Genomic DNA, 72,089 nt, shown 5'->3' with positions numbered 1-72,089 from the left:
GAGTCTTAAAGGTCAGTGTTTTAAATTTGTGCAAAGTACAAACTGCGGGTGAGGTTAGGGGTGAGTGGAAGGGGAGTAACTTTCTCCACTCTGAATGGTAAATGTTTGGAATAACCGTCTAAGCAAGGTGATAGAGATAAAAATGCTTGACTTTCCAGAATGCTATAAGATGAATTAATGGGAGAGCCAACATGCAAAAGTGATGAGATTCGATGGGTCAAATGGTCTTTTCTGATCCCTGAATTTTTTTCGTTCCACACAAGTCTCTCTTAGCTTCTAAGTAAGTTTATGCCACCCCAGTCATTTGCCAGGAATATAAACTTGGCTACGCCCACCTCTACTCATTCAATGTTACTGTCTGTATTTTTCTGCCTTATCTAAAGGCAGTCTAAATCTTGATAAGATTACATTGGTTAGTCACTTTTAGCCGTCAGCGTTAGAAGCCCCATTTCTGCAGCTTGCCTTAGTGTGGGATGCACTGCGCCGCACTGGGCTGTAGAGAGTAGGTGTAACCTATGGCTGGTGTTGAATCAGGACTGGAGGTAAGACTAATGGAGTTGGCCTCAGCATTACTGGCTAGGGAGGGGGACAAATCAGCCAGGATTCCCACTCCTGAACACTAATTTGGTGGCCTTTACTGGATGTGGGGGGTGGGTAAGAACAGGAGGGGCTGTGATGTTTCCCTTTTCAGTAACCCCTTGAAGTCACTGTCATTCCTACCCATTATATCACCAGCATTCACTATTTACATCAATTCATGAAAAAAAAATGAACAGAAATGATGGGACGAATCCAAAGGGAGGTCAGAGTTGATCCTAACTCTTTCTAACTGAGTGATATTTTAAGAGTTTCTTGATGATGAAACTCCTGTTTAAATACATTAGATTAAAAGCATCTAGATAAGCAGATGTTGGAAATCAGAGGTAATTGACTTCCTTAAACAGTTCAAAGATAATTCCCCAACCAATTTGTTCAAATGATTATTTTAGTTGTTGCAATAATTCTGATAGGATGGTGAAAAAGGCACATCATAAATTATTAATCTGATCAGATCCCAATGCACTATTTTGAAGAAAGGCAGGGCAGTTCTCCCTGACGTCCTGGCCAATATTTTAAAAAGATGATCTGGTCATTATCATATTGCTGATTCAGGACCTTACTGTGCCCCAATCGGCTGCCGTGTTTCTTACATTACAATAATGACTACACTTCAAAGGTATATCATTGTAGAGAACTTTGGAATGTCCTGATGTTGTGAAAGGCTCCATCTAAATACGATTTCTCTCTTTTCTCCTTTTCTTTACTTTGTCCCAAGAATGCACCTCATCTTTACCCTTAGAAGAGTATCCCCACTGATCCAGGGCTTCCCACATAGGTTTTCTCACAGCCTTTCAGAAGGAGATTGGCAGGTGAGTGCTAACTTGTTCCCATTTGAAGGTGGCTTTGTGTTGTAGCTTACCTGAATTACGAAGAATTGAGACCACCCAAACACATTTCATGTACAACCATTATAGGCAACAAAGATAAGAAGCATTCATCCCATTTATCTGACCCGGGCTTGAACCCAGATCTGTGGGAGAAAGGCTGAGGGATTGCATCTAGCTCACTGGATCTTCAGTCTCTCGAAGATCTTTTCTTCTTAAGATTGCACATAATATTGGGCCATGTGATCAGTGCGGATCAGAGCATAAATACATTCAGTTGAAATGGAAGTGGAGAAATGTGTCAGAGCCCAGTGTGTCTAAATCTTTGTCACTGTGGGGTGAATAGATGGGCACCACAAAGTGCCAAAGGAAAGCTGAAGTCCATGTTCCCCTTAATTTGCATATATCTAAAATTGGTGCTGCCCTGGGCTCTGATTTGGGATTTATCTACCAATTAGGCAACTGCACTGAGAGTAGCCCTTTCTAAACCTCCAGGCTCATAAAATTCGAACAGAATGAACTGGCAAATAAGAAATGAACACAAGTTGAACTGAAGTGGATGAGCTTCAAGTGATTGGACTACAGGGGATCCGAGGGCACCTTGACACCTTAGGGCTGCACGGTTGCAAACTTCTGGTCTAAGTAGTGAGTGGGTTGGCACGAGTTGTGAGGATCCAAATCTAACAAACCCCCGTTAAACTTGGAGCTAAAAGCACATCAGAAGCCCTCTTTCCAATCTGCTAAATGGAAATGAACAGGGAGAATATCGGACTGGTCAGAATAAATAATCAAAACTTGGACTTTAGGTTCTTATAATACACCAGCTAGATTCTTTGAATTTGAATCTTAGTCTTTATTTCATTCAGCTTCATTCCCCATCCACAGATGTAGTTTGTTTGGTTCTGTTTCCGATGTTAGATCCTTGCATGGGTTCAGAGTAGTCTGTGTCAGGGTTATCAGGGCGACTTGTAGGATAGGCTTGGTCTCACTGGGCAGACTTTAGCTAATCCTGAAGTCGAATTTTAGCTGTCTATGTAGAAGCTGATGCTTCCCTTTGATGATGAGACAAGGTGGAGAAGCCAGTCTTTCAGTTGTGACAATGACAGCAGTAAAGATATAAATGAGTGAGCAACAAAGTTAAAATTAAAAACAGCAGACGCCATATTATATGACAAATAAATATACACATCCCTTCACAGTGACAGGCAATGTTTGCTTTGCAGAACCGTTCTTGGTGCAGTATCCAAAACCTAGCAGTCCTCTAGATGTTCCTTATAGCTGTCCCGAGCAGCTGTTAGCGAGTTAAAGCTCTGTGCAGTATGATATGCACCACAAAGAAGCCAGGTTTAATTTCTGCACATGTGGTATATTAGATGACTTCTGTGGAGGTGCTATTCCTGTCTCCAGTGTCTAATGATGAGAAAAATAAGCCATGATTCCTTTTTTTGACCGCAAGTAAGTGTGTCTTACTTGAAGAAGGGCACGTGCATGGGCAATTGATAAGAAGTTGTTTGGCCAAATACCCCACTGCTGGACAATCCAGGCTCCAGCATGAAGAATAAGCCATAATGGGAAGGCACAAGAGGGAAGGTGGCACCAAGGGTCTGCACTGGGCTCAGGTGAGGAGGAGGAAGGGGAGAAACTGGTATAAGAGACTAAGTTACTCAATGCAGTCTTGGGAGACAGAATACCGAATAACGTCGCCGGTGGACATTACATTGAATGGAAATCATTGATCATCCACAGATTGTTTAAGCCACTTGCACTGATTTTAGTAGAACACACCTTTCTTATTAGCAATATACAGACAAATTGACTCAACACAAGTGTTATTTCACTTAACAAACATTTACCACTATTCACTAATCAAGGAACTAAAGCTTTCACAACGATCAAAAACACTCGCAGACTCTGCTTTTCATCTTAATATGTTGCCAATAAGTGCATAAAAAGGTTAAAGTTCACATTATTACCCTGTGCAAATTTAAAGATTCAGATCACCTGCCCAACGATGATGTCTATTACTCATTTTTGTTTATTATTCAGAATTACAACTATCCATATCTGGATTCCCATTGCCACATACGGCCAATGGCTAATAAATTGGACAACACTGGTATTGAATAGCGTGTTCATTTTATCAGTGTCGTGGCAAAATATGCTGAAAATCAAGGCTTCTTGGAGTAGAATATGTGGTGACTATCCTGGAATTAATTCAAGTGTGTGCATTTTGATTCATTTGGGGTTGGGTGGAGCCAAGGCAGAGACAGGGGATTCTCTGTTGGACGGTGAGGTGGCACTTCAGGAAATTTTGAAACATTTTCCCTTGTGATCCCATCCAATTCCAGAGTGGATCACAGAGAACTCCCCCCACAATAAATAGACATGAAATCTGGTGTGTCATGCATTTATGGCAATTCAAATTTCCTATGTTGACATTTAGACATTACAACAAAGAATGAAAGTACTCCATTGGCTAGAAAGCACTTCAGAACGATCTGAGGTCTAGAAAGGCAAGTCTTTCTTTTCTTTTTTTGAATAGGAAATTATGTCTTAATGACTTGGACTTTGGTGTGCTGGGCACAATTTCAGAAATTGCAGATGACACAAATCTTGGTCGTATTGTGAGCTGTGAGGTGGATAGTGATAAACTTCAAGAGGACATAAACAGACTGGTGGAATGGGTGGAGACGTGGGAGATGAAAGTTAATGCAGAGAAGTGTGAAGTGATACATTTTGGTAGGAAGAACGATGAGAGGCAATATAAAGGGCACAATTCCAAAGGGGTTACAGGAGCAGTGGGACCTGGGGGTATGTGTGCACAAATCATTGAAGGTGACAGGGCAGATTGAGAAAGTGGATAAAAGGTATATGGGATCCTGAGCTTTATAAAAGCAAGGAAGTTCTGATGAACATTTATAAAACTCTGGTTCGGCCTCAACTGGAGTATTGCATCCAATTCTGGGCACCGGACCTTAGGAAGGATGTGAAGGCTTTAGAGTCGGTGCAGAATAAGTTTATGTCAATGGTTCCAGGGATGAGGGACTTCAGTTATGTAGACAGATTGGAGCAGCTGGGGTTGTTCTCCTTAGAGGCGGGAAGATTGAGAGGAGATTTGATGGAGGTGTTCAAAGTCATGAGAGGTCTAGACAGAGTAGATAGAGAGAAACTGTTCCCATTCGCAGAAGGTTCAAGAACCAGAGGACACAGATTTAGAGTCATAAAGTCATACAGCACAGAAACAGACCCTTCAGTTCATCGTGTCTGTGCTGGCCATCAAGCACCTATCTATTCTACTCTCATTTCCCATCACTTGGCCCGTCATCTTGGATGCTATGGCATTTCAAGTGCTCATCTAAATACTTCTTAAATGTTGTGAGGGTTCCTGCATCTACCACCCCTTCAGGCAGTGCATTCCAGATTTCAACCACTCTCTGGGTGAAAAAAGTTTTCCTCAAATCCCCTCTAAAACACCTGCCCCTTACCTTAAATCTATGCCCCCTGATTATTGCACCTCTGCTAAGGGAAAAAGTCTCTTCCTATCTAACCTATCTACGCCCCTCATAATTTTGTATACCTCAATCAGGCTCCCCCTCAGCCTTCTCTGCTGTAAGATAAACAACCCTAGCCTCTCCAGTCTCCCTTCATAGCTGAAATGCTCCATCCCAGGCAACATCCTGGTGAATCTCCTCTGCACCCTCTCCAGTGCAATCACATCCTCCCTATAGTGTGGTGCCCAGAACTGTACACAGTACTCCAGCTGTGGCCTAACTAGTGTTTTATACAGCTCCATCATAACCTCCCTGCTCTTATATTCTGTGCTTCAGCTAATAATGGCAAGTATCCCATATGCCTTCCTAACCACCTTATCTACCTGTGCTGCTGCCTTCAGTGATCTATGGACAAGTACACCAAGGTCCCACTGACCCTTTGTATTTCCTTGGGTCCTACCATCCATTGTATATTCCCTTCCCAAAATGCATTACCTCACACTTCTCAGGATTAAATTCCATTTGCCACTGCATTCTTAAGATGATTGGTAAAAGAATCATCGACGACATGAGGAAAAACATTTTCATGCAATGAGAAATTAGGATCGGGAATGAACTGCCTGAGAGTGTGGTGGTGGCAGATTCAAATGTAGCTTTCAAAAGGGAATTGGATAAGCACCTGAGGCAAAAAAAAATTGCAGGGCTATGGGGAAAGGGCAGAGGAATGGGACTAGGTGCATTGCTCTTGCAGAGAGTCGGCACAGACATGACAGGCTGAATGGCCTCCTTCTGTACAGTCACCATTTTACGATTCTATGATTCTATGATTTGTATGTAAACAGTTGCCTGTAACAGTGTGGTGAGTTTCTCTTTCTGAAGTATATCAACAATCTGTCAACACGAAAACATTTATATACATCAGCTATGGGCAGCACAGTGGTGCAGTGGTGAGCCTCACAGCTCCAGTGACCTGGATTCAATTCTGGGTACTGCCTGTGTGGAGTTTGTAAGTTCTCCCTCTGACAGTGTGGGTTTTTGCCGGGTGCTCTGGTTTCTTCCCACAGCCAAAGACTTGCAAGTTGATAGGTAAATTGGCCATTATAAATTGCCCCTAGTATAGGTAGGGGAATTGAGGGAAGGTGGGGATGTGGTAGGAATATGGGATTAATGTTCTTCTTTCTTTCTTTGGGCTGAAGGGCCTGTTTCAGTGCTGTATCTCTAAATAAATAAAAATAAATAAACTGACTGGCCAGTTTATGTATGTATATATTATATACATGACCAAACTCTCATTTTTATAGTATAACACAACATTGCTCCCACCCATCTTATCAAGATACTCTTCTATTCCTTTCTCCTTCATCTTCCCCTTTAATGAACTATGCTATTTGCCTTTTATAGTGAGTTCTGCATTCTCACCACTCTCTGGGTAAAGAAGTTTGTCCTAGTCATAGAGAGATACAGTGATACACAGAGAAAACTTGCAAACTCTGCACAGGCAGTACCCAGAATTGAACCTGGGTTGCTGGAGCTGTGAGGCTGCAGTGCTAACCACTGTGCCGCCCCCACCACTGTGCCTGAATTCTTTTTGGATTCATTAGTGACTATCTTCTATTTATCACCCCTAGTTTTGGTCGCCTGCACAAGTGGAAATATCTTCTCTACGTCTACCCTATCAAACTACTTCATTATTTTAAAGACCTCGATCAGATCAACCTTCAGCCTTCTCTTTTTTACAGAAAAAAGCTGCAGTCTGTTCAGTCTTTGCTGACAACTATCAGCACCTGGTTCTTGTATCATTCTTCGGAATCATTTTTTGCACTTTCTCCAGCGTTTCTATATCCTTTGTGTAATATGGAGGCCACAATTGTGCATGAGAATCGAAGTGGGACATAGGCTAAGACTGCCATTAAATGCTCCTGAAACAGCACGGGCACCTTATACAACAGGAACATAGGAATTTGACAGACAGGAAAAGATCAGCTGGCCCATCAAGCCTTCTTCAAGCCTGCTGCATACTCATAATGGCCGGAGCATCATGACTAAACACTTCCTTGCTCACTCCCCTACCTCATCCCCCCACTCCCCCACCCACCCAGAATAGCCGTGCAATCCCCTGACAGAGGCATAAAAGAGAGAAATAAAAAATCCAGAGCCAGTGAGGGAAAAAATACACTGAAAAGTCCCTCTCTGACCTCCTCAGGCAATCAAAGCCAATCCAGGAAATCACATGGACCAAGTATTCTCCATAACGACACTTACCTTCGATATGATAAATTTTTTTCCCCAGTCAAGAACGGGTCAAACTCCCTCTTGAAGATGTACAGAGTCAGCAGCTGCCACATAACATATTCCAGAGGCTCACTACCCCCTGGGAAAAGAAATCTGACATAATACTACATATTATTTAGAATAACGCAGAATGTTCCAAATGAAGATTACACAGGATCGGCACATTACAAATGATTTGGGTATAACTTGCCTGTAATTTTAATCTGCCTCCCCACAGGTTCCTTTATACGTCTTCAGTCTCTCTCTGATAAAGGTGCTGATTCCTGTCAGTTTATGGCTGCAAAGTTACCAGACGCCCACTGATAACTCTCCCGCACAGCCATTTTTCACCTGTGCTCCCAGATTGTGGGGCTATTTGGCAGTGAAGGGCATCACCGCAGAGTGTGTCCTGTCCTCACATGAAGTTTAAGCACATGCACATTCACAATATGATCACTGTGCTAAGATTGAGGAGCAGAAGCCCCTGGGTGAATTCTCTCTCTCCCCCCACCCCCCGTCCACTCCAACCCACAACCCTCCACCCCTCCCCCTGCTTCCCTGTTACTGAGGCAAACACCACCTTCCAACCACTAGGTCTAGCTAACGCAGCACAGCCCATCGATTAAAACTGGGGCACATCAGTCTGCGGAGCCCAGTTATGAACTGGTTTCAACCAGTATGCTATCGGGAGAGCAAGATACAGTTTTCCTTTCTTCTATGACAATTACAACTATTGTTGCAATTTTTTCTTATGCTCCATAAATGTTTTCTATCCCCAAAAAAGGTTTTAAGGACATTTATCTTGAGAGAAAAATATTCAACCAATTGTAGTGCAGAGAAGACAATGGGATGCCCAGTTCTTTGCTGTCAATCTGTATTGCAGACTCTGGGCCCCGGTTGACAGGCTGGAAGTTCTAAGCTTGTTCTTATAACTGAGCTTGTGCAGGCACTTAACAGAGAATCACTGAAACTCAGGAGAAAAATCTCTGCCCAACTTGTACCTCATTTACATAATTATGTCTGATTTTAAATCAAATATGCAAATATATGCATGTTTCAATATTTTTAATTACATCAAACTGCAAAATGAGTTATTTATCAGAGTTAATATTTATTTATTCATTATTAATCTTCACCACTTCACTTGTGAAAGGTTGTAGTGCTGGTATTGATAATCTGACATGTTCAGCTTCCTTCCCGTTTTCATTTGAACAGATATCTGGAGTGATCGAGAGGGGAAAAGAGGAAAAGGAATTTTCTTCTGATTGACACGAGAGAAAAATACCTCAAGACTTGATCTATCGCCTTGCTGTTAATTTTTCTCAATCGCTAGTTGCCTGACAAGGAAAGCGAACAAACACAATTTAGATAAGTGAAGTGAGGGATGTCTTTGGAGAAGGCATTGGCAACGTTTTAACACAGCAATGAATTGCGATAGAAATCAAACTCCTTTCTTGTTTCTTTTTGTATGGAAGTTGGAGTGTTTTGTTTTAAAGGGAGGGCTTCCTCTACCTATCGCCTTATTGTTTTTCCTTCGTATCAGGTGCAAGGCACACAGGGCTTGTGGTCATTGGCCTTGCCTGGAGGTCACCTGCGATGTTGGCCTTTGTGCACAGATACAGTTATATTAGCCTGAAGTCAGAGGAAGTTGACCTGGGTGACAGTGGAGGAAAGCGTCCCTTCCTTTCATCTTGGCATGAGAACGGAGCTTGCAGGATGACACTTAACAGATAAAATATTGTCTCCCCTAATTGCTTTAAGATGGACTGGAGCAGGAATGCAAATATTGATGTGGCAGGCTGTACAGAGAAGAGGAAATCTGAGAAGGCCAGGTCTGTGGGCCAGGGGAGTAGCCAAAAGGGACAAATTAGGCTCAAACAATAGGGATATTTTCCACTGGGGATAATTAAATGTTGCTTCATCAAAGCAACGACAGTTTGCAAGCTGCTCATTTTGTAACTCTATCATGTTTGCCCCTGAGATATGCTTTTTATTTTTTATTCTTCTTGTATTTGCCATTGATGGCTGATGCATTTAATTAAACTGGGGGCATTAATTATCTGTTACGTTTATAGCCCAGGCTTTGTTTTGGGAGGTTGCTTATGACAGAAGTCCTGTGTTTGGGCCGGAGGCTTCTGATTACACTGGGGCTTGCTTAGATCTTTGGCAAAAAATAACGGCCTTTGTTACAGTGCTCTGCTGAAAAGTAGGAGGCTACGGAAAGTCTTATTTGACCCTGTTAACCAATATACCAGGGAAAGCACACCAACTGCTGTACTGACAGTCATCCTTTTGTACCAGCAGCACAATGAAAATGAACTGAAAAAAATATGCCCATATACATATATACACAGTCACACACACATATTTACACACATGCATCCACACATACATACACCCAAACATACACTCACACACGCACACACAAGCAGACCCCCATACGCACGTGCTCATGCATACATGCACACACACAACCAAGCGTAATCACGCACACACTCACATCCACATGCATGCACACATCCATATACAAGTGCACACACACACAAGTTATTCATAAAGGCAGACAATGTTCTTCTGGGATTCAGTAATCGGCATCTTAACTAGCATAACACTATGTGCCGATTTCAATAAGATGCACTCAATTTAGCCTCAATAATGGCTAAGTCTGAACTACTTGAAATCTTCAAATTATATCGGAATGATGAAAAGAGCTCTCTGTGTATCAGGGTAGCACCAGAAGGCAATGGCAGGAGCTGGGTGTTCTCACATGCTGACCCATCATTTGCTTGGATGGACAACCGCTTCAACAGATTGGTTATCACTGAGCATTAACAATGCCTCAAACTTTATTGTCAATTGGGAAGCTGGACCTGAGTTCCGTCCTCACTGGTTATGACGTACAATACTATGATTCTCCTTGAGCTCCGCACATTCTCTCCAATATGGGGCAAAGAAACATGGTGGGAGAAATATGCTTGTTGGGATGCCATGTTTGTCCCTCAAGGAGGCCAAAAATAAAAACTGCTTAAATCAGTCACAGATGTTGCTCGATTGAACTGCTGCAGGTTGGCAAATCTACATACCAATCTACTGCCAACTGTGGTCCAATGGGACAGAGGTAAGCACTACCATTAGAAACAGATTCCAAGTTATCTCCCTCTGTGAAGTAACGACCTCTAGAGACAGTTTTTGTAATGTTGATAGTTACTTATCTGAGAGCATATATAGCGGCCATCAGTGTGATTTGTTAGCGTTGCTTGTTGTAATTAGTTTGGAGGATGTGGTGTTCGCTGATTGCTTTTTTTTGTGTGCGATTGCTAGGCAGTCCCATGAGAGCAGTCGAAGTTTGACACTCTTTGTGGAATTATAAGGTGCCTTGTGATTCCCCGCAGAGCTTCACAAGTGGCTATCAGACACAAAAGTGATTTATGACACACTTCAACACGTACTGCATCACTTGGAAATTCAGTTCTATAGCAACCAGAAAGTGAATTATATTTTAAATATGTGGTATAAATAGAATATGCCATGGCCAGAGGTGAGATATGATAAATATCTCATTACCCACTTGCAACATGTCCCTTGAGAGTTATTCAGTCAGTCTCACTTCTGAACACATTTATCATACTGCACTGCTTACCCTATCTCTCTCCAACGCTATATCTATTTTATTTTAAAGCTTTTATTTCTGTAAGGGCATAAAGAAGACTGTTCTTTCACATGAGAAGGGTTGACTGCAATCGTCTGGAATTTAAGGATCATTTTGTATAGATTCAACTCTCTTTTGAAAACCAAGTATTGAGGGGTGGGGGGATGTAAGTAGTGCATGGAATCAGCACATGAAGCATTTACTGATGATATCCGTGTTTGTAGCCAACCAAGACTGATAAGATAAAAGAAAGGAAGAACTTGCATTTATACAGTCCTTTTCACAACATCATTAGTCACATAGGAAATGCAGCAGCCAATTTGCACACAGCAGATGTGAAAGCTCGCAAGCTTCAACATCTCATGGGTACCAACACCCCTCTGGATCCTTCTTCCCCTTCCCATCCCTCTGACCTCATCTCTTCTTCGAATCTCACTCCTTGCCGCGTATTCACGATGCCTTCTGACTTTCCCTTTCTGATTCTGAATGAAATGTCCTCAGCAAAAGCCTCATCTTCATCCCATTAGGCCTCTACCTCAATGAATTCCGAGCTCGGCTTGGCACTGAGCTCTTCTTCTGTCGCCTCTGCCTCCGTGACCACATCTTTGGCCAGAATTCATTCCCCTGCTCAGCGGACCCTTTTACTCATCTCCAATATTCTTCCTCCGCCTGGACCCCTCCCTCTGGCCTCTTACCCTCCCTCGACATTTTCATTGAGAAACTGCCAGCATGACATCAGCCATCTCAATTTCTCTGCTTCCCTCACTCGCTCTAACCTATCTCCATCTGAACTTGCAGCACTTCGTTCTCTCAGATCAAACCTTAACATTGCCATCAAACCTGCTGACAAGACTGGTGCTGTTGTTGTCTGGCGAACCAAACTCTAACTGAGCGCCAACTCTCTGGCACTTCCTCCTAACTCCCCTGGACCATGACCCCACTACCGAAGATCAAGCCATTGTATTCAGGACTGTCACTGACCTCATTTCCTCGGAAGATCTTCCCTCCATGGCCTCCAACCTCACTGTTCATCAACCCCGTACAGCCCACTTCCCAAAGTCCACAAACAGGACTGCCCTGGGAGACCTATCAATTCAACCTGTTCCTGCCCCACTGAACTGATTTCATCCTATTTTTACACCCTTTATACCTTCCCACCTATATCCTGACTCTTCCAATGCCTTCCATCACTTCAACAGTTTCCAGTTTCCTGGCCCTCAACATCTCCTATTCACCATGGATGTCCAATCCCGCTACACCTCCATCCCCCACCAAGATGGTTTGAGGGCTCTCCATTTCTTTCTTGACCAGAGGCCCAATCAGCCCCTATCCACCACCACCCTCCTCTGCCTGGCTGAACTTGTTCTGACATTGAAAAACTTTCCTTCAACTCCACTCACTTCCTCCAAATAAAAGGTGTTGCTCTGGGTATCCACATGGGTCCTAGCTATGCTTGCCTTTTTATGGGATATGTGGAATATTCCTTGTTCCAGTCCTGCTCAGGCCCCGTCCCTCACCTGTTCTTGTGGTACATTGATGACTGTATCAGTGCTGCTTCCTGCTCTCGCCCTAAACTGGGAAATGTTATTGACTTTGTTTCCAATTTCCACCCTTCTCTCACCTTCACATGGTCCATTTCCGACACTTCCCCTCCCTTCCTCAACTTCTCTGTCTCCTTTTCCGGGGATAGGCTATCAACCAATATTCACTATAAGCCCACAGACTGCCACAGCTACCTGGACTACACTTCCTCACACCCCACTTCCTGCAAGGACTTGTTTCCATTCTCCCAGTTTCTCCATCTCTGTCCATACTAGCACTTCTGACATGTCTTCCTTTTTCCTCAACCAAGGATTTCTCCCAACCTCAAATGTGTCCGATCTATTTCACGCATCTCACCCCTTCCCCTCCTTCCCAGAACAAGGGTAGGATTTCCCTTGTCCTCACCTTTCACACCACCAGCCTCCATATTCAACGGATCATCCTCCAACAGTTCGACCACCACTGTAATGCCACCACCAAATACATCATACCCTCCCCTTTCAGCATTCTGAAGGGGCTGTTCCCTCCCCGACATTCTGGTCCACTCCTCGGTCACCCCCAACACCTCCCCTCTTTCCTTCAGCACCTTTCCATGCAAGCGCAGGAGATGCAACACCTGCCCTTTTACCTCCTCCCATCCCACCGTCCAGGGCCCCAAACACTCCTTCCAAGTGAAACGGTGATTTACTTGTACTTCTTTTAATTTGGAATACTGTATTCGCTGCTTGTAATGTGGTCTCTACACTGGGGAGACTAAATACAGACTGGGTGACCACTTTGCAGAGCACCTCCATTCAGTCCGCAAGCATGACCCTGAGCTTCCTGTCGCTTGTCATTTTAATTCTCCACCTTGCTCCCACTCTGACCATTCTGTCCTTGACCCTCTGCAGTGTTCCAATGAAGCTCCAAGCAAGCTTGAGGAACAGCACTTCATCATTCAACTGGGCACTCTACAGCCTTCTGGACTCAACGTTAAGTTCAATAATTTTAGATCATAACTTCTGACTCCATTTTTTTCCTTTTCTTGTATTTTTGCTGGTTTCTGCAAACCCCCCCCATCACCCACCCCCGCCCAACACTGCCCAACACCACCCACCTCCAACTTATTTCTTCCTTAGTCCCTTTGCTTTGTGTTTGGATGACTGCTACACTGCCATTTGCACCTCATCCAGACACATATTTTGTTTTCTCACTTGACATTGTACCATGAAACCTTTTGTCATTTAATCTCCCCTCCCTCCACCCTACTACAGACCTTCCCTTTTGTTCTTCTTCCTTCCTCCACCCACTTTCACGTGCTCAAAACCTATTACATTTCTAACCTTTGCCATTTCTGATGAAAGGTCATCGACCTGAAACGTAAACTCTGCTTTTCTCTCCACAGATGCTGCCTGACACGTTGTGTATTTCCAGCATTTTCTGTTTTTCTTTGTATCCCGAATTGTCTTCAGTTCAATTGTCTGGGGAGGTAAATAATTATATCCAATATCTCCAACAGGAGAAAGCACTGGGAAGTTTTTCCCTGATCTTCAAAGGTATTAGAGAGAAACCTTCAGAACAATGGGCTTCGGTCATTTGACCTGTCCTGTAATATTCCATAGGTGGTTTCAAATGAAATACCAACATTCAGAAATATTAGTGAGACAAATCTGTTGTTTAAAAATGTGAATCTCAGAGATGTGAGTTAGGCTACAGACACTAATGGCCGGATTATCAAAGGGTCATAGTGTTGGGACCTGGTGCGAGCGCCATTTGTAAACTGCGGTCCTGGAAGCCGTCTCAGGATCTTGACGTCTCTGGCGACAGTTTTGAATTTGCAAAGTGATGGTGTGGGGAGGGAATGGGGAACCTGCCCACTGCCAGTTAACGGCCCGTTGAGCTCCTTTAGGAGCTTGTTAAGGGGCCTGGGCGTTTGGGGAGGCAATTTTTAAATCAGATTTCGGTGATCGTGGCCAGTCTGGTGTATGTTAGTACACAGCCATCGGGGTCACCGTGGGGTAAAAGTAAATTCATTTCCATGTGTGGTGAGATTAAATTTGAGGGGGCAACTAGCCCCGGATCAAGCGCTGTACCTCCACTTGGCGTCCATAGCCATTTTCCACTGCCATTACCGACCTGGACCTTTCACAAGCTGCCTGCTCTCCTTGACATGGCAGCGGCAGCCTCCAACATGGCTGCCACCTATCTTTACCAGTGCCGCCAGGCAGGCAGCTCCTGCTGCCTGCAGGCGCTCGGCGCCCCTAATTGGGTACTGAGTTTGCCTCCTGCCCAATTAGGACATTATTATTCAAAGATCGCATCGCGAGAGTGATGCAGCTGAAGCATGGGGTCGGGACCCGGAATTCGTCCGGGTTTGGGTTCCCGACTCCACTTTGAAAATCTGACCCTAACATTCAAAACTTCAGGGAATTTATCTTTCTGAACTCTAGATTAAAGACATTAAATCCCAATACTCAGCAATTATATTCCAATTCATTACCAAACAGCAGGACTGGGATCCATAACACAAGATTCCTCATTACTTTACACTGCCTGATCTTCCAATTTCTTAATCTTCTCTCCTCCAGTGGAAATATTCCCGTATTTCAAGTCCTGCTCTCTATATTATGAAAAGGATATAAAGGCACTGAATAAAGTCTGACCGAGATTTACTAGAATGATACAAGAACTGAGAGGTTGTACCGATCAGGAAAGACTGAACAGGCTGAGATTGCTTTCTCCAGAAAGGAGAAGACTGAGGGGTGACCTGATAGAGGCATTCAAGATTATGAAAGGACATAATAGAGTAGACATAGAGAGGACGTTTCCACTTGCAGGTGAGACCAGAACTAGGAGTCATAAATATAAGATCACTAATAAATCCAATAGGGAATTCAGGAGAGACTTCTTTACCCAGAGTAGATAGAATGTGGAAATTGCAAACACAGGAAATAGTTGAGGTGAAGAGCATTGATACATTCAAGAGGAAGTTAAATAAGCAGATGAGGGAGAAAGGAATAAAAGGCTATGTTGATGGAGTGAGATGAAGCGAGGTGGGAGGAGCCTCGTGTGGAGCATAAATACCAGCATAGACCTGTTGGGCTGAATGGCCTTTATCTGTGCTGTAAATACTTTGTAATACTCTGTACGTCTTTCCTCATGACTACAGTTTTCCTTCCTTGGCATCATCTTGGTGAATCTAGACTGTACGTTCTCTATGAATTTAAAGCCTTTCTATAATGGAGCATCCAATTGTGCAATAATCCTCTAACCGTGACTTAACCAGTGTCTTGTACAATTTTATCACGTCCTTGTACTCGATCACCCTATTTATAAATCCCGAAATGCGACAGGCCTTTTTAATGGCTTTACTTATCTGCACTCAAATCTTCAGAGCAGTTAAACCCCTTATTCTCTGTGCCATCAACCTCTTTTGAGTGAATGTATATGCCTAATCCTTGCTTCTCCTTTCAAAATACATTACCTCACCATTCCCAGTCTCAAACTGCATCAGCCCCTAGTCTGCCCATTCTGTTAGCCTGAATCCTGAATCCTCCTGAAGTATTGTACAACCCTCCTCACTATTGTCTAAAAACACTTTAGTTTGTGTCATCAGCAAATGTTGACAATGTACTCTTTACGTTTAATCCAAATGAACTAGTTGTTATGATTGAAACCACACCTGCCAAATGGAAACATATTAATTTTGTCATATGGAACATTCTTTGAACATTTACTGGACATTGAACACAACTTGTTTAAAAGGACCACAGAGCAGTGGCTGAAAACATGGCTGCACATTTGCATTCTGAGAGACAGTTGAATAGACAATGGGAGTGCTCCCTGATTCAATTAGCCAGATGGGTTTTGTCAATAGTGATGATCAAAAAACATTGAGAGTCATTGTATGTGTAAGAGCCAGCACTCCACACCCCACTGAGTGTGTCTCGTAAGCTTTGAAGAATCAACAACCCTCGCAGGCGATGCTGTATCAAACAAAGAGATAGTCACATGACTAACCTGCTGGCCATCCTGGGAATTGATTGAATTGTGCATCACAGAAAAGACAGACTGCAATTTTGAAGACCAAAGAGAAGCAAGGTCCCTCTCTCTCTCTCTGTCTCTCTCTCAATGTTCCAGGGACCCACGGAAGAAACTTAAGCATCAAGACAGCAAACCCCTTCTGGTACCAGCGAAACAAGTTTAAAAGTGTGCACTGGACCCCAACGAGAGCTGCAAGACTTAACTTCAATCAAAGACTTCACAGCAAAACTAAAAGAACATTAACTGAATTCCATCTACTATGTCAAACCTTCCCCTTTTAATTCTTTCTCCTCCTCTGTATCTATTTGTGTGTGTTTATTGCATATGCATGCTAGCGTGGTTGCGTCACATATTTTTAGTAGTTTGAACTGAGTTAGTGTGTTAGAGAGCCACTTCCAACACTTCTTCAATCTGAGCAGTACCTGTTTACTCTGTTTGTTTCTGGTTCATCAACCAAATTTCTGTCCATGCTGCTACATCTTCTCTTGTATCATGTGTCTGTAGTTTAGAAACAAGTCTCCTATGAAACGTCAAACACCTTCTGAAAATTCATACGCACGATTTTTGACAATATCTGTCTTTGAAAAGCAGGACATGTAAAATCTGGGCGCTGAGGCTCTTGAGCAGAAGGGTATATCTCCGGATCCTCCAATCATCAACATTTTCCTCATCAGTTTTCATCCCACCTCCTCCAGCTCACTTGTGTTATGCATCACTCTGTGAAGCAACCCCTCCCTCATTCTCTAGTTCCCCCTGGATGCAGTCTCTGTCCACTCTCAAACATCAACACAGAGACTGCACTTCTGATCTCATGATTGAAGGAAAGTCATTGATGAAGCAGCTGAAGATGGTTGGGCCTAGGACACTACCCTGAGGAACTCCTGCAGTGATGTCCTGGAGCTCAGATGATTGACCTCCAACAACTACAACCATCTTCCTTTGTGCTAGGTATGACTCCAACCAGCCGAGAGTTTTCCCCCTAATTCCCATTGACGCCACTTTTGCTAGGGTTCCTTGATGCCATACTCGATCAAATGCTGACTTGAAGTCAAGGACAGTCACTCTCACCTCACCTCTTGAGTTCAGCTCTTTTGTCCATGTTTGAACCAAAGCTGTAATGAAGTCAGGAGCTGAATGGCCCTGGCGGAACCCAAACTGAGCATCACTGAACAGGTTGTTGCTAAGCAAGTGCCACTTGATAACACTGTCGCGACACCTTCCATCACTTTACTGATGATTGAGAGTGGACTGATGGGGCGGTAACTGGCTGGTTTGGATTTGTCCTGCTATTTGCATACAGGATATACCTGGGCAATTTTCCACATTGCTGGGTAGATGCCAGTGTTATAGTTGTACTGGAACAGTTTGGCGCGGCAAGTTCTGGAGCACAGGTCTTCAGTACTATTGCCAGAATGTTGTCAGAACCCGTAGCCTGGTCTGGTCACTGCAGTTACAGCAGTAGCCACCGCCTCCACAGTGGTGCCGCAGCTGCTGGCCTCTGATTGTCCGGCAGCTCTACAAGGCCGGGACTTCCAGCAATGGGCTCCTAAATCCTGTGGAAGGCCCGCCACTGTCCACTTAAGTGCCTGATTCAGCAGGCCTTCCAGCAAAGAGGCAACCCGGGGATTTCGGCGTCGGTTTCCCCCGATGTCGAGACCTCTGCCGCCAGCATAAAATTCCCCCCATTATTTTAGCGATGCTGGTACAGAGATAAACATTGACTAGGACACTAAGGATAACTTCCCAACTCTTCTTCTAAATAGTGTCTGAGGTTCTTTCACATCTTCCTGAAAGAGCAGACGCACCCTCAGTTTAATGTCGCATCTAAAAGACAACACCTCTGAGAGTGCGGCACCCCCTCCGTACTGCATTAGAGTTTCAGCCTTGATTTTGTGGCTGAGTCTTTGGAGTGAGCCCACAGTGTCCCGACTCGGAGGCAAGAGTGCTACACCTGAGCCACAGCTGACACAGAACAGCTTCCAAATTGCTCTCAACATTACATCCTAGAATACCTATTTGGACAAATATTCCATCTGTAAAAATGGAGCAGTGAGCATCTACCTATAGAATAGGGGTTGGACACACCTTCACTGGAGTCGCTGAGATTAGTTACATTTGCATCATGTAGGTGAGTTCATAGTGTCACTGCCACCGCTCATTGGGAACTTGTAATTGTAGGGGTGACAACTTACATGGTGCTGCAAGATTTAATGGTCTGGAGTAGCTTAACAGGAAAGCCCACCAGAATTGGACATAACCCAGCAGATTTTGAAAGGAAAATACAGGCCAAAGACTGGAGGAATTTCTGCTCTCCCACATTCACAGATCAGACAGTGGAAGTGCTTTTCAGTGATCTGAAGTCTCAAAATGGCAGCCTGTAAGAGCAGAACTGCAGCAATGGTAGGAGCTGGCTCCGGGAGTCAATGCCAACTCCGCTGCATAGCACCACAGTGTGATCAAAATATTTAGTGACCTCACCAGGTCTGCCTCGGTAAGAGGAGCTGCCACACTTTCCAAGAAAACACTGTACTAAGCATTTTTGCAATTTACAATCACCTGACTCTCACTGTGTCAAAGTACTTCAATAATTTACCATTAATGCTGAAATAGTTCTTATAATCTCTTACACAACCAATCTTCTGCACGTATTCTTTCGCTCATATCTTTACATACTTTAACCCAACTAAAAGCCTCATGTCACATGTAATAGCAAGATTCGTGCTCTTGTTGGCCTCTCAATTATTTTCATGCCGTACTTCCCGTGCAGTGACAGGGCCAACCGCCGCTTGGGTAACTGCGGCTGCGGTGGAAAGAGGTCCTTAATTGGGGGTTAGTTGCCCAGTTGATGCCTGAATTGGTGGCGGGGCAGGAAGGCCGTTCATAGGCCTTTCCGCACCAGACTGAATTTCAGCAGAGGTGGGATTGTGGCACCAGCCATCCCACCCGATTTAATGCTCTCCCTGCCTCCAAACCCACCACGGGTGGGGGGGGGGGCATAAAATTCCATCCAATGTATCCTGATCATTATTTCATTGCTGTTTGTGGCATCTTACTGTGCACAAGTTGACTGCTGTGTTGCCTACATTACAACAGTGACTACACTTCAAATATGCATCATAGACTGGAGAGCTCTTTGGGACTCCCTGAGCTTGTGAAAGGTGCTATATAAATGCAAGTTCTTTCTTTTTGAACAATGGTTGTAGTCAGGCAGAAAATAATTTGCTTCCCAGATTGTTTTCATGCTTTTTAGGAGAAGGTTCAAAAACAATTCACAACACACTGAAAAGCTTGCTGTCTGTTTGACAATCGAAATTATCATTTCACCATAAGTTAACTGACTTAAACACACAAGTACTGACTAGCATACAATGTTTCATTAACAGCCAAGAATTGTGTACGCAATCATGCATCATGGTTATTATTGTACTGTTGTTGATCAGTTAGTACTGTAGCCTAACAGATACCTGGGAGTGAGTTGCAGTTGGTAATCTGATCAATAACTGGCGTGAGTTACAGTCTCGAACAGATTCAATAACCGAGAATGAGTTACAGTCTGTAATCTAATCAGTAACTTGGAGTAAATTAGAGTCTGTAACTTAATCAATACTTGGGAGTTAGTTACAGTCTGAAATATGATCAATACCTGGGAGTGAGTTACAGAAAACTAACTGGACTAGCTATGTAAATACTGTGGCGACAAGAACAGCTCTAAGGCTGGGTATTCTGTGGTGAGTGACTCACATCCTGACTGTCCTTCCACCACTTAAAGGTCATAAGCAAAGAGTCTGGTGGAATATTCTTCACTTGCCTGGAGAGTGCATCTCCAACTACACGCAAGAAGTTTGACACCATGGGAACGTAGGAACAGGAGTAGGCCATTTAGCCCCTCAAGCCTGTTTCACCATTCAGCGAGATCTGTGACCTAACTCTTCATACCTCTTGTTAACAAAAATCTATCAATTTCAGATTTAAAATTAACAATTGATCTAGAATCAATTGGCGTTTGAGGAAGAGAGTTCCAAACTTTGACCACCCTTTATGAGTAGAAGTGCTTCTTAATTCCACTCCTGAAAGGCCTGCTCTAGTTTTTAGACTATGCCCCTTAGACCTAGACTCCCCAATCAGAGGAAATAGTTTCTCTCTGTCTATCCTATCTGTTCCCCTAAATATCTTGAATACTTCAATCAAATTACCCCTTAACCTTTCAAATTCCAGGAATCCAACCCTAGTTTGTGTAATTTCTTTTTGCAATTTAACCCTTAGAGTCCAGATATCATTCTGGTAAATCTATGCTGCATTCCCTCCAAGACCAATATATCCTTCCTAAGGTATGGTGCCCAGAACTGCTCACAGTGCTCCAGGTGTGGCCTATCCAGGGCTTTGTGTAGCTACAGTATAACTTCAACCCCCTTGTATTCTAGTCCTCTTGGTAAAAAGGCCAGCATTCCATTAGCCTTTTATTATTTTCTGTACCCGTTCATGACATTTTACTGATTCAGGTACCTGGACCACCAAGTCTCTTCGAACCACAACTGGTTCTAGCTTTTCACCATTTAGAAAGTGCCCTGTTCTATCATTTTTAGATCCAAAGTGGATACCTCAGATTTGCCTACATTGAAACTCATTTGCCACAGTTTTGCCCATTCACTTAATCTATTAATACCTCTTAGTAATTGTATACTTCCATCTACACTGCTTACATCGCAGCCTATCTTTGTATCATTGGCAAATTTGGATACATGGTTTTCTATCCCATCATCTAAATCACTAATAAGAAGAGTGGCTAGTTGAGGCCACAACATAGAACCTTGCAGGACACCACTAGTCACATCCTGTCAATTAGAGTACCTTCATTATCCCTACTCTCTGTGTCCTTCTGCTAAGACAGTTTCCTAACCAGGTCAATAATGTGCTTTCAATTCCGAGCTTCAGTTTTAACTAATCATCTCTTACAAGGGACTTTATCAAATGCTTTCTGGAAGTCCCTATAAATAAATTCCATAGGCATTCCCGGTTCGCTACTTTAGTTATCTCTTCAAAAAAGTCAATTAGGTTCGCCAGGTTTAACCTAACCTAATCAGGAACAGGGACTCAATTAATTCACATAAGCAAAATAACAGTAATGAAAATAATGACACCAAAGAGTAACAAATCCCCAAGACCAAATGGTTTCCATCCCAGGGATTTAGAGGAAGTAGGTGAGAACTTTGCAGATGCCCTAAATATAATCTTCCAAAGTCCTCACGATTTGGGAAACTTGCCTTGAGATTGGAAAATTGTGCATGCCTCTCTGCTATTTAAGAAAGGTGAGAGAGGGAAACTAGGGAATTATAGACCAGTTAGCCTAACATCTGTTGTCGGGAAATTATTAGAGTCTATAATTAAGGATCGAGTAGCAGAACACCTTGGGCTGGATTTTAAGAGCCTGCTGTTGTTCCCGACAGTGAGCTCAAAAAATGTCAGCCTGCGCACGTCAAAGAGCCACCACGATCTCCTGCAATTGATGCCCTCTGCACCTTCTTCCTCATTTGTGATAAATTTTTATGTGAAAAGATTAATAATTGTGATATTTTGCTGCAGGTTCACCAACAAATATTCTGAAGATTATTCCAGGAAATTTTATGTCCAGTATGAATTATAAGATGATCAAGTTTCATTACTCACGCCATTGGCTGAGTGTTCTGTTCAGGATTGATGCAAAGCCAAACTTTTAAAATTCGATAAAAAGTTCAGCACTGACACAACACACAACTGAGGCAAAAAACTAACCCATTCAGCTAAGGAGTTGGAATGGAAGCACACTGTGGCAGACTTAGGAACATAGGAGCATTAAGAACAGGAGTTGGCCATTCAGCCCCTCGAGCCTGCTCCACCTCTCAATTAGATTATGGTTGATCTGTACCTCAACTCCATTTTCCCATTTTTCTCGATATCCCTTGATACCCATATATAATAATAATCAACCAATTTCAATCTTGAAAGCTCCATTTGATCCAGCAACCACAGTCTTTTTGGGGAAGAATTATAGATTTCCATACACTTGGTGCAAATAAAAATCATTTTGCTACTGAATGCCCCAGCTCTAATTTTGAGATTGTGTCCATTTGTTCTTGATCTCTCCACCGGGGAAAATAGCTTCGGTATATCAACGCTATCAAGTCACTTTTATAATTTTAAACACCTCGATCAGATCACACCTCAAATTTCTATACTCACCGGTATCCAAACCAAGGTTGGGATCTTAGAGGCACAGGGTGAGTCCCAACATCCCAATGCGCCTCTGGAGCCCGCCCAGGCGGACAGCAGGACAATTTTACCGGCAGCCACCAATAGGAGGCCACCGTTGGGCCTGCCATCCAATTAAGGATGGCGGGCTGGCTCTCCACGCTGCTGGCCCAATCGGATGGCCGGCAGCTCTGCAGCCTTGGCAGTGCCACCAATAGAGGTGGCTGCTGCTGTGGTTGCAAGGAGAAGATGCCCTCAAAGGGCTGGTAGGAAATTTATTGATGTGCCAGGTCCATGCAGGCAGGCTCCAGCAATGAGTGTGTGGGTGAACCCTCCAGCGGCGGGCGGCACTGGGGGCCGGGGGCTCTACTTGGGCCGTGAAGCCTCAGAAAGGAAGGCCCCCTCACCCCCGGGGAAGCTGCTGGGAGGCTGCCTCAATGTGGCAGGCAGACTCTCCAGCCGGTGGGGTAAAATGGCCATCAATAGGTCAGTTATTTGACACAATTGGCCTCCCACCTCCAGTTGGCTGGTGTCCAAGCCGCTGCGATACCGCCACTGGGAAAATGGCACGGCAATGTGACTGAGTCGGGGAACTATCCCGACATGATTCCCTGGCATTTTAACAGTCCCCCACCTCCTAGCCCACCACCCGGGTTCCAATAAAATCCTGGCCCAAGTCTATGCAACCAGTCCTAATAGTTTAATCCTTTGAGCCCAGGTATCATTCTGGTGAATCTATGATACACCCCATCCAAGGCCAGTATATCCTTCCCGACGTGCATGCTCCATATGGGGGTTTGGCCAAGATTCTATACAACTGAAGCATAACCTCCTCACCATTGTATTCCAACCACCTTGAGCTAAAAAGCCAACATTCAATTTGATGTTTTGATTAGTTTTTGTACTTTGTAACTAAGTAATTTGTATATTTGGACTTGCAAATCTCTGCTCCTCCACAGTTCTTAGTTTCTCACCATTAGAAAGAGCTTCAAATTATCTTTCTTGGGCCCAAAGCAGATGACCCCACTCTTGCCCATATCGACCTCCATTTGCCATAGTTTGGCCCACTCACTTAATCTGTCTGTATCAGTTGGGAAACGAACACACCACACACTCTTATCACACAGGAAGGGACAATCAATGGTAGCATCTTCTGCTCTTGGCTCTCACACTCTTCCAGCTGGTGAATTTAATGTGACATTGATGGAGTAATGAGGACACGGACATTTCTCTCACCCTGTGAAGTAATAAAATGCGGGAGTTTACGCTTAAGTTGACAACAAAAGGATAAGGCTGTGCGCACACTGACTTTGGCCCAGTGAGTTCCTTCACTGTTTGATAACACTCCTGTGACCTGCCTTGGGATGTTTCACTATGATAAAGGTGCTATATAAATGCACATTGTTGTTGAGTAGCGTTGTGATGCAGAGCCAAATTGTGTCAGGTTCCGCATGCAGGAATGGGATGAGTTCACTGATGGTGGAGCGATTGTCCTCAGGTTTCTCTGGCCTGGGGAGGAGAAAGTGAATCGTCCGAGATCCCCGCTGATCATCCCTGCCCATTAACCCCTGCCAGAACAGCATATGGGTTGATGTCAGAACTGGCCAAGCTGCTCCCCAATGTGATGCCCCCAAGCCGCCAATGACTCCCACACAAATAATGACCCTTGTGTGACTGTGAAACTGTAGCCTAGCGAAGGCTTCAGAGCAGAGGGGAGGAAACTATTACAAATGTTGATAAAATGGATGTTAAGCCAGTCGATTACTTTAATTCTTTGAATCCTACCTACAAAAGTTCCATCCGTTTTGTCTTCAAGCAGGCTGCAGACTGTGTTGGGAGCAGTGCAGGAATAACTGGTGCTGGATACTGCTGAAACCTCATTTCAATTGTACTGACGTGATCAATTACAAGCATCACAGTAAATGGCAGCTGGGAAAATATACACAGGACCCAAATGAGAGGCCTGGGAGCAAGTGAAGGATTAACCAGATTAACAGTCATGGTGAATAAGCAGAAGTATTTTGACACACAAATTCCATGGCGATATAAATAATTAACTTGAAACCTTTGCATATCATTTTCATCCACTGCAGCAAAGCCAATATGTTCTCAAGCCTGTTTCGTAAAGAAAACAAGGCTCTTTACAAAACTGTGCCTTTGGCAATCTGATTCCACAGAGAGCTTAAGGCAAATGGGCTTTTTCTGTGGAAGCTCTTACTGTAACAACAGGGCTGCCCAGTGTGGGGAACACACTTTTCAGGAACCTTTACACCAGCATTCATTCTTTGGGGGAGGAGTGGTCAAACATAGACTCTGCTGCTGGTCACCACCACTGCCCATTTTTATTGCCCCTGGTTGAAGATAGGTGGGGGAGGTGACTTTTCACTCCTGCTGCCTCCATTGACAACCTTCCCATATGCATTGCTGGAGTTAAGGGGTGGTGTTTAGTTTACAGTGTGTTTGCACCCACTCATGCACCATGGGGCTGCAGTTTGCTGCTCACTATCAGTGTAATGGTTCCGTACTTTTGCTGCCAGTAAAATTGTATCTGTTTAGGTTTACGGAACAGAGTGTCACAACCTGATGCCAGCTGTGGCTCAGTGAGTAGCACTCCCCCACCCCTTCCCCCCATCTCTCTCAGAAGCTCATGGGTTCAAGACCCACTTGAGATACTTGAGCATATAGTCCCGGCTGACACATCCAGTGCAGGACTGAGGGAGGGTCGCACTGTACCATCTTTCGGATGGAACGTTAAACAGACGCCCTGTTTGCCCTCTCAGCTGGATCCTAGGGCACTATCCCAAAGAAAAACAGGGGCAATCTCTCTGTTGCCCTGCTTAGTATTTAGTTTCAACCTACATCACTAAAAGCATTGACAAGGTCTCACCTGCATTGCTGTTTGTGGGAGCTTGCTGTGCACAAATTAGCAGTTGCATTTCCTACCTTGCAACAGTGATTACCCTTCCAAAGTACCTCAGTGTCTGTAAAACACGTTAAGATGTCCTGAGGTCATGGAAGGTGCAATTCCGAAGAAAGCTCTTGTTGTGGATGTGATAAACACAATATCCCAGGAGGGTTGTAATCACGAGTTAGTTGCAAATGTAATGTACAGTTATCTATTCATAAACATATTCGAAACAGATAAACTTTTTATTACATATTTCTCCCATTATTAAGGATAACAACTGATTAGAAATGTGGCAGTGAGTGGAGCAATGGACACGTGATAATGAAAGACTTTTAAGAGAGCAACATCCTATTTTCCCAGTTCAGTTTGTCCAGGCACTATCTAGTGTCGAACTAGGTCATACACACTAGAAAGTTCAAGGTTCAAGTTCTGCCCCCATGCTGAGGGATCTGATCTCAGTCACTGTGATATTGGTGTGTTACAGTTGGCTTCACCTTCTGCGCTAAGAGGGGAAAAGCAGCCTGGCTCCTATTTCCTAATCATTCCTTCAGTCAACTCTGTTGTAAATGCCTGTCTGTGTTGTATATTGGGTGAGGGCAGGGTCAGGCTCAGTAGTGATGCACTCCACAGTTAAATTGCCTGTCACTGCGTAAGCTCAGCCACAAAGAATAGCCACTTGGTTGAGGTGTCAATGGGTTGCTGATACCCATGGAGCAGTACCCCAGCAAGCTAGTTCTGGTCACTACACTTTAGGAAGGATGTGAAGGTCCTTGAGAAGGTGCAGAGATTTACCAGGTTAGGTTGGAGCAAAGGAGATCGATGGGAGGTTTGATAAAGGTGTACAAGATTATGACAGGTCTAGATAAGGGAGACAAAGAAAAGCTGTTCCCATTAGCTGATGGTACAAGGACTAGGGGACACAGATTTAAGATTTTGGGCAAGAGACACAGGGGGATGTGAGGAAGAAGTCTTTACGCAGTGAGCAGTAATGACCTGAAACTCACGAGGGTGGTGAGACGATCACTGATTTCAAAAGGAAATTGGATGGGCACTTGAGGGGAATAAACCTGCAGGGCTACGGGGATAGAGTAGAGGAATGGGACTGACTGGATTACTCTACAGAGAGCCTGCATGGACTTGATGGGCTGAATGTCCTCCTTCTGTGCCATAAAGACTCTCTGACTCTAAGATACTGGGAAGAAAAGAAATGGGAGAAAATTGAAAAGTGTTGCCTGTAATATACTGGTCAAATTGTTTTGGGAACTAAATGTTCCCTCTTCCCAGGTTACTTTAAGACTTACAGATGTAAACAAAAATGTTTTTTTTATAAACTAAAAGTACTTAATACCTGACAAAACAAAAATAATTACTGGGAACAGTTAGTGAAAACTAAGGCTTCAGTTAAAAGGTTTAGGGCCAATTGAATCATGGGATAAATATGGTAGAAATGGAAGAAGCTTTTGCATCTTTTCAAGTGTCAGAGACAGAACCAACAAAGATTGGGCGAAGATGTTGAAGGACAGGTCGGAATGATGTTTCAGGGTATGGCAGAAATACTAAACAAATACCTTGCATTTGTGTTTACTCCTGAAAGTGATGCTGAACTGACAGATAAATTGTTAATGTTAAGGTAGACAGAGATATCATTTTAGATAGAATGGGGAACCTTAAAACAGATCAGGATTCTGAACCAGATGATATCTACTGAGGGTCCTCAAGGAGATAGCACATGTGCTGTTTGAGCCCCTTCTCATATCTGTGATCACTTGATGGAGTCTGGGAGTGGTCCTTAGACTGGAAAGAGTCTAATGTAGTTCCAGTCTGTAAAGAAGGGGATAAGACAGAGTTGGATAACTATCGGCCTATTAGCTTGGCTTCAGTAATAGGTAAGATGCTCAAAAGGTATCATTAGGAATGCCCTTTATGACCACTTAGACAGAAAAAGCCTTAGCAGGGACATCAACATGGCTTCCAGCAAAGAAAGTTGTGTCTTATGATTTGGATTGCATTTTTTTTTGAAGAAGTCACCAGGTTAGTGGATGAGGATAACCCAGCAACCATTGCGTACCTGAGCTTTTAGAAAGCCTCTGATAAAGTACCTCATAAGAGTCTACAAGATTGAATCTTGTAGAATCAGTGGTGATCTGCTGCAATGGATTGAGAATTGGCTGAATTCTCTGAGGCAGAAGGTTGCTGTCAATAGATGTGGATGTGCATGGACACTGGTCAACACTAGAGTCCTTCAGCGAACAGAGTTAGGACCTTTGCTATTTAATATTTTTGGTAATGACCTAGATTCGATGTTGGAGGAATGATCCACAAGTTTGTGGATGTGCCAAGATATATGTGAGAGTCAGGATGCTCGACAACTGCAAGTAGATCTCGATGTGTTTTCGCAAATATTAGGAAATTATGTTTAATATAGAGAAGTGTAGTACTATGCATGAGGACAGGTTTACTGCTAAAAATGCATACACACCACAGGGAACAGAATTGAAGTCAGTGGTGAAAGAGAGATCAGGATATTTCAGAGCATTAATCTCTATAGGGTCACGGCCAATGCTGTGAGGTTACAGCTAAAGCAAACATCGGGTTCTGGGCTGTGTTCACAGGACAATTAACTATAAAACGAAGCATGCCATTTTGTCCTTGGTTACACCTCAGTTAGAATGCTGGTTCCAGTTTTGGGATCCTCACATGGTGGGAGGCACTAAGGCTTTGGAAAAGGAGCAGAGGAGGGTCAGCAGAGTAACTGCCAGTTTAAAACATCTTTGTTACCCTAACAGGGTAACAGCAGCATCTGTATGCCTTAGAAAAGTGTAGACTCAGGAGCAATTTGATAAAATGATGAAGGGTCAAAATTGTGTTGGTATGGACAAATTATTATTTCAACTAAGTAGGTTAGGGAGGACCAGGGTCCTCCAGTTGTGTAAGGGCAGATCTAGGTTAGACATCAGGAGGTGATTCTTTTCTGTGCGAATCGGGGATTTGTGGAATCGGCTGCCAGCTGTAGTGAGCACTGATTCACTGAATTCCTTCAGGTGAGAGCTGGGCCTGTTTCTAGGTGGGGCCGAGATCACATAGAAGAGATATAAATCAGTGTTAATGCGATCGCCATCATGGGAAGCCTGGATGGACTACATATGTCCACGTAGAATGACAAGGTCCATCAGGATTGCCTTTAGCTGCTCAATGATATCTTTTACTGAACGAGTACAAGATTGTTGGAGTTATATCATAGGACATGAGGCTTCAACAGGAGATAGGAAGATACTTTTTGTTATTCATTCTCAGGTCACTGCCCAGAGTGGTATTCATTACCCGTCCTGAGTTGCCCTGAGAAGCTTGGGTTTTAATAATCAATATTTTTGGAATTCAAAATTCTCAAACCGGCATTTGAACACACACGCTCTGAATTACTATCACTGCTACATTAGCACTACACTACTGTGGTACAGAGGCATGGGATTTAAAGGAACCTCTTGGGCTGAATCTTCTGTGCCCACTGCCGGTGTTGGCAATGGGCGACAAAAACAGTGGCCCGCCCTTGAGGGCCGCATGTCGCGCAGCCACCGCAATCCTCTGCGCGGCGGCTCATTTAAATAGCTAGAACGAGTTGCCCCCTCCCCCCAGATCACATGGAGGGGGTGGGCTGTCCATTAGCAATGGTGTCAGTGGCCCGTGCGCAGGAGCTGATGCCTTTTTTAAAGGGCTATCAGCCCTACTGGGAGATTTAAATATTTAAAGATAAAGTTAATAAAAATAAATAAAGACATTTCTTCTGCCCGTCTCCCAGCCCCCCCACCCCACCCCCACAATAACAATTAAATTAATAATTTGCCCTCCCCCTCAAAAGGCTTACCTTGTCCATCTGACCGTCCCCCTCAAACTGCACAAACTTTCAACTCCAACCCTTCGCACCATCCCCTACACCCATGATGTTACTTTGACCCTGCTACCACTCCCACCTCTGCACTGATAAACCTACCTCCTCCCCCCTCCCCACCAGTGTGGCGCCTCATTTCCCTGGACGGGGTCCAAAGGCGCTGAAATGCTGGCCAAAGATCACAGTGGGACATCAGGCAGTGGAGTAAGTAGCATTTATTCGTTCACTTTAATTTATTTAACTATTCAAATGGGGGTCCTGTGCCGAGTGGCAGTGGAGGGGCCGCCACGAGGCCTTGCAGCAGCTGATGATTTCGGGCCAGGCCCTGCCGGCGTAGGGGCACGTGGCGGCTCTCTCCCAGAGGCATCTTCAGGCCCACACCCCCCCCTTTCACGGAACCCGCACCTGGGGTAGAATAAAATCCAGCCCCTTGTTTCTGAAATGTACCACAGGAAGAGCATATATCGTACAGAGGTTCACCAGACATTGACGGGGTAACTGGGAGATTTAAATTGGCATTCAGTGTCTCGATAAGATGGGGGACGTTCGGGGGATGTGTACCCAACACTGAAATTAGCAGCAAAACTTTAACTGTAACATGAACTTTAAACCTTTGAATCAGGATTACGAGTCCCAAGTCCAATCCCTCCTAACAGCACAACAAGAATTAAGAGATACTTATCAGGAAAAAAAATGACTCCGATCCAGGTTTGTGTGAGTGCAAAGTAACAAATACCATCAGAATAATGGGAACTGATGCTGTTTTATATTCATGGTTTATAACCTACTTCTGACCCCAAAATTCAGATGCAAATCACCTTATCATGCTTACACTGCTCTATACATGGGTCAAAATTTTCCCAACAAGGAATGAGCTAACAAAGTTTCATTGCCTTTATGAAATCAGATTAAGATCCAATATCTTTAAATAAACGCACTCTAGAACTGATTGTGAAGATAGGATGATTATCTGCCGTGATTTTGTTGTGTACAACTGACAAGAGTTAATCGGGAGACTGGATGGTAATTACAGGCAAATGTGCTTAATAAAGAACAAGCTCAGGTGGTTCTGCTGTATGGGAAGTTATCTGAACTCAGCTGGCCTTGGAGTCTCCAGAACAAGGGCGAGAGGAGAAATAGCCCAAGATAGCCCCTCAGCAACATCATCCAAAAGCCCAGCATTAGTTTTCATATGTATGATGACAACACTCAGCTCTACCTCACCACCACCTCTCTCAATTGCTCCACTGTTGCTAGTTTATCAGACTGCTTATCCAACATCCATACCTGGATGAGCAGAAATTTCCAACAATTAAATATCGGGAAGATTGAAGCCATTGTTTTCAGTGCCTGCCACAAACTCTGTTCCATAGCCTCCATCCCTCTCCCTGGCAACTATCTGAGACGACATCAGACTGTTCGTATATTTGACCCTGAGATGAGCTTCCAACCTCATATTCATGCGATCACTAAAACCGCCTATGTCCACCTCTGTAACATTGCCCGATTTCGTCCCTGTCTCAGCTTATCTGCTGAAACCTTTATTCATGCCTTTGTCACCTCTAGACTTGACTATTCCAATGCACTCCTGGATGGTGTCCCACATTCTACCCTCTGTAAACTGCTAGTCTTCCAAAACTACTGCCCATGACCTTGCTCACATCAAGCCCCGTTCACCCATCATCCCTGTGCTCGCTGACCTACATTGGCTCCTGGTCGAGCAACATCTTGATTTTTTTAAATTTTCATCCTTGCTTTCAAATCTCTCACCCCTCCCTATCTCTGAAATCTCCTCCAGCCCTATAGCCCTCCAAGATATCTGCGCTCATCTAATTCTGGCCTCTTGAGCATCCCCGATTTTAATTGCTCCACCATTGGTGGCTGCACCTTCAGTTGCCTGGATCCTAAGCTCTGAAATACCCTCCCCAAACCTCTCCACCTCTCTACCTCACTCTCACCTTTAAGACATTTCTTAAAACCTACCTCTTTGGTCAAGCTTTTGGTCACCTGCCCTAATATCACCTTATGTGGCTCGGTGTCATACTTTGTTTCATAATGCACCTGTGAAGCGCCTTGTGATGTTTTATTACATTAAAGGAACTATATAAATAAATTGTTGTTGAGATTTCCAGCTCTCATCTCCATCCCATTGATTACTGCCATAAACTACAGGCATATGGACGTAGCCAGGAGAGGCTGTGATGCACCACACAGTTGAATAGGTTGACAATTCACACTTGTAATTGATGGAATGTCATCTTGGGAAAAGCACCAGAGAGGGAGCAGCACTTGCAAAACTACCCCAGCACAAAAACAACAACCAACACTTGTAATTATGCAGTGCCTTTAAATACAAAAATGTTTTACAAATAGGGGAAGAGATACCAAGCCACGAAGATAGAGCCGAAAAACCCTCCCCCTCCCTGTCTTCATGGCTCTCTCCCATAAGGAACTTTGCAAAAGTTGGATTGTGAGAAGGTCTTTAAAGAGAAGAGAGGGGGAGAGCTGGAGGGATTTAGGAGGGACTTCCAGAGAGTAGGGCTCAGCCAGTAGAAGGTTCAGTCACCAATGGTGAGGTAGAGGGAGGGAGATATACAGAAGGCCCGACTTTGTGGACTGAAGGGTAAAGGAAGGGTTAGAGAGTGAGGGAGATGGGGTGGGGAAAGGCCCTGGAGGACAAAAAGAATTGGCTTTTGTGTGACAGTTTAAAACTGATGATAATGAGCTACAGGCCTATTTTACATCTCCCCCCCATTTTTATTTCCTTTAAATCAATGGGATTAAAAACCGGCTGAGATACCACCCATTTTATATCATTGCACAACTCAAAATGTGCCCCAATGAATTTAATTTGAATGTGTGAGATAGGGAACCATTGTGAGTGCACTAGCTTCCACCTGCAGCAGGCAGGCAGGAGTGAAGAAAGTGCAGGAAAAAAACAGAAAATCTATTTAACCTGATAACATCTAAATTTTCTAGCTTGAAATATTTAATTGAATGAGGTTCTCAGGCACAGAGTGTACCTGCTTGAGTTGCAGTTGTTTGGCAGCTGACTGACTCTGTAATACTCCACTGACTTCTTGGAGCCGTAAATGTGAGTGTTTCTCAGATGGTGCGGAGATATTGGCCGCAACTCTAAATTTCTGAAACAAAATAACGTTTCAATTTCTTTTCATTCCTCCTCCCTCTTTTCCCACTCAACCGATGCCAGTTCTCATATCATCACCCAAGCAAATGTGTGGGTAAGTTAAATGATCCCAGGCTGCTGTGTGTGTGCCACTGGAATTTTTCGTAGTGCTAATGTGCTCTCACCTTATTAGAATGCTTCCTTAATTACAGCACCATCAGGACTCCTAAATTTCCAAGGACAGTCTCAGGCACACACTGATAGAGACATAATTCCTCCCAGCACCAAAACCCAGAGAGCTCCACTCAAGCACATAAGAAAAAGCCTGCATTTCTATAGCACCTTTCACAAACTCGGGGGCTTTTGCAACTAATGAAGAACTTTTGAAGTGTAGTGTAGGAAACAGAGCAGCTAATTTGCATGCCACAAGATAAATGACCAGATATTATTATAAATGACCAGATCATTTGTTTCTGGGTGTTGGCCAAGGGATGAATGTTGACTGGGACACCGAGCAAACTTGCATGTTCTTCTTCAAAATAGTCATAGAGTCATAGCAGCACAGATGGAGGCCATTCGGCCCATCGAGTCTATGCCAGCTCTCTGCAGAGCAATCCAAGCAGTCCCATTCCTCAGCTCTATCCCAGTAGCCCTGTAAGTTTATATCCCTCAAATGCCCATCCAATTTCCTTTGGAACTCATTCATTGTCACCGCTTCCACCACCCTCGTAGGTAGTGAGTTCCAGGTCATTACCACTCACTCAGTAACAGCCTAGATCTTGTGCTCAAGTCTCTGGAGTGGGAATTGAAACCACAACCTTCTGGACTCAGCAGGCAAGAGCTTTACCAACGACCCATGGCTGACACTGTGAGTATGGTTATCTATAGACATAGAACCCAAAATTGCCATAACTTTGCATCTGCACCAGTCCATAGTCAACTTCATACAACTATGGGGGAAATGTTGGTACTGATCTGGGTTTAATATTTATCTGGGGAAATTCGGAGATAAATGCCACCTCTAATCTGCAAGGTATCACCTCCTGATAATTTATAGATACAGCACTGAAACAGGGCCTTCGGCCCACCGAGTCTGTACCGACCAACAACCACCCATTTATACTAATCCTATGCTAATCCCATATTCCTACCACATCCCCTATCACCTACCTATACTAGGAGCAATTTATAATGGCCAATTTACCTATCAACCGGCAAGTCTTTGGCTGTGGGAGGAAACTGGAGCACCTGGCGAAAACCCACGCGGTCACAGGGAGAACTTGCAAACTCTGCACAGGCAGTACCCAGAATTGAACCCGGGTCGCTGGAGCTGTGAGGCTGCGGTGCTAACCACTGCGCCACCCTGGACAATGACGGGCAAGCAGGCCTACAGTGTTACCTTGGCTTAATTGGCAGAATTGTTCCCTCTAAGTTCAAAGCTTCAAACCCCACTGCAAAGACCTGAACACATAATCCAGGCTGACACTTCAGCTCAGTATTGCTGCACTGTCTATTGGAGGTTAAACTGAGGGCCTATCTGCCAGCTCAGACAGCACAATCCAAATAAGAACAGGCAGATTAGTTATTCATCAACCAACATCACGAAAACAGAACAGCTGGTTTGTAATTTTGTTGTTTGTGGGATCTTGTTGTGCACAAGTTGTCTGCCACATCTGCCTGCATGACTACAATGATTACATGTCAGAAGTGGTTGGGAAGCCACTTTGGGATATCTTGAGGACATGATCAGTTCTTATATGAACAACGGGCTCCCTTTCTTTCCCAGTTACCTCTTAAATATGAACATTTCTCTCTCAAAATCTTATCAAGTTGGAGAGGATAATTCTGCCCGGCTTTGCTGCAGACCTGAAGAACCTTGTGAGACATCAGTGTGGGTCAGAGATGGAGATATCACCCGACAACACAATCTCACCATGGCAAGGCTTTGCACGTCAGGAATGCAATGGTAAGAAAGGAAGAACTTGCATTTTTATAGCGCTTTTGATGACCTCAAGACATCCCAAAGCGCTGTACAGCCAATGAGTTGTAGTCATTGTTGAAATGTCAGAACTGCGGTAGCCAATTTGCACACAGCAAGATCCCATAGATAGCAATGTAAGAACAAGAAGACTGTTTGTTTATTTTTAAGCGATGTTGGCTGAGGGATAAATATCGGGCAGGATGACAGGGTCACCTCCCAACGGAAGGCAGACGGGACCTCGGTCTAAGGTCTCATCCGAGAACGCAGCACTCGCTCAGTGCTGCACTGGAGTGTCAGCGTAGGTTCTGTGCTCAAGTCTCTGGCATGGAACTTGAACCCACACCTTTTAATCGAGAGTGCAAGCCCAGCTTACACTGAGGGTGGAGCGTGGATGAAAAAAACAAACAGAAGCAGAATTCCAACGGGAGAATAGCCCCACAAACTCACCACAGTAGGGAACAAGGTAGCACCACCACTACTGATAACGACTCTCACTGAGATGATAACAGCCCCTTTAAGAGTGCACCATGGTGTGTGTATTTAGTGAGTCTGGTTGTACGATTTGTAAACAGAACCCCAGAGTGACATGTAAAGAATATGTGCAGTATCTCTCTTTAGTGCTGGTCCCAGCAGGGAACTCTCCTTAAACCATTTAATTTGCATCACCAAGACTGGTACATCAAGCTACGTCCTTTCCAGCTTCATTCTGCTTGTAGTTAATTATAAGTGGAGGAAATCAGCTCATTATCATTGACTGCTCTTAAGTATTAACCGACAAGTGAGAGTTTTTGGCATAACCTAGAGACAGTGCCTGTTTATGTGGGCATAATTAAATGGCTTTTCTCAGATATCTTTAATGACATTGGACAAGTAATGTAATTAAGGGAACAAGTTAAAAGATGCTGACTAAAACCCTATTAATACAGAGCTTTTAAAATTCAGATTTAATTTGAATTAAGAATTGATTTAAATTTACCTGCTGCACATAAATGAGTCGATCCAGCTATGAGGAGGGTAAAAAGAATAGTCTTTCTGCATTGGCGGTTTTAAGCTGTTCATCAGGCACTGTCACTCCACGGGGTTCTATACTGATATTAATTTCCCTGCGTTCAGTGCTAACATTTTGATTTTGCAACTAATATGCAATAATAGATTGCTACGACTGACTTCCAAGACACTTAACACAATCTAGGGTGCCACTGCTGGCATATTCCGCAATCACTTTTCTTGCCTCCAGCCCCCAATCTCCATTGCAATCTGTCAATGTCCCTCCATCTCGACTGGTAGATATTACACTACAGAAGGAGGTCAATCAGCCCATCATAGCTGTGGCAGTGCTAGCTCTTCAAATACAGTTGTCTACTCAAATCCCATTTCCCTGGATAAAACTTATCCAGTTTCCCTATAAATGATGTTACAATCTCCACTTCAACGGACATCCTTAGTAAAAATTTCATGTTCCATAATTATCGATGTGAAAATCAAATCTTTTAACTGCCTCCCCTACCCCACAACTGCAAACCAGCCTTTGTTGCAGTGGCAATTCCCTATTATTATGGACAGGGTTCGTCAGAACCTTCCCTCTTTGTTCCGCCAAACTTCCATGTATGTTGGTCTCTCGGCATCTTCAATCAGATGAAAACTCAACACCTAACCCACTCTTCCCCATGTTATTATTGTCATTTTTTCCTTAGGGCATAGTTAATGTTGGCAAGATTGCATTGATTGCCCATTCATAGTGATCTTGAGAAGATGGTGGTGAGCTTTCTCCTTGAACCACTGTAGTCCGTGTCGTGATGATTCCCCCGCAGCGGTGATAGGTCGGGATTTCCAGGACTTTGAGCGATGAAGGAACACCAACAGATCAGGATGGTGTGCGAGTTGAAGGGGAATTTTGAGGTGATGGTACCCCCAAAGCATTGATACAGTTGTCCCTCTCGATGGGAGAGATCCTGGGGCTGAAAGGTGCTGATGAGGTAGGCTTGGTGAGAATAAACCCAAACCTCAGTGTCACCTGATCATTACTTTCTAACTTTACCTCTTTTACTCTTCCGGTCTCAGTAGTGTGCTCATTGTGGGTCTTCAGAATTCATATTGCATTTCTGAAAAATGATACGTGCTGAAGGGCTGTTCTAGGATTTGGTTGGAACCCATAACTTGATCGCGACGATTTGACCATTCTACCCTCCATGTCCAATTCGCCAGTCCCTGCTCCTGTGGGGACGTTCTGCAGTGGAAGCGGCACTTTCAAAAGTCATCACTATCCTTAAACACACAGTAATATAATCCTCCAGCGTATCTAGTTGTGCCAATGCATATAATAATCTGAGCCCCATTATACCCTCTTTCACTAAGGTAGTTTTTTTATTCATTCGTGGGATATGGGCATTACTGGCAGGGTCAACATTTATTTCTCATCCCAAATTGCCCTTGAGAAAGTGGTGATGAGTAACCTTCTTGAACTGCTGTAGTCCATGTGGTGAAAGTACTCCAACAGTACTGTCAGGGAGGGAGCTCCAGGATTATGATCCAGTTAAGTGAAGGAACGATGATATATTTCCAAGTCAGGATGGTGCGTGATTGGTGGGGAACTTGTTCCCATGCACCTGCTGCCCTTATTCTTTGAGGTGGAAGTGGTCGTGGTTTTGGAAGGTGCTATTTAAGGAGCCTTTGCGAGTTGCTGCAGTGCATCTTGTAGATGGTACACACTGCTGCCACTGTGCACCAGTGGTGAAAGCAGTGAATGTTTAAAGAAGTGGATGGGATGCCAATCAAGCAGGCTGGTCTGTCTTGGATGGTGTTGAGCTTCTTGGGTGTTGCTGGAGCTGCACTCATCCAGGCAAATAGAGAGTATTCCATCACACTCCTGACTTGTGCCTTGTAGATGGTGGGCAGGCTTTGGGGAGTCAGGAGGTGAGTTACTCGCCGCAGAATTCCCAGCCTCTAATTTGCTATTGCAGCCATAGTATTTATATGATTAAGTTTCTGGTCAATGCTGACCCCCAGGAGGTTGATGGTGGGGGATTCAGCAATGGTAATACCAATGAATATCATGGGGTGGTGTTTGGACTCTCTCTTGTTGGAGATGGTCATTGCCTGGCACTCGCGTGGCACAAATGTTACTTGCCATTTATCACTCCAAACCTGAATGTTGTCCAGGCCATGCTGCACGCAGGCACAGGCTACTTCATTAACCGTGGAGTTGTGAATGAAACTGAACACTGCACAATCATCAGCCAACATCCCCACTTCTGACCTTATGATGGAGGGAGAGAAGGTCATGGATGAAACAGCTAATGATGGCTGAGCCTAGTGCATTGCCCTGAGGAACTCCTGTAATGATGTCCTGGGGCTGAGATGATTGGCCTCCAACAACTATCACCATCTTCCTTTGTGCTCGGTATGGCTCCAACCAATGGAGAGTTTACCCCTGATTCTCATTTACTTCAATGAAGCCCCATTATAATCTCCCTCACTATGAGAGCATGAGCACCATTATACCCCTCTGTCACTACGACTATGCTAGGTTGAACCTGCTATAGTTCTTCTTTGATTGATAATACTTTACACTAGTTTCCTGATCCACAGGCTTCAAACTATAGTTGCTGCCTCTTATCAAAAAGAAGCTCACACCAGTGAAATATAGCAGTCATCAGACAATGTTGGTCTTTTATCCAAAAGGTTATCAACCGCTCGATTTCCTTCCTGTTATCCTGTTGCCTAGGCTAGAACTTGCTCAGAATGGGTGGCGTATCCAACCAGAATAATCAGGGGACTGAATCCCTGAGGACCAACCTGGTATCCGGTATTATCCAGGCTTTCGTGTGCGTGCGAACCCTCATCCAGACCTTGGCTGGATCACTAGACCCAGGTTTTGGAAACTGAGGTGGTCAGCACCCGCAAAGAACAACCTATCTCAGCAGTGACAATTGGTGGAAGCTCATAAACTCAGCTCTTCAAGCTCTGCCGCTGGGTTCGTGAGTGAAGTCAGAACACAATATTGCATGCCTCCCCTCCAGAATAGAAGGTTCAAATGCTGGTCTGCACTGACTCAGCTCATCTCAGATAGGCAGTTTTACTGGATCTGAGTCTGAAGAGGGGGAAGGGGGAAAGGTCAGTCAGGGTTCTTTATCTAGTGACCCCCAACTGGAAAAGGATCATGCGCCGGAGGGGCAGGATCCACCTTATAAACTGTTAAATCTCTAACCTTGAATCATAGAATGGTTACAGCCCAGAAGGAGGCCTTTCAGCCCATCGTGCCCAAGCTGGCTCCCTGTAAGAGCTGCTCAGCTAGTCTCCCTCCCCTGCCTTTTCCTCGTAGCCCTGCAAATTTTTTCTCTTTAGATAATTATCCATCTTGCTTTTGAAAGACACAATTGACTCTGCCTAACTTCTTCCAGTCCTGACAAAAGCTCATCAATCTCTCTGTCCACAGATGCTGCTTGCCCTGCTGAGTGTTTGCAGCATTTTCTGCTTTTATTGCTGGATCTTCTGTGATGCCCCCACCCCTCCCCTCCCCTCCCCCCCAACCCCCCAAGGTCAGGTTGGCCCCGACTCTCGCTGCCAAGGTTTGCGTATGAAGTAATGCACAGTTGCGTATAATTCAATAATAACCAGAACCTTCCTGGGTGGAGATTAACAAAGTGCAACACTGAGGTGAACAAAGTGACTGGTGAGCTGGCTCTCGGGGGCAGATATTCCTGTGCCGGGGTGCAGTGTGGAAGGGAAAATCAGTTCCCAGGGAGTATTTCACAGCAGTAAACAGTGCCAACCTGGTTTTCTGTCAATTTGAATTGATAGAAGTTAGGGCAGCCCCTTTACAAGTGTAAGGACTGACTACCGGATCTACCTCTCTATGCTGTACCCAGGTTGTATCCAGTTGCCAGCAGTAATAACATCTGCCCCACGTTGCAGCTGAATGTTCCTAGGGTCTGACAGGCAGTGGGCGTATCAAAGCTCATAAATCATTATTAAAGCCACCTCCCACCAATTCGATCGGGTTTGCCAACAGTCACTGCACTTCAGAGTAATTCATTCGATTTGAAGCATTTCGAATGTTATTGAGTGGCAGGATCAGGTGCTTACAGAAATGGAAGGGTTCGTCAGGGTTCAGACACTCACATTAAACCAACAAGGGCTGACCCCTAACACACACCATATCATTGTTAGTTAGGGCTATCTCTGCAAACCCTTGCCCTCACAGGGATTGGGGCTACAATCTCTGACCCACACTGTCTTCAGGGATGACTTCTTTACTGGGGGGGGGGGGGGGGGGGAGCGGGGGTGGTGAGGCATTGGAGTTTTACCCATTGTTTTTAGTTTAAGTTACAACTTTTAAAACATGGGTGTTTCTTACAATGGTCAAACAGTCTCACAACACTTGCCATCCACACTCACTTACTTGTGCAGTTATGTAGGTGTCAACCATGGTTCAGAGGCAGCACTTGTGTCTCCGTGTTAGAAGGGTCCTACTCCAGAGACCTGTGAGCGTTATCTATACTGACACTTTCACTGAGGAAATGTGACATCACTGGAGGTGCTGTCTTCAGGAAGAGACATTAAACTGAGGTCCCATCTAGATGTAAAAGATCCCACGTCACTATTCAAAGAGCGGGGGAGTTCTCCCAGTGTTGTAGCCAATATTGATTCCTCAACCTGCATCACGAATAAACAAATTATCTGGTCCTTACCACATTGCTTTTTGTGGGAGCTGCTGTGATTACAACAGTAGCTACACATCAGAAGTACTTCATTGGCTATAAAGTGCCTTCGGGCATCCAGAGGTCGTGAAAGGTGCTATATAAATGCAAACTTTCTTTCTTGTGTGAGATGTGAAAAGAATGCCGGGGCTCAATTAACCATTGTACTGTAGTATTGGCCATTCTTAATAACTTCCCATCCACCGTGAATGTTCTGGAGGGACACAGAAAGCAGGGACACATGTATGCAGTCGTGTTTTTACAGGGATGAAAATCTGAATTGGCCACTCTTTTGGATTTTCAGTGTAATTCACTGTTTGTTCCACTAGGGGTTGTGTTCTTGTCACATCCCACAAGGCACGTATTACCACAGAGCCATGTATGAGTAATTTTACCAACTTTTGCCATGATTATCTATCACAAATTCACACATTGCCTAGTTAGAGGTTCCCAGTGGACAAGGCTCTGCCTGGGGGATGCACATTTTATAATGTTTAGCCTGTGCAAAGAATCCGACATTTTATTTTGTATATAATCGGTGAATTTTGAGCTCAGCAAGGAGAGAAACGCCAGCCCTAGTGAATGAAATGCTCAATGTTCATATTAATATCTATCACTGTCAATGTCATTATAATTGTCAATATCATTAGAAGACCACTCCTGATCTTAATGTTCTCAACCTCAGCATTCCCAGACTGAACTTCGACCCCCATCACAAAGGCCGTTTACTTCCACCTGCATAATATCACCAGTCTGTGCCCTGCCTTGGCCGATCTGCCACTAAAACCCTCCTGCATATCTTTGTCACCTCCAAATATTCCACTGACAGACGACACTTTGCGCGTCAATTACCCCCGTCCTTTCCGCCTAATATTGGCTTCTGGTCCCCCAGTGCCTCAAATTTAAAATTCTCTTGTGTTTAAATCCCTTTATGGCCTTGCCCATGCCTACCACCACACCACCTCCCCAACTCCCCAAATTCTTCGTTCCTCCAACCCCGGCCTCTTGTGCATCTTCCGTCCCTTCGCCCCTCCTTAGGCAGCTGTGCCTTCTGCAACTCATGCCTCATGCCTCATCACAGATGTCAGTCTTCAGCCAATCCAATTCACTCCATGTGATACCAAGAAATTGCTGAAGGCACTGGATACTGAAAAGGCTTTGGGCCCTGACAACATTTCAGCAACAGTACTGAAGACTTGTGTTCCAGAACTAGTCGCACCCGTATCCAAGCTGTTCCAGTACAGCTACAACATTGGCATCTACCCGACAATGTGAAAAACTGCCCACATATCTGCTATCCACAAAAAGCAAGACAAATCCAAACCGGCCAATTACCGCCCTATCAGTCGACTCTGGATCATCCGCAAAGTGATGGAAGGTGTCATCGACAGCGCTAGCAAGCGGCACTTGCTCAGTGATAACCTGCTCACTGACGCTCAGTTTAGGTTCCACCAGGGCCACTCAGCTCCTGACCTCATTACAGCTTTGGTCCAAACATGGACAAAAGAACTGAACTCCAGAGGTGAAGTGAGAGTGACTGCCCTTGACTTCAAGACAGCATTTGACCGAGTATGGCATCAAGGATCCCTAGCAAAACTGAAGTCAATGGGAATCAGGGGGAAAACTCTCTGTTGGCTGGAGTCATACCTAGCGCAAAGGAGGATGGTTGTAGTTGTTGGAGGTCAATCATCTCAGTCCCAGGATATCACTGCAGGTGTTCCTCAGTGTTGTGTCCTCGGCCCAACCATCTTCAGCTGCTTCATCAATGACCTTCCTTCAATCATAAGGTCAGAAGTGGGGATGATCACTGATGATTGCATGATGATCAATACCATTCACGACTCCTCAGATAGTGAAGCAGCCCATGTCCATATGCACCTAGACCTGGACAACATCCAGGCTTGAGCTGATAAATGGCAAATAACATTCACAAGTGCCAGGCAATGACCATCTCAAACAAGAGAGAATATAACTATCTCCCCTTAATGTTCAATGGCATTACCATTGCTGCATCCCCCACGATCAACATCCTGGAGGTTACCATTGACTAGAAACTGAACTGGACCAGCTTCATAAATGCTGTGGCTACAGGAGCAGACTGGGAATTCTGCGGCGAGTAACTCACCTCCTGACTCCCCAATGCCTGTCCACCATCTGCAAGGTACAAGTCAGGAGTGTAATGGAATACTCTCCACTTGACTGGATGGGTGCAGCTCCAACAACACTCAAGAAACTTGACACCATCCAGGACAAAGCAGCATGCTTGTTGGTGCCCCATCCACCACCTTGAACATTCACTCCCTTCACCACTGACGCACAGTGGCAGCAGTGTGTACCATCTACAAGATACACTGCAGCGACCCACCAAGGCTCCTTCAACAGCACCTTCCAAATCCGCGACGTCTTCCACCTCAGAGGTCAAGGGCAGCAAATGCCTGGGAACACCACCACCTACAAGTTCCCCTCCAAGCCACACACAATCCTGACTGGGAACTATATCGCTGTTCCTTCACTGTCGCTGGGTCAAAATCCTGGAACTCCCTTCCTAACTGCACTGTCGGTGTTCCTCCACCCCAAGGACTGCAGCGCTTTAAGAAGGCAGGTCACCACCACCTTCTCAAGGCCAATTAGGGATGGGCAATAAATGCTGGCCTAGCCAGGAACACCCACATCCTATGAACAAAATAAAGAAAATGTCATCACTGTTGCAATGCAGGAGACATGAAAGCCAATTTGCGCACAGCAAGCTCCCATAAACATGATAATTACCTGTTAATCCGTTTTAGATGTAGCTTGAGCCATAAATATTAGCTACTGGGAGAATACCCTTGCCCTTCTTTGAAATACTGTCCTCGGAACTTTTACATCCACCTGAGAGGGCAGACAGAGCTTTGGTTTTAATATAAAAGCAAAATACTGTGGATGCTGGAAATCTGAAATAAAAACAAGAAATGCTGGAAATGCTCAGCAGGTCTGGCAGCATCTGTGGAAAGAGAAGCAGAGTTAACGTTTCGGGTCAGTGACCCTTCATCGGCCCTTCATTTGGTTTTAATACCTCATCTGAAAGATCTGGTGGGTTTTCTGAGGAATGTGGAAGAATTTCAAAGCTTGGTTTAACAACATTGACCTGGACAACAGTATATTCTTCATGGCTCCTTATTAAAAAATACACACATAATTCAGTTCCTATTTGCAATCAGACACCACAAGCATCCAAGTGCAAACAAAATGGACAAGAAAAGGTTGAATTATGTGGCTGGATTGCCCTCTTCATACATGTTATAGACTCTAATGAAACTGGCTGGTAGAGCTGAGGAAATGGATGGTAAAGAATACTTCTCTCTGACCTTAGCACCCATTAGGCAGGGATGCTGAATATTCCTGGAAGCGAGCTAAATGCAGTGCTGCTGAAATGTGGAAGTATTAAGGAGCAAGGGTCGCCTTGACAGACCTCACTCTGAACTGAAGCACTCTTCAGCCAAGCCACCCATAAACCTGGGCTTCTTACATTTAACAAAGACGCGGATAGTTGGGTTTAATTTCTCTTTTGTTTTACAACTGACCCTGCGCCCCACACACGCCCTTCCCGTATTCAGTGTGGTTTATGGTCTGAAACTCTGGAGGGAGGTGGGGGAGGGATAGATAGTGGGCTGCATCTCGAGGCCCAGAGGCCTAGGCTGACTGAACATACAGACTGGCATCCCACAGCATTAATAGATATTTCTTTGCTGTGATGTTCTGCTACAACAAGCAGGCCTTGTGGTCAAGGGCCACATGCAGTAAATCCTGGAGTGTTCTCAGGTACATGTTTTATTGTGTTTGGTAAAAGAGGGAACTTCATTGATTTCTCTTTCTCTCTCTCTCTCTCTCTCCCACAGGCTCTACCACGTACAGGACAATGATTAATGTTTCCCTTTAGAAAAAAGAAATTATATGAAATAAATTAAACTACTGCGGCAGCAAATTGAAAAATAAGGATGTAAATGAGGTTTGAATACTTAATATCTTATGAAGAAAAATAGTCAATGAGGCCAAAAAATGATGAGGGTTTTCCAAAAAAACATAAATTTAACTCTAATGACTTAGTTGAGTTAGTCTTTGTCGTCCAGTATTAACTGTCACTGCTGCTATTTACCCTGGAAGAAAAGAACAACAACAAGGAAGAAAAATCGGCAGCCGAGAGGAATAGGCTAGTGGGGAGAGGGTGCTTGCAGGCTGTCAGCTGTGGCTCAAGTGGAAGCACTATCACTTCTGTGTTTGACGGTTGTGGGTTCAAATCCCACTCCAGAACCTTGAGCACACACTCCAGGTTGACCTTCCCACTGCAGTAATGATAGAGTGCTGCATTGTTGGAGGTGCTGCTTTTCAGGTGAGCCAAAAGACTGAAAGCCCCATCGATCCTCTCAGGTGGATGTGAAAGGTCCCACAGCACTATTTCAAAGAAGAGCAGGGGAGTTCTTCCTGGTGACCTGCCTAATAATTATCTTGCAACCAACATCATCTTCAGCCAGAAGTGCCGCGTAGATAATCCATCTTGGCCTCCTCCTGTTGTCCTCACCATTACAGATGCCAGTCTTCAGCCAATTCAATTCACTCCACTCAACATGTTATTAAGAAATGGCCAAAGGCTATGGGCCCTGACAACATCCCGGCTGTAGTACTGATGACTTGTGCTTCAGAACTAGCCGTGCCCCTAACCAAGCTGTTCCAGTACAGCTACAACACTGGCATCTACCTGCCAATATGGAAGGTCATTGACAGTGCTATCAAGTGGCACTGACTCAACAATAGCCTGCTCACTTTGGGTTCTGCCAGGGCCACTTGGTTCCAGACCACATTACAGCCTTGGTCCAAACATGGGCATATGAGCTGAATTCAAGATGGTGGTGACCACCCTTGACATGAGGGCAGCATTTGACTGAGTGTGGCATTAAGCAACCCTAGCAAAATTGAAGTCAATCGGAATTGGGGGAAATCTCTCCACTAGTTGGATTCATACCTAGCGCAAAGGAAGATGGTTGTGGTTGTTGGTGGCCAGTCATCTCAGCCCCATGACATTGCTGCAGGAGTTTTTCAGGGTCATGTCCTAGATCCAACTATCTTCAACTGCTTCAACCATGACCTTCCCTTCATCATAAGGTCAGAAGTGGGATGTTCGGTGATGATTGTACAGTTTTCAGTTCCATTCGTGACTCCTCAGATACTGAACCAGTCCGTGCCCACATGCAGCAAGACCTGGTCAACATTCAGGCTTGGGCTGATAAGTGGCAAGTAACATTCATGCCAGGCAATGACCATTTTGAACAAGAGAAAATCTAACCATCTCCCCTTGATGTTCAACGGCATTACCATCACTGAATCTCCCACCATCAACATCATTGACCAAAAACTTAACTGAACAAGCCATATAAATGCTGTGTCTACAAGAGCAGGTCAGAGGCTTGGGATTCTGCAGTGCGTAACCCACCTCCTGTCTCTCCAAAGCCTGCCCAAAACCTTGACAAGGCACAAGTCAGGAGTGTGATGGAATTTTTTTATTTTTTATTTGTTTATTTTATTTTAGTTTGTTTAGTTTGTTTCTACTGTGCCTACATGTTTGTGCTTGGAGCTGTTCATTTTTCTGTCAATTAACACCCTCTCTGTACTAACGCTTTGTCTTTCAGCACACCATTAACATAACATTTGCCTTTGTTCCATGACCTTCTGGTCAGTTATTCTCTGTGACCTTGTCCTATCAACACCTTCTCTTTTGTTATGTCTTGCCCCACCCCCGCTTTACTTGCTTAAAACCTTTTACATTTCTAATATTTGCCAGTTCTGATGAAGGGTCACTGACCTGAAACGTTAACTCTGCTTCTCTCTCCACAGATGCTGCCAGACCTGCTGAGTATTTCCAGCATTTCTTGTTTTATTTATTACAGTGTGATGGAATACTCTCCACTTGCCTGGATGAGTGCAGCTCCAACAACACTCAAGAAGATTGACACCATCCAGGACAAAGCAGTCTGCTTGATTGGCACCACATCCACCACCAGTGCACAGCAGCAGCAGTGTATACCATCTATAAGATGCACTGCAGCAATTCACCAAGGCTCCTTCTAAACCCATGATCTCTACCACCCAAAAGAATAAGGGCAGCAGACGCATGGAAACACCACCGCCTGCAAGTCCCCCTCCAAGCTATACACCATCCTGACTTGGAAGTATATCGCCATTCCTTCGCTGTCGTTGGATCAAAAACCTAGAACTCCCTCCCGAACAGCACTGTGGGTGTACCAACAGCATATGGACTGCAGCGGTTCAAGGAGGTGGCTCACCACCACTTTCTCAAGGATAACTAGGGGTGGGCAACAAATGCTGGCTTTGCCAGCGACACTCACATCCCATGAAAGAATAAAGAGAAAACTAAAAATAGATTATCTGATCATTGTTACACAGCTGTTTGTAGCAGTATTCTGCGTGCAAATTGGCTGCTGTATTTCCTACTTTGTAACAGTGCTTGATGGTACAGTCAATATCTGCTTGGACCAATGGTAGCACTCTCACTATTGAGTCAGCCAATCATGAGTTCAAATACCATTCCAGGACTTGAGCATGTAACCTGAGCTGGCACTTCAGTGCAGTACTGAGGAAGTGTTGCATTGTTGGAGATGTCATCTCTTTGGCGAGATGTTAGATTGATGCCAAATTTCCCTGTTCAGGTAGCTGTTGACACTCCGACTATCAGAAGAACAGGGAATTCTTTCAATGGCCTGAACAACATTCCTTCCTCAGATGACACCACTATGTTGATTGAATGGTCTCATTGCTATTTGTGCACAATATTGCTGCTGTGTTCAACTATGTGACAAGAGAGACTTTTTCTGCCAAATGTGATAAGATTACCCTGCTGTCCCCCACAAACACTGATTCCCAGCCAGGTTTTCAGGGTCGGTGGAAGGACATCTCATTTGACTGGGGCACCACACCCCACTTTGGGCACATTCTTTGCATCTGCCTACCTCATGTGCCCTGAACTGTGGTTGTCCATCTACCTTTGCATCACCCTTTTGAACAGCCCTGAGCAAGGGGCCAATCCAGAAAGATTTTTCCTCTTCAGCAATTCTGGCTGCTTTCCAGACATGGACCCCACTAGTGGGAGCCTGTACACTTCACCCCATTGCGTCCACTCTATGGCCAAGGCTGAGAGTCAAGCACCCAGTCTGTCATTTGCCAGATGATGGGGGAGGGAAGGCCTGCCACTTAAAAGTCAACACGGGAACCAAATGACTCCAAGAAACTGGGTCTACTCTATTTCCTGCACCAGTGTCCCGCCAATATTTGAACCCCATGGAACTTCAGCGCCATTGTTTTTCCATCCATAAGCTCCCTGTCAGGCTCTGAACATTTGGATGCATGGCACATAAAACAGAGCAATAGTTCCTCTACTTTGGCACTGTATGCCTGTCTCTGCATGCTTCAGCCCATATGCTGCTGAAACCCTCAGTCAGACCTTTGTTACTCCACACTCAACTTTCCTAATGCTCTACTCGCCGGCCTCTCACCTTCCACCCTCCGTAAACTTGAGGTCATCCAAAACCTGTCCATATCCTAACTCGCATTAAGTCCCGTTCACCCATCACCCCTGTGCTTGCCACTCTACATTGGCTCCCAGTCAGGCAATACCTCGATGTTGAAATTCTCATCCTTGTTTTCCAGTCCCTCCATGGCCTGAACCCTTCCCTATCTCTGTAACCTTCTCCAACCCGAAAGTGCGTCGCTATTTCTCTGCTCCTCCAATTCTGGCTTCTTGAGCACCCCCGATTTTCCTTGCTGCATCATGAGTGGTCATGCATTCAATGTTGAGGACAAACCTCTGAAATTCCTTTCCCAAACCTCTCACCTCTCTGCCTTTCTTTCCGCTTTTAAGACACTCTTTATAACCTGCCTCTTTGACCAACCTTTGGGTCATCAGTCCCAATATCTTCTCATGTGGCTCGCTATTAAATTTTGTTTGATAATGCGACTGTGAAATGCCTTAGGAGATTTTACTGCCTTAAAGGTGCTATAAAAATACAAGTTCTTGTTGTTTATATCTCATACTCTGTTCCTTTACAGCACTTGAGGGAAATAAACCTTCAGGGCTCGGGGATCGAGCAGGGGAATGGGACTGATTGCATTACTCTGCAGAGAGCTAGCAAGGGTTTGATGAACCAAATGGCCTCCTTCTGTGTTGTAAAGGCTCTATGATTCTACGACTCCTGGCCCATCACAGACAGTGCTATATTGTGTATGAGGACAGAAAGTTGGTGAATCGTCTGAAAACCTTCCCTGGTACCACAGGTAAGGTTCCCACATGTGATCCACCTTGGTCATGCCATTCCGATTTGGGTGAACTACACTTTCCAGCAATCTTGGAAACAGACAAATGTGATCCCCTCGTCAGTGTCACTGACTGCCCCTCCAGCACGGCCCCATGCTATAAACAGATGCTGAGTTGTAATCCCAAGGAATTGAAAGACTTGCATTTATATAGCGCCTTTCATAACCTCAGCCCATCCCAATGCACTTTACAGCCAATAAAGCACATTTTGAAGTGTAGTCACTGATGCAATGTAGGAAGTGTGGCAGCCAATTTACACGTAGCAAGCTCCTGCAAACAGCAATGTGATAATAGCCAGATAAACTGTTTCAGTGATAATGGTTGAAGGAACCAATACAGAACAAACAGAGACATCAGTACCAGCTCCAAGACCTGCGCTCGGTGAATGAAGCAATTCACTCCGATTGGGAAGTCTGACTCCTGTCCAAACACAATCACGGGCCAAGTGGCAGAACTGCTATTTGAGGCGATGGAGGTACTGCTCAGTCCGAGAGCTAAAGAAGCCATATAAATAGTGGGCATCACCTCTGAACAACCCTGTAAATGGTGTAGTGTGCTGCACCTACTAATCTGACAGAACTTGGACTACACAGCATTAAAACCAGTCAGCTGAAAATTATGCAGGTTACTGAAGAATTATTCCAACATAAACTATTGATGTATTTAAGGGGAAGCTAGTTAAGTACATAAGGGAGAAATGAATAGATGGATATGTTGGTATGAAGTAATTAGAATGGACGGAGGCTGGTGTGGAGCATAAACACCATCCTTTGGACTGATGCCTGTTTCTGTGCTGTAAATTCTATTGGTCAAAGAGCTAAGATAACAACAAAATAAAGGAAGTATTAGATTTGAAGATAGAAATACTGCAGATGCTGGAAATCTGCATCAAAAGCAAAAATAAGGAAAAAGAAAAGGCTTTGCATTTATCGAGTGCCTTTCAGGACATCAGTACCTCCTAAATAATTTTACAGACAATTAAGCACTTCTGAAGTGATGTCATTGTAGTAGCGTAGGAAACCCAGCAGCCAATTTGTGCTCTGCGAGATCGCACAAACAGCAATGTGATAATGACCAGATAATCTGCTCTTAGATGTTGGTTGAGGAATCAATATTGGCCAGGACTCCAGGGATAACTCCCCTGCTGCTTTTCAGAATAGTGCCATGGCATCTTTTCTGTCCACCTGAGCGGGCAGATGGGGCTGCAATTTAATGTTGCATCCAAAAGATGGCATCTCCGACAGTGCAGCCCTCCCTCAGTATTGCACTGCAACGACAGCCTGAATTTTGTGCTCAAGTCTCTATATTGTGAACTGCATTTACAACCTCTGACTCAGAGGTGAAGGGACTACCCACTGAGCCACGACTGCCACAAAAAAATCATCTAAGCCACTTGGCAGGTCAGGCAAGACCTGTTCAGACAACACAAATCAACATTGAACTTCTTCAGAAATAAGTCAGTGAAGTTCCCCCACAGATTACTCAGCACACAGAGAGAAAAAGACGGCGGGGCTGGTTATGCCGTATTCCCGCCCGCCCGCCATCTTAACTTACCTCAGATCAGGCATGGGAGGGACACCAGGACCAGGGAGTACTTTAAATGGACAAGCGGTGGCCTGATGCCATCCAGTGAGACTCAGGCCCTTTCAAATTGTTTACATTTACGAGTCCTGGCTCTTGCCAAAAGGGGAAGGGCGGGGTCATGATTGGCTGGGAGGCTGATGGCTGCAAGGACCCATGGACAGGGTCCTAGCTTAAAGTTAGTGCTTAGAAGGGGATGGAAATTCCCAAACAACTGCTGGAGGTGCGAGGGAGAAGGAAGGCCAGACTGGGAAGGGCCCAGTATTCCATATGAGACCCAAGGAAGCAGTGTTTTTTCTCATGTCCATATATGTCTCCTCATAGAGGCTACAGTGCGGTCTGAAGAACAGTAATAGTTTCAGTGGGGCCTGGGAAGCAGCAGAGTGAGGTCCGGGGCCAAAGCAGTGATGGTTTACAGTGAGGTCTGAGGAGCAATGATAGTTCACAGTGAGGCCTGAGGAGCAGTAATAGTTCACAGTGAGGCTTGGGGAGCAGTGATAGTTGACAGTGAGGCCTGAGGAGCAGTGGTAGTTCACAGTGAGGCCTGAGGAGAAGTAATAGTTCACAGTGAGGCTTGGGGAACAGTGATAGTTTACAGTGAGGTCTGAGGAACAGTGATAGTTTTCAGGGAGGCCTGATAGCAGTGATAGTTCAGAATGAGGTCTGGGGAGCAGTGACAGTTTACAGGGAGGCCTGAGGATCAGTGACAGTTTCAGTGACGCTTGGGGAGCAGTGATAGTTTACCATGAGGCCTGAGGAGCAGTGATAGTTTACGGTGAGGCCTGAGGAGCAGTGATAGTTTACAGGCCTGGGTAGCAGTGATAGTTTACAGGGAGGCCTGAGGAACAGTGATACTTTACAGTGAGGCCTGGGGAGCAGTGATAGTTTACAGTGAGGCCTGGGGAGCAGTGATAGCTCACAGTGAGGCCTGGGGAGTAGTGAATGTTCACAGTGAGGCCTGAGGAGCAGTGATAGTTTACCATGAGGCCTGAGGAGCAGTGATAGATTGCAGTGAGGCCTGGTGAGCAGTGATAGTGTACAGGCCTGGGGAGCTGTGATAATTTACAGTGAGGCCTGGGGAGCAGTGCTGGTTTCCAGTGAGGCCTGAGGAGCAGTGATAGCTCACAGTGAGACCTGGGGAACAGTGAAGTTTACAGTGAGGCCTGAGGAGTAGTGATAGTTTACAGTGAGGCCTGAGGAGCAGCGATAGTTTACAGGGAGGCCTGGGGAGCAATGATAGTTTACAGGCCTGAGGAGCAGTGATATTTTACAGGGAGGCCTGGAGAGCAGTGATAGCTCACAGTGAGGCTTGGGGAGCAGAAAAAGTTTACAGTGAGGCCTGAGGAGCAGTGATAGTTTACAGTGAGGCCTGGAGAGCAGTGACAGTTTTCAGGCCTGGGGAGCAGTGATAGTTTACAGTGAGGCCTGAGGAGCAGTGATAGTTTACAGTGAGCCTTGGGGAGCAGTGACAGTTTACAGGGAGGCCTGGGGAGCAGTGATAGTTTACATTGAGGCTTGGGGAGCAGTGATAGATCACAGTGAGTCCTGATAGCAGTGACAGTTCACAGTGAGGCTTGGGGAGCAGTGATAGTTTTAAGGCCTGGGGAGCAGTGATAGTTTACAGGGAGGCATGAGGAGCAGTGATAGTTTACAGTGAGGCCTGGGGAGCAGTGATAGTTTACAGGGAGGCCTGAGGAGCAGTGATAGTTTACAAGGAGGCCTGAGGAGCAGTGATAGTTTACAGTGAGGCCTGGGGAGCAGTGATAGTTCACAGTGAGGCTTGGGGAGCAGTGATAGTTTACAGTGAGGCCTGGGGAGCAGTGATAGTTTACAGGCCTGGGGAGCAGTGATGGCTCACAGTGAGGCCTGGGGAGCAGTGATAGTTCATAGTGAGGCTTGGGGAGCAGTGATAGTTTACAGTGAGGCCTGGGGAGCAGTAATAGTTTACAGAGAGGCCTGGGGAGCAGTGATAGTTTGCAGCCCTGGGGAGCAGTGATAGATCTCAGTGAGGCCTGGGGAGCAGTGATAGTTCACAGTGAGGCTTGGGGAGCAGTGATAGTTTACAGTGAGGCTTGGGTAGCAGTGATAGTTTACAGTGAGGCCTGGGGAGCAGTGATAGTTCACAGTGAGGCTTGGGGAGCAGTGATAGTTGACAGTGAGCATTGGGGAGCAGTGATAGTTCACAGTGAGGCCTGAGGAGCAGTGATGGTTTGCAGTGAGGCCTGAGGAGTAGTGATAATTCGCAGTGAGGCCTGGGGAGCAGTGATAGATTACAGTGAGGCCTGAGGAGCAGTGATAGTTTACAGTAAGGCCTGGGGTGCAGTGATAGTTTACAGGCCTGGTGGGCAGTGATAGTTCACAGGGAGGCCTGAAGAACAGTGATATTTTACAGGGAGGCCTGATAGCAGTGACAGTTCACATTGAGGCCGAGGGAACAGTGATAGATCACAGTGAGGCCTGAGGAGCAGTGATAGTTTACAGGGAGGCCTGAGGAGTAGTGATAGATCACAATGAGGCCTGGGGAGCAGTGATAGTTCACAGTGAGGCTTGGGGAGCAGTGATAGTTTACAGGGAGGCCTGATATCAGTGACAGTTCACAGTGAGGCCAGGGGAGCAGTGATAGTTTTCAGGCCTGAAGAGCAGTGATAGTTTACAGTGAGGCCTGGAGAGCAGTGATAGTTTTCAGGCCTGGGGAGCAGTGATAGTTTACAGTGAGGCCTGAGGAGCAGGGATAGTTTACAGTGAGCCTTGGGGAGCAGTGACAGTTTACAGGGAGGCCTGAGGAGCAGTGATAGTTTACATTGAGGCTTGGGGAGCAGTGATAGATCACAGTGAGTCCTGATAGCAGTGACAGTTCACAGTGAGGCTTGGGGTGCAGTGATAGTTTACAGGGAGGCATGAGGAGCAGTGATAGTTTACAGTGAGGCCTGGGGAGCAGTGATAGTTTACAGGGAGGCCTGAGGAGCAGTGATAGTTTACAGGGAGGCCTGAGGAGCAGTGATAGTTTACAGTGAGGCCTGGGAAGCAGTGATAGTATACAGGCCTGGGGAGCAGTGATGGCTCACAGTGAGGCCTGGGGAGCAGTGATAGTTTACAGCGAAGCGTGAGGAGAGTTATGTTTACAGTGAGGCCTGGGGAGCAGTGATAGTTCACAGTGAGGCTTGGGGAGCAGTGATAGTTCACAGTGAGGCTTGGGGAGCAGTGATAGTTTACAGTGAGGCTTGGGTAGCAGTGATAGTTTACAGTGAGGCCTGGGGAGCAGTGATAGTTCACAGTGAGGCTTGGGGAGCAGTGATAGTTGACAGTGACCCTTGGGGACCTGCGATAGTTTACATTGAGGCCTGGGGAGCAGTGATAGTTCACAGTGAGGCCTGAGGAGCAGTGATAGCTCACAGTGAGGCCTGGGGAACAGTGATAGTTTACAGTGAGGCCTGGGGCGCAGACATAGTTCACAGTGAGGTCTGGGGAGCAGTGATAGTTTTCAGGCCTGGGGAGCGGTGACAATTTACAGTGAGGCCTGGGGCGTAGTGATAGTTCACAGTGATGCTTGGGGAGCTGTGATATTTTACAGGGAGGCCTGTTAGCAGTGACAGTTCACAGTGAGGCCGAGGGAGCAGTGATAGTTTACAGTGAGGCCTGGGGAGCAGTGATAGTTTTCAGGCCTGGGGAGCAGTGATAGTTTACAGTGAGCCTTGGGGACCTGCGATAGTTCACAGGGAGGCCTGAGGAGTAGTGATAGATCACAATGATGCCTGGGGAGCAGTGATATTTCACAGTGAGGCTTGGGGTGCAGTGATAGTTCACAGGGAGGTCTGGGGAGCAGTGATAGTTTTCAGGCCTAGGGAGCAGTGATAGTGTACAGGGAGGCCTGAGGAGCAGTGATAGATTTCAGGCCTGGGGAGAGTGATAGTTTACAGGGAGGCCTCAGGAGCAGTGATAGTTTACAGTGACGCTTGGGGAGCCGTGATAGTTTACAGGGAGTCCTGAGGAGCAGTGATAGTTAACAGTGACGCTTGGGGAGCAGTGATAGTTTACAGTGAGGTCTGGGGAGCAGTGATAGTTTTCAGGCCTGGGGAGCAGTGATAGTTTACAGGGAGGCCTCAGGAGCAGTGATAGTTTACAGTGACGCTTGGGGAGCAGTGATAGTTCACCATGAGGCCTGAGGAGCAGTGATAGTTTACAGTGAGGCCTGAGGAGCAGTGATAGTTTACAGTGAGGCTTGGAGAGCAGTGATAGTTCACAGTGAGGTCTGGGGAGCAGTGAATGTTCCCAGTGAGGCCTGAGGAGCAGTGATAATTTACCATGAGGCCTGAGGAGCAGTGATAGTTTGCAGTGAGGCCTGGTGAGCAGTGATAGTGTGCAGGCCTGGGGAGCAGTGATAATTTGCAGTGAGGCCTCGGGAGCAGTTCCGGTTTACAGTGAAGCCTGAGGAGCAGTGATAGTTTACATTGAGGCCTGAGGAGCAGTGACAGTTTACAGTGAGGCCCGGAGAGCAGTGTTAGTTTACAGGCCTGAGGAGCAGTGATATTTTACAGGGAGGCCTGGAGAGCAGTGATAGTTTGCCGTGAGGCCTGAGGAGCAGTGATAGTTCACAGTGAGGCCTGGGGAGCATTGATAGCTCACAGTGAGGCCTGAGGAGCATTGATAGTTCACAATGAGGCCTGAGGTACAGTGATAGTTTACAGTGAGGCCTGGGGAGCAGTGATAGTTCACAGTGAGGCCCGAGCAGCAGTGATATTTTACAGGGAGGCCTGGGGAGCAGTGATAGTTTACAGTGAGGACTGATGAGTTGTGATAGTTCACAATGAGGCCTGAGGAGCAGTGATAGTTTACAGTGAGGCACGAGCAGAAGTGATAGTTTGCAGTGAGGCCTCAGGAGTAGTGATAGTTTACAGTGAGGCCTGGGGAGGAGTGACTGTTCACAGGGAGGCCTGAGGAACAGTGATAGATTACAGTGAGTCCTGAGGAGCAGTGATAGTTTACAGTGAGGCCTGAGGAGCATTGATAGTTCACAAAGAGGCCTGGGGAGCAGTGATAGTTTACAGTGAGGCCTGGGGAGCAGTGATAGTTCACAGTGAGGCCCGAGCAGCAGTGATAGTTTACAGTGAGGCCTGGGGAGCAGTGACTGTTTACAGGGAGGCCTGAGGAGCAGTGATAGTTTACAGTGAGGCCTGGGGAGCAGTGATAGGTCACAGTGAGGCCTGAGGAGCAGTGATGATTTACAGGCCTGGGGAGCAGTGATAATTTACAGTGTGGCCAGGGGAGCAGTGATCGTTCAAAGTGAGGCCTGAGGAGCAGTGATAGCTCACAGTGAGGCCTGGGGAGCAGTGATAGCTCACAGTGAGGCCTGGGGAGCAGTGATAGTTCAAAGTGAGGCCTGAGGAGCAGTGATAGCTCACAGTGAGGCCTGGGGAGCAGTGATAGTTCATAGTGAGGCTTGGGGAGCAGTGATAGTTTACAGTGAGCATTGGGGAGCAGTGATAGTTCACAGTGAGGCTTGGGGAGCAGTGATAGTTTACAGGCCTGAGGAGCCGTGATATTTGACAGGGAGGCCTGGAGAGCAGTGATAGATTACAGTGAGGCCTGGTGAGCAGTGATAGATTACAGTGAGGCTTGGAGAGCAGAAAAAGTTTACAGTGAGGCCTGAGGAGCAGTGATAGTTTGCCGTGAGGCCTGAGGAGCAGTGATAGTTTATCGTGAGGCCTGGGGAGCAGTGATAGTTTAGAGGCCTGTGAGCAGTGATAGTTTACAGTGAGGCTTGGGGTGCAGTGATAGTTTACAGGGAGGCCTGAGGAGCAGTGATAGTTTGCAGTGAGGCCTGGGGAGCAGTGATAGTTCACAGTGAGGACTGAGGAGCAGTGATATTTTACAGTGAGGCCTGGGGAGCAGTGATAGTTTAGAGGCCTGTGAGCAGTGATAGTTTACAGTGAGGCTTGGGGTGCAGTGATAGTTTACAGGGAGGCCTGAGGAGCAGTGATAGTTTGCAGTGAGGCCTGGGGAGCAGTGATAGTTTGCAGTGAGGCCTGGGGAGCAGTGATAGTTCACAGTGGGGCATGGGGAGCAGTGATAGTTTGCAGTGAGGCCTGGGGAGCAGTGATAGTTTACAGTGAGGCCTGAGGAGCAGTGATAGTTTGCAGTGAGGCCTGATGAGCAGTGACAGTGTACAGGCCTGGGGTGCAGTGATAATTTACAGTGAGGCCTGGGGAGCAGTGATAGTTTACAGTGAGGCCTGGGGAGCAGTGATAGTTCACAGTGAGGCCTGAGGAGCAGCGACAGTTTGCAGTGAGGCCTGAGGAACAGTGATAGTTGACAGGGAGGCATGGGGTGCAGTGATAGTTTACAGTGAGGCCCGAGCAGCAGTGATATTTTACAGAGAGGCCTGGGGAGCAGTGATAGGTCACAGTGAGGCACGAGCAGCAGTTATAGTTTACAGGGAGACCTGAGGAGCAGTGATAGTTTACAGTGAGGCCTGGGGAGCAGTTATACGTCACAGTGAGGCCTGAGGAGCAGTGATAGTTTACAGTGAGGCTTGGGGAGCAGTGATAGTTGACAGTGAGGCCTGAGGAAAAGTGATCGTTGACAGGGAGGCCTGAGAGCAGTGACAGTTCACAGTGAGGCCTGGGAAGCAGTGATCGTTTACAGTGAGGCCTGGGGTGCAGTGACAGTTTACAGTGAGGCCTGGGGAGCAGTGATAGTTCACATTGAGGCCTGGGGAGCAGTGATAGTTCACAGTGAGGCCTGAGGAACAGTGATAGTTGACAGGGAGGCCTGATAGCAGTGACAGTTCACAGTGAGGCCTGGGAAGCAGTGAGAGTTTCCAGTGAGGCCTGGGGAGCAGTGAAAGTTTTCAGGCCTGGGGAGCAGAGATAGTTTACAGTGAGGCCAGAGGAGCAGTGATTGTTTGCAGTGCGGCCTGGGGAGCACTGATAGTTTACAGGCCTGGGGCGCAGTGATAGCTCACAGTGAGGCTTGAGGAGCAGTGATACTTCACGGTGAGTCCTGGGGAGCAGTAATAGTTTACAGGGAGGCCTGGGGAGCAGTGATAGTTTACAGTGAGGCCTGGTGAGCAGTGACAGTTTACAGTGAGGTCTGGTGTGCAGCGATAGTTTGCAGGCCTGGGGGGCAGTGATAATTTACATTGAGGCCTGGGGAGCCGTGATAGTTTACAGTGAGGCCTGGGGAGCAGTGATAGTTTACAGCGAAGCGTGTGGTGCGTTATGTTTACAGTGAGGCCTGAGGAGCAGTAATAGTTTACAGTGAGGCCTGCGACAAGTGATAGCTCACAGTGAGGCCTTGGGAACAGTGATAGTTTACAGTGAGGCCTGAGGAGCAGAGATAGCTCACAGTGAGGCCTGGGGAACAGTGATAGTTTACAGGGAGGCCTGAGGAGTAGTGATAATTCGCAGTGAGGCCTGGGGAGCAGTGATAGATTACAGTGAGGCCTGAGGAGCAGTGATAATTTACTATGATGCCTGGGGTGCAGTGATAGTTTACAGGCCTGGGGCGCAGTGATAGCTGACAGTGAGGCTTGAGGAACAGTGATACTTCACAGTGAGTCCTGGGGAGCAGCAATAGTTTACAGTGAGGCGTGAGGAGCGTTGTGTTCACAGTGAGGCCTGGGGAGCAGTAATACTTTGCAGCCCTGTGGAGCAGTCATCACTCACATTGAGGCCTGGGGAGCAGTGATAGTTCACAGTGAGGCCTGGCGAGCAGTGATATCTCACAGAGAGGCCTGGGGAGCAGTGATAGTTCACAGTGAGGCCTGGGGAGCAGTGATAGTTTACAGTGAGGCTTGGGTAGCAGTGATAGTTTACAGTGAGGCCTGGGGAGCAGTGATGCCTCACAGTGAGGCCTGGGGACCACTGATAGTTTCCATTGAGGCCTGGTGAGCAGTGATAGATTGCAGGCCTGGGGGGCAGTGATAATTTACAGTGAGGCCTGGGGAGCAGTGATAGCTCACAGTGAGGCCTGAGGAACAGTGATCGTTTACAGGGAGGGCTGATAGCAGTGACATTTCACAGTGAGGCCTGAGGAGCAGTGATAGTTTACAGGGAAGCCTGGGGAGCAGTGATAGTTTACAGGCCTGGGGTGCAGTGACAGTTCTCAGGGAGGCCTGAGGAGCAGTGATAATTTGCAGTGAGGCTTGGGGAGCAGTGATAGTTCACAGTGAGTCCTGATAGCAGTGACAGTTCACAGTGAGGCTTGGGGAGCAGTGATAGCTTTCAGGCCTGCGGAGCAGTGATAGTTCACAGGGAGGCCTGAGGAGCAGGTATAGTTTACAGAGAGGCCTGGGGAGCAGTGATAGTTTACAGGGAGGCCTGAGGAGCAGTGATAGTTTACAGGGAGGCTTGAGGAGCAGTGATAGTTTACAGTGAGGCCTGAGGAACAGTGATAGTTCACAGGGAGGCCTGATAGCAGTGACAGTTCACAGTGAGGCCTAGGGAGCAGTGATAATTTACAGTGAGGCCTGGGGAGCAGTGATAGTTTACAGGGAAGCCTGAGCAGCAGTGATAGTTTTCAGGCCTGGGGATCGGTGATAGTTTACAGGGAGGCCTGAGGAGCAGTGATAGTTTACAGGGAGGCCTGAGGAGCAGTGATAGTTTACAGTGAGGCCTGGGGAGCAGTGATATTTTACAGGCCTGGGGAGCAGCGATAGCTCACAATGAGGCCTGGGGAGCAGTGATAGTTTACAGGGAGGCCTGAGCAGCAGTGATAGTTTCCAGTGAGCTCTGGGGAGCAGTGATTTTTCACAGTGAGAACTAGGGAGCAGTGATAGTTTACAGTGAGGCCTGGGGATCAGTGACAGTTTTCAGATCGGGGGAGTAGTGATAGTTTAAAGGGAGGCCTGAAGAGCAGTGATAGTTTACAGTGAGGCCTGGGGAGCAGTGATAGTTCACAGTGAGGCTTGGGGAGCAGTGATAGTTGACAGTGACCCTTGGGGACCTGCGATAGTTTACATTGAGGCCTGGGGAGCAGTGATAGTTCACAGTGAGGCCTGAGGAGCAGTGATAGCTCACAGTGAGGCCTGGGGAACAGTGATAGTTTACAGTGAGGCCTGGGGCGCAGACATAGTTCACAGTGAGGTCTGGGGAGCAGTGATAGTTTTCAGGCCTGGGGAGCAGTGACAATTTACAGTGAGGCCTGGGGCGTAGTGATAGTTCACAGTGATGCTTGGGGAGCTGTGATATTTTACAGGGAGGCCTGTTAGCAGTGACAGTTCACAGTGAGGCCGAGGGAGCAGTGATAGTTTACAGTGAGGCCTGGGGAGCAGTGATAGTTTTCAGGCCTGGGGAGCAGTGATAGTTTACAGTGAGCCTTGGGGACCTGCGATAGTTCACAGGGAGGCCTGAGGAGTAGTGATAGATCACAATGATGCCTGGGGAGCAGTGATATTTCACAGTGAGGCTTGGGGTGCAGTGATAGTTCACAGGGAGGTCTGGGGAGCAGTGATAGTTTTCAGGCCTAGGGAGCAGTGATAGTGTACAGGGAGGCCTGAGGAGCAGTGATAGATTTCAGGCCTGGGGAGAGTGATAGTTTACAGGGAGGCCTCAGGAGCAGTGATAGTTTACAGTGACGCTTGGGGAGCCGTGATAGTTTACAGGGAGTCCTGAGGAGCAGTGATAGTTAACAGTGACGCTTGGGGAGCAGTGATAGTTTACAGTGAGGTCTGGGGAGCAGTGATAGTTTTCAGGCCTGGGGAGCAGTGATAGTTTACAGGGAGGCCTCAGGAGCAGTGATAGTTTACAGTGACGCTTGGGGAGCAGTGATAGTTCACCATGAGGCCTGAGGAGCAGTGATAGTTTACAGTGAGGCCTGAGGAGCAGTGATAGTTTACAGTGAGGCTTGGAGAGCAGTGATAGTTCACAGTGAGGCCTGGGGAGCAGTGAATGTTCCCAGTGAGGCCTGAGGAGCAGTGATAATTTACCATGAGGCCTGAGGAGCAGTGATAGTTTGCAGTGAGGCCTGGTGAGCAGTGATAATTTGCAGTGAGGCCTCGGGAGCAGTTCCGGTTTACAGTGAAGCCTGAGGAGCAGTGATAGTTTACATTGAGGCCTGAGGAGCAGTGACAGTTTACAGTGAGGCCCGGAGAGCAGTGTTAGTTTACAGGCCTGAGGAGCAGTGATATTTTACAGGGAGGCCTGGAGAGCAGTGATAGTTTGCCGTGAGGCCTGAGGAGCAGTGATAGTTCACAGTGAGGCCTGGGGAGCATTGATAGCTCACAGTGAGGCCTGAGGAGCATTGATAGTTCACAATGAGGCCTGAGGTACAGTGATAGTTTACAGTGAGGCCTGGGGAGCAGTGATAGTTCACAGTGAGGCCCGAGCAGCAGTGATATTTTACAGGGAGGCCTGGGGAGCAGTGATAGTTTACAGTGAGGACTGATGAGTTGTGATAGTTCACAATGAGGCCTGAGGAGCAGTGATAGTTTACAGTGAGGCACGAGCAGAAGTGATAGTTTGCAGTGAGGCCTCAGGAGTAGTGATAGTTTACAGTGAGGCCTGGGGAGGAGTGACTGTTCACAGGGAGGCCTGAGGAACAGTGATAGATTACAGTGAGTCCTGAGGAGCAGTGATAGTTTACAGTGAGGCCTGAGGAGCATTGATAGTTCACAAAGAGGCCTGGGGAGCAGTGATAGTTTACAGTGAGGCCTGGGGAGCAGTGATAGTTCACAGTGAGGCCCGAGCAGCAGTGATAGTTTACAGTGAGGCCTGGGGAGCAGTGACTGTTTACAGGGAGGCCTGAGGAGCAGTGATAGTTTACAGTGAGGCCTGGGGAGCAGTGATAGGTCACAGTGAGGCCTGAGGAGCAGTGATGATTTACAGGCCTGGGGAGCAGTGATAATTTACAGTGTGGCCAGGGGAGCAGTGATCGTTCAAAGTGAGGCCTGAGGAGCAGTGATAGCTCACAGTGAGGCCTGGGGAGCAGTGATAGTTCATAGTGAGGCTTGGGGAGCAGTGATAGTTTACAGTGAGCATTGGGGAGCAGTGATAGTTCACAGTGAGGCTTGGGGAGCAGTGATAGTTTACAGGCCTGAGGAGCCGTGATATTTGACAGGGAGGCCTGGAGAGCAGTGATAGATTACAGTGAGGCCTGGTGAGCAGTGATAGATTACAGTGAGGCTTGGAGAGCAGAAAAAGTTTACAGTGAGGCCTGAGGAGCAGTGATAGTTTGCCGTGAGGCCTGAGGAGCAGTGATAGTTTATCGTGAGGCCTGGGGAGCAGTGATAGTTTAGAGGCCTGTGAGCAGTGATAGTTTACAGTGAGGCTTGGGGTGCAGTGATAGTTTACAGGGAGGCCTGAGGAGCAGTGATAGTTTGCAGTGAGGCCTGGGGAGCAGTGATAGTTCACAGTGAGGACTGAGGAGCAGTGATATTTTACAGTGAGGCCTGGGGAGCAGTGATAGTTTAGAGGCCTGTGAGCAGTGATAGTTTACAGTGAGGCTTGGGGTGCAGTGATAGTTTACAGGGAGGCCTGAGGAGCAGTGATAGTTTGCAGTGAGGCCTGGGGAGCAGTGATAGTTTGCAGTGAGGCCTGGGGAGCAGTGATAGTTCACAGTGGGGCATGGGGAGCAGTGATAGTTTGCAGTGAGGCCTGGGGAGCAGTGATAGTTTACAGTGAGGCCTGAGGAGCAGTGATAGTTTGCAGTGAGGCCTGATGAGCAGTGACAGTGTACAGGCCTGGGGTGCAGTGATAATTTACAGTGAGGCCTGGGGAGCAGTGATAGTTTACAGTGAGGCCTGGGGAGCAGTGATAGTTCACAGTGAGGCCTGAGGAGCAGCGACAGTTTGCAGTGAGGCCTGAGGAACAGTGATAGTTGACAGGGAGGCATGGGGTGCAGTGATAGTTTACAGTGAGGCCCGAGCAGCAGTGATATTTTACAGAGAGGCCTGGGGAGCAGTGATAGGTCACAGTGAGGCACGAGCAGCAGTTATAGTTTACAGGGAGACCTGAGGAGCAGTGATAGTTTACAGTGAGGCCTGGGGAGCAGTTATACGTCACAGTGAGGCCTGAGGAGCAGTGATAGTTTACAGTGAGGCTTGGGGAGCAGTGATAGTTGACAGTGAGGCCTGAGGAAAAGTGATCGTTGACAGGGAGGCCTGAGAGCAGTGACAGTTCACAGTGAGGCCTGGGAAGCAGTGATCGTTTACAGTGAGGCCTGGGGTGCAGTGACAGTTTACAGTGAGGCCTGGGGAGCAGTGATAGTTCACATTGAGGCCTGGGGAGCAGTGATAGTTCACAGTGAGGCCTGAGGAACAGTGATAGTTGACAGGGAGGCCTGATAGCAGTGACAGTTCACAGTGAGGCCTGGGAAGCAGTGAGAGTTTCCAGTGAGGCCTGGGGAGCAGTGAAAGTTTTCAGGCCTGGGGAGCAGAGATAGTTTACAGTGAGGCCAGAGGAGCAGTGATTGTTTGCAGTGCGGCCTGGGGAGCACTGATAGTTTACAGGCCTGGGGCGCAGTGATAGCTCACAGTGAGGCTTGAGGAGCAGTGATACTTCACGGTGAGTCCTGGGGAGCAGTAATAGTTTACAGGGAGGCCTGGGGAGCAGTGATAGTTTACAGTGAGGCCTGGTGAGCAGTGACAGTTTACAGTGAGGTCTGGTGTGCAGCGATAGTTTGCAGGCCTGGGGGGCAGTGATAATTTACATTGAGGCCTGGGGAGCCGTGATAGTTTACAGTGAGGCCTGGGGAGCAGTGATAGTTTACAGCGAAGCGTGTGGTGCGTTATGTTTACAGTGAGGCCTGAGGAGCAGTAATAGTTTACAGTGAGGCCTGCGACAAGTGATAGCTCACAGTGAGGCCTTGGGAACAGTGATAGTTTACAGTGAGGCCTGAGGAGCAGAGATAGCTCACAGTGAGGCCTGGGGAACAGTGATAGTTTACAGGGAGGCCTGAGGAGTAGTGATAATTCGCAGTGAGGCCTGGGGAGCAGTGATAGATTACAGTGAGGCCTGAGGAGCAGTGATAATTTACTATGATGCCTGGGGTGCAGTGATAGTTTACAGGCCTGGGGCGCAGTGATAGCTGACAGTGAGGCTTGAGGAACAGTGATACTTCACAGTGAGTCCTGGGGAGCAGCAATAGTTTACAGTGAGGCGTGAGGAGCGTTGTGTTCACAGTGAGGCCTGGGGAGCAGTAATACTTTGCAGCCCTGTGGAGCAGTCATCACTCACATTGAGGCCTGGGGAGCAGTGATAGTTCACAGTGAGGCCTGGCGAGCAGTGATATCTCACAGAGAGGCCTGGGGAGCAGTGATAGTTCACAGTGAGGCCTGGGGAGCAGTGATAGTTTACAGTGAGGCTTGGGTAGCAGTGATAGTTTACAGTGAGGCCTGGGGAGCAGTGATGCCTCACAGTGAGGCCTGGGGACCACTGATAGTTTCCATTGAGGCCTGGTGAGCAGTGATAGATTGCAGGCCTGGGGGGCAGTGATAATTTACAGTGAGGCCTGGGGAGCAGTGATAGCTCACAGTGAGGCCTGAGGAACAGTGATCGTTTACAGGGAGGGCTGATAGCAGTGACAGTTCACAGTGAGGCTTGGGGAGCAGTGATAGCTTTCAGGCCTGGGGAGCAGTGATAGTTCACAGGGAGGCCTGAGGAGCAGGTATAGTTTACAGAGAGGCCTGGGGAGCAGTGATAGTTTACAGGGAGGCCTGAGGAGCAGTGATAGTTTACAGGGAGGCTTGAGGAGCAGTGATAGTTTACAGGGAGGCCTGAGGAACAGTGATAGTTCACAGGGAGGCCTGATAGCAGTGACAGTTCACAGTGAGGCCTAGGGAGCAGTGATAATTTACAGTGAGGCCTGGGGAGCAGTGATAGTTTACAGGGAAGCCTGAGCAGCAGTGATAGTTTTCAGGCCTGGGGATCGGTGATAGTTTACAGGGAGGCCTGAGGAGCAGTGATAGTTTACAGGGAGGCCTGAGGAGCAGTGATAGTTTACAGTGAGGCCTGGGGAGCAGTGATATTTTACAGGCCTGGGGAGCAGCGATAGCTCACAATGAGGCCTGGGGAGCAGTGATAGTTTACAGGGAGGCCTGAGCAGCAGTGATAGTTTCCAGTGAGCTCTGGGGAGCAGTGATTTTTCACAGTGAGAACTAGGGAGCAGTGATAGTTTACAGTGAGGCCTGGGGATCAGTGACAGTTTTCAGATCGGGGGAGTAGTGATAGTTTAAAGGGAGGCCTGAAGAGCAGTGATAGTTTACAGTGAGGCCTGGGGAGCAGTGATAGTTCACAGTGAGGCTTGGGGAGCAGTGATAGTTGACAGTGACCCTTGGGGACCTGCGATAGTTTACATTGAGGCCTGGGGAGCAGTGATAGTTCACAGTGAGGCCTGAGGAGCAGTGATAGCTCACAGTGAGGCCTGGGGAACAGTGATAGTTTACAGTGAGGCCTGGGGCGCAGACATAGTTCACAGTGAGGTCTGGGGAGCAGTGATAGTTTTCAGGCCTGGGGAGCAGTGACAATTTACAGTGAGGCCTGGGGCGTAGTGATAGTTCACAGTGATGCTTGGGGAGCTGTGATATTTTACAGGGAGGCCTGTTAGCAGTGACAGTTCACAGTGAGGCCGAGGGAGCAGTGATAGTTTACAGTGAGGCCTGGGGAGCAGTGATAGTTTTCAGGCCTGGGGAGCAGTGATAGTTTACAGTGAGCCTTGGGGACCTGCGATAGTTCACAGGGAGGCCTGAGGAGTAGTGATAGATCACAATGATGCCTGGGGAGCAGTGATATTTCACAGTGAGGCTTGGGGTGCAGTGATAGTTCACAGGGAGGTCTGGGGAGCAGTGATAGTTTTCAGGCCTAGGGAGCAGTGATAGTGTACAGGGAGGCCTGAGGAGCAGTGATAGATTTCAGGCCTGGGGAGAGTGATAGTTTACAGGGAGGCCTCAGGAGCAGTGATAGTTTACAGTGACGCTTGGGGAGCCGTGATAGTTTACAGGGAGTCCTGAGGAGCAGTGATAGTTAACAGTGACGCTTGGGGAGCAGTGATAGTTTACAGTGAGGTCTGGGGAGCAGTGATAGTTTTCAGGCCTGGGGAGCAGTGATAGTTTACAGGGAGGCCTCAGGAGCAGTGATAGTTTACAGTGACGCTTGGGGAGCAGTGATAGTTCACCATGAGGCCTGAGGAGCAGTGATAGTTTACAGTGAGGCCTGAGGAGCAGTGATAGTTTACAGTGAGGCTTGGAGAGCAGTGATAGTTCACAGTGAGGCCTGGGGAGCAGTGAATGTTCCCAGTGAGGCCTGAGGAGCAGTGATAATTTACCATGAGGCCTGAGGAGCAGTGATAGTTTACAGGGAAGCCTGGGGAGCAGTGATAGTTTACAGGCCTGGGGTGCAGTGACAGTTCTCAGGGAGGCCTGAGGAGCAGTGATAATTTGCAGTGAGGCTTGGGGAGCAGTGATAGTTCACAGTGAGTCCTGATAGCAGTGACAGTTCACAGTGAGGCTTGGGGAGCAGTGATAGCTTTCAGGCCTGCGGAGCAGTGATAGTTCACAGGGAGGCCTGAGGAGCAGGTATAGTTTACAGAGAGGCCTGGGGAGCAGTGATAGTTTACAGGGAGGCCTGAGGAGCAGTGATAGTTTACAGGGAGGCTTGAGGAGCAGTGATAGTTTACAGTGAGGCCTGAGGAACAGTGATAGTTCACAGGGAGGCCTGATAGCAGTGACAGTTCACAGTGAGGCCTAGGGAGCAGTGATAATTTACAGTGAGGCCTGGGGAGCAGTGATAGTTTACAGGGAAGCCTGAGCAGCAGTGATAGTTTTCAGGCCTGGGGATCGGTGATAGTTTACAGGGAGGCCTGAGGAGCAGTGATAGTTTACAGGGAGGCCTGAGGAGCAGTGATAGTTTACAGTGAGGCCTGGGGAGCAGTGATATTTTACAGGCCTGGGGAGCAGCGATAGCTCACAATGAGGCCTGGGGAGCAGTGATAGTTTACAGGGAGGCCTGAGCAGCAGTGATAGTTTCCAGTGAGCTCTGGGGAGCAGTGATTTTTCACAGTGAGAACTAGGGAGCAGTGATAGTTTACAGTGAGGCCTGGGGATCAGTGACAGTTTTCAGATCGGGGGAGTAGTGATAGTTTAAAGGGAGGCCTGAAGAGCAGTGATAGTTTACAGTGAGGCCTGGGGAGCAGTGATAGTTTACAGAACTGGGGAGCAGTGATAGCTCACAATGAGGCCTGGGGAGCAGTGATAGTTCACAGTGAGACTTGGGGTGCCCTGATAGTTCTCAGTGAGGCCTGAGGAACATTGCGAGTTTACAGGGAGGCCTGAGGAGCAGTGATAGTTTCCAGGGAGGCCTGAGGAGCAGTGATAGTTTGCAGTGAGGCCTGAGGAACAGTGATAGTTTACAGTGAGGCCTGGGGAGCAGTGATAGTTCACAGTGAGGCTTGGGGTGCAGAGAAAGTTCACAGTGAGGCCTCGGGAGCAGTGATAATTCACAGTGAGGCCTGAGTAACAGTGATAGTTTCCAGGGAGGCCTGATAGCAGTGACAGTTTACAGTGAGGCCTGAGGAACAGTGATAGTTCACAGTGAGGCCTGGGGAGCAGTGATAGTTCACAGTGAGGCCTGAGGAGGAGTGATAGTTTACAGTGAGCCTTGGGGATCAATGATAGTTCACAGTGAGGCCTGAGGAGCAGTGATAGTTCACAGTGAGGCCTGAGGAGCAGTGATAGTTTACAGGGAAGCCTGGGGCGCAGTGATAGTTTACAGGCCTGGGGTGCAGTGACAGTTCTCAGGGAGGCCTGAGGAGCAGTGATAATTTGCAGTGAGGCTTGGGGAGCAGTGATAGTTCACAGTGAGTCCTGATAGCAGTGACAGTTCACAGTGAGGCTTGGGGAGAAGTGATAGCTTTCAGGCCTGGGGAACAGTGATAGTTCACAGGGAGGCCTGAGGAGCAGGTATAGTTTACAGAGAGGCCTGGGGAGCAGTGATAGTTTACAGGGAGGCCTGAGGAGCAGTGATAGTTTACAGGGAGGCTTGAGGAGCAGTGATAGTTTACAGTGAGGCCTGAGGAACAGTGATAGTTCACAGGGAGGCCTGATAGCAGTGACAGTTCACAGTGAGGCCTGAGGAGCAGTGATAGTTTACAGTGAGGCCTGGGGAGCAGTGATAGTCCACAGTGAGGCTTGGGGTGCAGAGAAAGTTCACAGTGAGGCCTCGGGAGCAGTGATAATTCACAGTGAGGCCTGAGTAACAGTGATAGTTTCCAGGGAGGCCTGATAGCAGTGACAGTTTACAGTGAGGCCTGAGGAACAGTGATAGTTCACAGTGAGGCCTGGGGAGCAGTGATAGTTCACAGTGAGGCCTGAGGAGGAGTGATAGTTTACAGTGAGCCTTGGGGAGCAATGATAGTTCACAGTGAGGCCTGAGGAGCAGTGATAGTTTACAGGGAAGCCTGGGGAGCAGTGATAGTTTACAGGCCTGGGGTGCAGTGACAGTTCTCAGGGAGGCCTGAGGAGCAGTGATAATTTGCAGTGAGGCTTGGGGAGCAGTGATAGTTCACAGTGAGTCCTGATAGCAGTGACAGTTCACAGTGAGGCTTGGGGAGAAGTGATAGCTTTCAGGCCTGGGGAACAGTGATAGTTCACAGGGAGGCCTGAGGAGCAGGTATAGTTTACAGAGAGGCCTGGGGAGCAGTGATAGTTTACAGGGAGGCCTGAGGAGCAGTGATAGTTTACAGGGAGGCTTGAGGAGCAGTGATAGTTTGCAGTGAGGCCTGAGGAACAGTGATAGTTCACAGGGAGGCCTGATAGCAGTGACAGTTCACAGTGAGGCCGAGGGAGCAGTGATAATTTACAGTGAGGCCTGGGGAGCAGTGATAGTTTACAGGGAAGCCTGAGCAGCAGTGATAGTTTTCAGGCCTGGGGATCAGTGATAGTTTACAGGGAGGCCTGAGGAGCAGTGATAGTTTACAGTGAGGCCTGGGGAGCAGTGATAGTTAACAGAGAGGCCTGGGGAGCAGTGATAGTTTTAAGGCCTGGGGAGCAGTGATAGTTTACAGGGAGGCCTGAGGAGCAGTGATAGTTTACAGTGAGGCCTGGGGAGCAGTGATATTTTACAGGCCTGGGGAGCAGCAATAGCTCACAATGAGGCCTGGGGAGCAGTGATAGTTTACAGGGAAGCCTGAGCAGCAGTGATAGTTTCCAGTGAGGCCTGGGGATCAGTGACAGTTTTCAGACCTGGGGAGTAGTGATAGTTTAAAGGGAGGCCTGAAGAGCAGTGATAGTTTCCAGTGAGGCCTGGGGAGCAGTGATAGTTTACAGGACTGGGGAGCAGTGATAGCTCACAATGAGGCCTGGGGAGCAGTGATAGTTCACAGTGAGACTTGGGGTGCCCTGATAGTTCACTGTGAGGCCTGAGGAACATTGCGAGTTTACAGGGAGGCCTGAGGAGCAGTGATAGTTTCCAGGGAGGCCTGAGGAGCAGTGATAGTTTGCAGTGAGGCCTGAGGAACAGTGATAGTTTACAGTGAGGCCTGGGGAGCAGTGATAGTTCACAGTGAGGCCTGGGGAGCAGTGATAGTTCACAGTGAGGCTTGGGGTGCAGTGAAAGTTCACAGTGAGGCCTCGGGAGCAGTGACAGTTCACAGTGAGGCCTGGGGAGCAGTGATAGTTTACAGTGATGTCTGGGGAGCAGTGATAGTTTTCAGCCCTGAGGAGCAGTGATAGTTTGCAGTGACGCTTGGGGAGCAGTGAGAGTTTAAAATGAGGCCTGAGCAGCAGTGATAGTTTACAGGGAGGCCTGGTGAGCACTGATAGTGTTCAGGCCTGGGGAGCAGTGATAATTTACAGTGAGGCCTGGGATGCAGTGATAGTTTACAGTGACGTTTTGGAGCAGTGATAGTTTTCAGGCCTGGGGAGCAGTGATAATTTACAGTGAGGCCTGGGGCACAGTGATAGTTCATGTGAGGCCTGGGGAGCAGTGAATGTTCACAGTGAGGCCTGAGGAGCAGTGATAGTTTACCATGAGGCCTGAGGAGTAGTGATAGCTTGCAATGAGTCCTGGTGAGCAGTGATATTGTACAGGCCTGGGGAGCTGTGATAATTTACAGTGAGGCCAGGGGAGCAGTGCCGGTTTACAGTGAGGCCTGAGGAGCAGTGATAGCTCACAGTGAGACCTGGGGAACAGTGATAGTTTACAGTGAGGCCTGAGGAGTAGTGATAGTTTACAGTGAGGCCTGAGGAGCAGCAATAGTTTACAGTGAGGCCTTTGGGAGCAATGACAGTTTACAGGCCTGAAGAGCAGTGATATTTTGCAGGGAGGCCTGGAGAGCAGTGATAGCTCACAGTGAGTCTTGGGGAGCGGAAAAAGTTAACAGTGAGGCATGAGGAGCAGTGATAGTTTACAGTGAGGCCTGGGGAGCAGTGATAGTTTACAGGCCTGGGGAGCAGTAATAGCTCACAGTGATGCCTGGGGAGCAGTGATAGCTCACAGTGAGGCCTGAGGAGCAGTGATAGTTTACAGGCCTGGGGAGCAGTAATAGCTCACAGTGAGGCCTGGGGAGCAGTGACAGCTCACAGTGAGGAGTGGGGAGCAGTGATAGTTTACAGGCCTGTGGAGCAGTGACAGTTTACAGGGAGGCCTGAGGAGCAGTGATATCTAACAGTGAGGCCTGGGGAGCAGTGATAGTTCACAGTGAGGCCCGAGCAGCAGTGATAGTTTACAGGGAGGCCTGAGGAGCAGTGATAGTTTGCTGTGAGGCCTGCTGAGCAGTGATGGTTTACAGGCCTGGGGAGCAGTGATAATTTACAGTGAGGCCTGGGGAGCAGTGATAGTTCACAGTGAGGCCTGGGGAGCAGTGATAGCTCACAGTGATGCCTGGGGAACAGTGATAGTTTACAGAGAGGCCTGAGTAGCAGTGATACTTTACAGTGAGGCCTGGGGATCAGTGATAGTTCACAGTGAGGCTTGGGAAGCAATGATAGTTCACAGTGAGGCCTGAGGAGCAGTGATAGTTCACAGTGAGGCCTGAGGAGCAGTGATAGTTCACAGTGAGGCCTGGGGAGCAGTGATAGTTTACAGGCCTGGGAACAGTGATACTTCACAGGGAGGTCTGAGGAGCAGTGATAGTTTACAGGGCTGGGGAGCAGTGATACTTTCCAGTGAGGCTTGAGGAGCAGCTATAGTTTCCAGTGAGGCCTGAGGAACAGTGATACTTCACAGTGAGGCCTGGAGAGTAGTGATAGCTCACAGTGAGGCTTGGGGAGCAGGAAAAGTTTATAGTGAGGCCTGGGGAACAGTGATTGTTTACAGGCCTGGGGAGCAGTAATAGCTCACAGTGAGGCCTGGGGAGCAGTGATAGCTCACAGTGAGGCCTGGGGAGCAGTGATAGCTCACAGTGAGGCCTGGGGAGCAGTGATAGCTCACAGTGAGGCCTGGGGAGCAGTGACAGTTTCCAGTGAGGCCTGGGGAGCAGTGATTGTTTACAGGCCTGGGGAGCAGTAATAACTCACAGTGAGGCCTGGGGAGCAGTGATAGCTCACAGTGAGGCCTGGGGAGCAGTGATAGCTCACAGTGAGGCCTGGGAAGCAGTGATAGCTCACAGTGAGGCCTGAGAAGCAGTGATAGCTCACAGTGAGGCCTGGGGAGCAGTGACAGTTTCCAGTGAGGTCTGGGGAGCAGTGATTGTTTACAGGCCTGGGGAGCAGTAATAACTCACAGTGAGGCCTGGGGAGCAGTGATAGTTCACAGTGAGGCCTGGGGATCAGTGATAGTTTACAGGCCTGAGGAGCAGTGACAGTTATCAGGGAGGCCTGAGGAGAAATGATAGTTTACAGTGAGGCTTGGGGAGCAGTGATAGTTTACAGTGAGGCCTGAGGAGCAGTGATACTTTGCAGTGAGTCCAGGGGAGCAGTGATAGTTTACAGTGAGGCCTGGGGATCTGTGATAGTTTACAGGCCTGGTGGGCAGTGATAGCTCACAGTGAGGCCTGAGGAGCAGTGATAGTTCACAGTGAGGCCTGAGGAGTAGTGATAGTTTACAGTGAGGCCGGAGGAGTAGTGATAGTTCACAGTGAGACCGGGGGAGCAGTGATAGTTCACAGTGAGGCCTGAGTAGCTTTGATAGTTTCCAGCGAGGACTGGGGTCAGTGATGGTTTACAGGCCTGGTGGGCAGTGATAGTTCACAGTGAGGCTTGGGGAGCGGTGATAGTTCACAGTGAGGCCAGAGGAGCAGTGATAGTTCACAGTGAGGCTTGGGGAGCGGTGATAGTTCACAGTGAGGCCAGAGGAGCAGTGATAGTTCACAGTGAGGCCAGAGGAGCAGTGATAGTTCACACTGAGGCCTGGGGAGCAGTGATATTTTACAGGCCTGTGGAGCAGTGACAGTTTACAGGGAGGCATGAGGTGCAGTGATAGCTAACAGTGAGGAATGGGGAGCAGTGATAGTTCACAGTGAGGCCTGAGGAGCAGTGATAGTTTGCTGTGAGGCCTGGTGATCAGTGATGGTTTACAGACCAAGGGGAGCAGTGATAATTTACAGTGAGTCCTGAGGAGCAGTGATAGTTCACAGTGAGGTCTGGGGAGCAGTGATAATTTACAGTGAGGCCTGGGGAGCAGTGATAGTTCACAGGGAGGCCTGAGGAGCAGTGATAGCTCACAGTGAGGCCTGGGGATCAGTGATAGTTCACAGTGAGGCCTGGGGAGCAGTGATAGTTCACAGGGAGGCCTGAGTAGCAGTGATAGTTTACAGTGAGGCCTGGGGATCAGTGACAGTTTACAGGCCTGGTGGGCAGTGATAGCTCACAGTGAGGCCTGGGGAGCAGTGATAGTTCACAGTGAGGCCTGAGGAACAATGATAGTTCACAGTGAGGCCTGGGAAGCAATGATAGTTCACAGTGAGGCCTGAGGAGCAGTGATAGTTCACAGTGAGGCCTGGGGAGCAGTGATAGTTTATAGGCCTGGGAACAGTGATACTTCACAGGGAGG

The 72,089-nt window shown here is 47.0% G+C and overlaps 1 long non-coding RNA gene across 2 annotated transcripts; it reads left to right on the top strand.

Annotated features, from left to right (window-relative positions):
- Window positions 1–29,547: 29,547 nt before the first annotated feature.
- LOC137355357 (uncharacterized) lies at window positions 29,548–48,284 on the top strand. Of its 2 annotated transcripts, none has more exons than XR_010970911.1 (3): window positions 29,548–29,623; window positions 36,222–36,503; window positions 46,095–48,284. It is a non-coding gene; the product is annotated as an uncharacterized lncRNA (long non-coding RNA). The 2 variants fall into 2 exon arrangements; XR_010970912.1 differs by lacking the exon at window positions 29,548–29,623 and adding an exon at window positions 34,339–34,512.
- The last annotated feature ends 23,805 nt before the right edge of the window (window positions 48,285–72,089 follow it).

The sequence above is a fragment of the Heterodontus francisci genome, chromosome 42 (genome assembly GCF_036365525.1).
Source record: "Heterodontus francisci isolate sHetFra1 chromosome 42, sHetFra1.hap1, whole genome shotgun sequence".
In the NCBI taxonomy this organism is placed as follows: Eukaryota; Metazoa; Chordata; class Chondrichthyes; order Heterodontiformes; family Heterodontidae; genus Heterodontus; species Heterodontus francisci.
The sequence above is the reverse complement of the archived record's forward strand: the minus strand, read 5'-3'. Positions and strand labels throughout refer to the sequence as shown.